A 71,538-nucleotide genomic window follows, 5' to 3' on the forward strand; every position below is an offset into this window, starting at 1 on the left:
TTGATGATGAGAACACATAGTCCAAGGGACGTTAAAAAAATTGCAAATCCGTCTCATTACTTTTTTAAACGGAGCGTTTTTGGACTCATAACGAAAACACCAGCAGTAGCGAGGAGCACCAAATTGTCGAATCTGATTAGGAAAATGCAATAGGGAATGCAGCTTAGGGGTGATCGTCGCACCTGTTGTTTGATACAATTCAAGAAATATTGAGTTGTGAATTTCAATATTTCTTTCCCAGATAGGAATTGGTGTCCCGGGGTAGTTCCAAAGCCGTACCAATGGCACGACTGCGACGAGTTCATCCAAAAGATGTCTAAACCCGAGCCCTTGAAAAAATAATACTTTCCTTTTTACTCCTGTATATCATTGGTGCCCCGTTGATGTCCCTAGCCCGTCCCATTTCTTTTCTTTTGGCTCTCGGTCAAGACTTAGAAAATTTTTTGATCACATGTCTTTGTTTTAACGCGGCGAAATTTTCTTATTCCCTTTTATGACGGTGTTAACGTTCTGCTCACTAGATGGCCAGTTCAATAAATTTTCTATGGAATTTTTTTAAAATAATATATTTTGATTTTCTTTATTTAATGAAAATAATCCTTCAAGCTTTAGATTTCTTATTGTTTATTCATAAATAATGGAACAAACTCTTTTTACTGGAGTGTTCAGTCAGTTTGGCAACGTTCACACTCACTCGGACTTGAAGAACGTCGTCTGTGTTCTGCCTCGTGTGAGAAAACTGGAAAAGACTATCTCTGTGTGTTGCTTCAGTTAATGGATTGTTTTCCTCAACAAGGTATTATTATTACTAAATATCCAAAGCTCTGTTTGTTGATTTAGCTTACAACATTATATTAGAAACAAATTGTGTCTGTATACATGAGTCGCGTGAGTAAAGCAATAACTTAGACTCCAATCTTCAGCGCTAGATGGCGGACGGATGTTTTTAAATTGTGGATGGATGTTTTGACGTTTTACAACTTCAATTTACGCCATAATACGGTATATTACGAAGTAATACGGCCATACGTTTTATTTTGTTCCAATTAATTTTTATTTCTATTTATGAACGGTTTTCGGTAGGGACTTGTAAGATTCAGTGTTGACAATAATGGCTGCCAGTGTTTCTTCAAGACAAAAACGCAGACGCATTCAGCAAATATTGGTTAACGGAAGTGCGTGTTACCAGGAAGATGCCGAGCAATGTTCCTCTGCTAACCAAAGTGTGACTGGTGCCAGTGAATCAAACAGTGATCAAAGTGATATATTACATAACAACTCATTACAAGATTATTGCATTGCAGAAGTTGTCGACAGTGACATGAATCATAGTGATACAGAACCTGACAGTGACAGCGATGATGAAATTTATGTAGACTGTGAAGAAGAAACTGAAACGTGTTGTGAAGTGGAGGAAGATGACACATTTTTCGACTGTGAGGAACACAATATTAACACATGTGAGTTTCGTGAAAGTCTTGCCTCTTGGGCTGTTCAGTGCCAGATTCCGCAATCGCATGTAGACAAATTACTTGTGCTCCTGAAATCATTCTCAGACTTTGACACATCCAACCTTCCTAAAAGTTGTCGAACACTTCTGAAAACTATTCGTCGCACTGCAACAAAAGTAGTTGGCCCAGGACACTACTATCACTGTGGTGTTGAAAAAGGAATCTTGTCAACTTTTCAAAGAATGCAAGTGAAACGCATTCCTTCCAAACGTATCAAATTGCTGATAAATGTTGACGGTGTGCCCATAGCTAAAAGTTTCGGTAGCCAATTTTGGCCGATTCTGGGTAGACTTAGTGGCTTTCCACATTCCAAACCTTTCTTGATAGGTATCTATCATGGGCCTTCCAAGCCATCTGATGCAAATGTTTTCCTTTCTGATTTCACAACAGAAATGTTAGATTTGCTTGAAAAAGGCATATTGTATAACGGTGAGGTCTTGACACTCGTTATATTTGGATTTGTTTGCGATGCGCCGGCAAGGGCTTTCATTGCTTACACAAAAACACACAGCGGTTATTTCAGTTGCTCAAAGTGTACAGAGGAAGGGGATTTTGAAGGTAGAATCGTATTTTTGAACGAGAAAGCCCCATTGCGTACCGATGCAACTTTCCGAAGTCAACGACAAGACGAGCATCACACAGGTCGGTCAATTTTAGAGCAGTTGCCAATTGATATGGTGGCCACCTTTCCCCTAGATTACATGCACCTTTGCTGTTTGGGGGTCATGCGTAAATTGTTGTGGCAATGGATAAAAGGTCCTCTTTCGTGTAGATTAAGCCAAACTCAGAAAAACACAATCTCGAGCTTTTTAATTTTTTTGGCAAGTTACATTCCTTCAGAATTCAGTCGTAAATCGCGGTCGTTAGCGGAATTAGCAAGGTGGAAAGCCACCGAACTAAGAGAATTTTTATTGTATACTGGTCCGATTGTATTGAAAAATGTGCTACCAAAACGCCTTTACGAACATTTCCTTCTTTTTCATGTTGCGGTCAAACTTTTGGTAGCACAACATTTCTGCAAAGAGTTTAACGACTACGCCAAACAGTTGCTTGTGCTGTTCGTGACGGAGGCAAAAGAAATTTACGGCAAAGAATTTCTCAGCTACAACGTTCATAATTTAATTCACTTGGCAGACGATGTACGTCACTTTGGCAATCTTGATTCTTTCAGCGCTTTTGCTTTCGAAAATTATCTGCAGGACATTAAACATCTTTTGCGAAAACATAATCAACCCTTAGCCCAAGTTATCCGAAGACTTGATGAGATCCAGTTAAATCTAGTACCACGGATAAATTGTGCTGTCTCACCTTTCGTATTGAAAAAGAAACACACTCAAGGGCCGATGATAAATGGCTGTCGTGGCGTTCAGTTCAAGTTTCTCCAATGTCACTCATGGACTTTTCGTACAGATAACGACGCAGATTGTTGCGCAATTCTTCAGGACCAAACGATTGTAAAAATTGCCAATTTATTGAAGAGTGAAGAAGGAATTTTCTTGGTCGGGCATAGTTTTCTTCACAAAACTAGCCACTACTCTTCCCCCTTACCATCTTCCAGACTCGGAATAGTTTGTGCAAGACGACTTTCTCAATTACAACGTTGGCCTATAAAGTCCTTGAAATGCAAAGCAATGCTGCTGCCAACAGCAGTTCATAGTCTTTATGACTTCGCTGTTTTTCCATTACATATGCAAAGCAACGCATAGCTTCAATCTTGCAAGTCGATGTAACTGAAGATTCCATTATTAACATCTCTCGGCTCTTGAAAGGTTATTTACGGATGTTTACAGTTAATTGGCTTGCAAAAAGAGTATCTAATTTTTTTTTTCAGGATTTCCAAATTTTTTTCCATTAAAAGAAATGCAGCGATTATTTTTTTATTTCCTCTACGATGTTTCCCATTCTCGATTCTTCTTCAAGGGTATTTAAAAGTCAGTACATAACGTAATCCTAATATTTATATTTTTTCGGTTAATTCCAGGTGGTCTTTTAAGAAATCTGACAACTCCATTTTGTAGCGTCTGTCTTCTGCTCTGTCGTCTCACCAAGCGTCGTGTCTCGTGTGTCTTGTCTCGTGTGTCTCGTCTCGTGTGTCTCGTCTCGTGTGTCTCGTCTCGTGTGTCCTGGAATTTATTTGCTTTCAATAAAGGGATATTAACATATGCCAGAACGGGGTAAATATTACAACAAAACGTATATAACTTTTAAAAATTTACGATCTTCTTGTTCATGTGAGTTAGTAAAACACTAAAACGTATGCGGTTTCCTTTCAAGATGTAGCTACAAATTAGCCTTTTCAATCATCTAATTGCATTCTTTCGCAGGTGAAATGTTTCTTATAGTGGAGTATATCATAGGTGAACATGAGACCGAAGTAGAAGTTGTCCCCAGTTCATGGTACTCATCAGGTCAGTGTTGGTGGCCTCCAGGTGCATTTGCTCGTTCAACATTGGAAAAAAAAGTAGCGAAGTCAGTGGATTGTGATAAAGCTACATGGGACTGTTATGATGCTCGCCTCATTGCTACTTTCAGTAAGTATTTCATGTACTTTTCTACCGAGGTTAATTTTTAAAGTAATACTGATTTCTTTCTGCAGAAACGTATGCAGAAGCCAAGGCTAAGTTGCCTCTTGCTATTGCCGGAGAATCAGTTGCTCCCAGCTCGACTGACGTTGATGGACATAAAAAAGGAAAAGGAAAGCGAGAAAAACAGAAAACAAGAAGGTATCTAAGTGAAGATACGAGTGAATCTAGCGACGACGGAAATAGAAAGAACAAGGAGAACTCGTCAAGAAAGAAGAAGAAACGTAGTAAGCACTTTAATTTATTTTTCTCGAAGTTACTTTTTACAGAATTGATGTTTCTAGGTCCAGCAAGACCTTCCCAGAATGCTTCGGTATCAGCAAATTTATCAGACACACATATGACATTGCCACCTGTTCCGAACGGTCTCAACATCAACACGTTTTTTTCTTCTCAATCTTCAAATGAAGTTAGCCACACCAGGCCAAGAATTGAATCTACTGAGAACGGTAAGTACGAGTACAAAAATAAGTGGAAAATTTTGAGTATAACATTTATCTTTTCTATCCATTTAGAAAGATCCAATTCCTTTGACGACAGGAATGGTGTTACGGATGAGATTATGTCCTCTCCTGTTATACCACGACAGCAGCTAGCCGTAGCTAGAAAATCAACTCCATCACCATCAGCTACCATAGCTAGGAAATCAACTCCATCACCATCAGCTCCCACCAACCCGGAAGTGGATGCAAGTAAGATTTTCATGTAGTGTTGATTCCAGGGAATCTATTTTTTTACATGCATTTTCTTTATCTCAGGAAAAATAGGTGTTATCTTGCAACGGGTGGAGGCGTTAGCTAGAGGCATTGAAGTTGTGAAGGCTAATCAGCGGGAGGTGCTAGACCTACTGACGTTGCTGTTGAAAAACAGTGCTCCACCCCAACCGGATTTACCTTCCATTACGGAATTGTTTCAGCTGCCTATGAAGACTATACAGGATGCGAGGAACTTGACAAAGCTACTGAAAGTTCAACATAATGCATCTAAAATGGTAAATTTCAAACATTCCTCTTATAATAATGATCTAAATTTTATATTCATCTTGGTTATTGCAGAAGACGTTCGTCATTGGGATAGGAGGGACTACGAATTCCATGGTTGGAAGGGTCATGAAGTCAATCATGACCTACCGGTGTGGCAGTTGTTTCTGTTATCTAGGCCTGAATGAAGATAAAGTGGCTTTCAAGTCAACCACTATTTGCGAGATTGTAATTGGTGAGTGCTTAGTATTTAGAATACATTTTTATTTTAACATTTCTTCCGTCAATTTTTTAACGTTTTTCATACTTTTACCATTTCAGATGGAGTTCGTGAAGCACACAATTCTTTGACAAGAGATGCAGTTGAAGCGAAGATAAAGAACTGGCTACGTCACTGCCCAAGATATGCGTCGAAACAAACTGACGATGGAAGCCAGAGTGGAGAAGACGAGGAACAAGAAGAAACCTCCTAAACTAAAGACTAATTTTTCATTGTCTCTGCGAAGTAATTTGACTATTTTATGTTTCTGTTGTATATGAAGAATTAAAATAAATTTGAGTTTGTTTCCAAAATATTACTGAGTCTCTTGATTTTATAATAAATTGAGCGTGGTTCATTCCTATTCAGCCATGTATGCATCCGCGATGAAATTTAAAAAGAACGAGGATATTATTCGTATAAAAGACGTTTAAAATGCATCTCAATGGTTCCATTTACATCTAAATCCCGTCCAAATCCCGTCCAAGGTCCATCCAATGGGACCGGATAGGAACCGCTATCGGATCTCGTCGAAGCGGACATTGGCCATACGTAAAAGACGTCCAAGGCATGTAAACTTGGGAATCTGCTATGTTCCAAGTACATCTCAGACGTCTCAAAGTGACGTGTTTGGGACGTCTTTGGGACTGCACTGTGCTATCTGGGTTCAAGTTCGGAAAGCTCGCGTTCGGTGAAAGAGTAGCATTGCAGGGATGCCAAAATTTCGAGAAGCAGAATGAAGTTCGCTTAATGAGGACTGCTTTCCACATTCACATATTTGGACAAAACAAGTGGAAGGATCGATGCAAGGGATGCCATTTCGGAAGATGAAAATGATAATTTTTCTAGCCCCTCAATTTCTGTTAATCTGAGTGGAGGGGGGACAGTAAATTCTCGTCAACTTTTCAATTGGGAAATATCATAATTAACGGTCTCAATATTCAATTTAATGATTGGGTCACATATCAAGTGTTTCAGGAGCCGACAACATTCATCGTTGAGAATACCTTCGTATGCGACATGCATTAAATCTATCATGAAACATTTTGTGGGATCGAAATTACGTAAACTTGAGAGGGGACAACGACAATTAACTCCATAATCCCGTGAAAAAGCATCACGCTCAGCCTGTGTCCTGGCGTTTTCTATTTCAATAACTTCCATGTCATGCGAGGTTTTGTCTCGCATCGTACACATAGTCTCTCGATGAACGCAATGTAAATTGATTCGACGATCAATCTTGCAAGTACGGCATGGCAAATTCGCAAAACCAACACCCTCTTTAAAACCACCAACGAAATTAGAAGCCGGCATATCCCCAGAAAAGTTCAACAATATACCATACCACATTTTTTTTACGTTTCTCACCTCCAATTCAACACCTTCTTCTAACAGCTTCATGTCTTTTAAAAAAGGTTGAAGGAATATTTCTACACCACGTTCCTTCAACAGAGAGGAATTTACGACGCCCAACAACATAATGCTTTTTAAAGAAGAACGGAAAATAGGGGGTAAGTTGACATAGGGGGTAAGCATAAGTACATAAGTTGCTTTTGAAAGAACTGAAAAGAACATGTATCGCATACTTTTCAAAATAATAGATAAATAATTAATTCTACCTTTTCCCCGTTTGTTACCAGGAATGCAGGAAAGATGAACAGGACCCTTGCATTCCACACACGAAACATACTGAATGATTCTACCAGTAAATCCATCATTGCAAATAACGCAAATTTTGTCATCACCCATTTCAGAACTATAATTTTCCTTAATAAGAATCACAATCAACTTCACTTGACGTTAGAATAAGGTAGACTAAGTAGTAGGCTTACCCCCTATTTCGATTTCATTCCATATTCCATCTCTTATAAGTTTTGGTGTAACAGACTGGAATTGAACCGGAAGAGATTCTCTTTCCTGCAATATCCTTGACTCGACTCGTTCATGATTCCCGCAAAATAAAAAACTCGGATAAGTTAATTTTGTTTTCAACTCAACTTTGAACTTTATTAATTTTATCAAAATTTTATTTATTTTTTTTGTTTTCGTATTTGCGCTCTCTACTCTATTTTGTGTGTGGTTTACGATGTAGCCGGCGCTCGTTTGTTATTTTGTCGTTGATGGATATATATTCCAGCTCTCTCTATCCCACCCTCAAAGCCCAAACTGTTTGTCCCTTCAACTCTCGAAATGAAAGAAAAATTGCACAATTGGCATATAGTGACATTTATAATAAATTTTATATTTTATCCGTCACCAATTTTTCATTCGAAGCCAAATGTCACTCGATTAAATAATTTTAATGTGGCTGTTGCTAACGGTAACAGATGGCGTATAGTTGCGGACGACGTGAATTTCTGTTGCTCCTGTCTTCTCGGAACAAAACTCGTCCCGAATCGATCCCTGTTCAAATAAAAATATAAGAATAGAATAAATAGGCCATGAAATAAAAACAAATTGTATTTTCATATTGTGAAAGACACAAAAATATGAAACGTAACCTTTAAATACAAATTTGAATTGAAAAAAGTTCCAATGCATTTGCAAGGATTTGAACCACATCCACATGCGATAGCTTGACTCGATAAAGGATTCTCCCATTTAATTAAACAATAGGAAATACAAATAAATAGACAACTAATTAAATAAATCTACTTTTTTGCCTTTATTCTCTTTTCCTACTTATACAAAAACTCATTTTTCATCATATGCAACAAATATAAATAGTACCATTACCACACCTTACATATATAATAAGGTGCTGTGTGGCTCAGTGGGTTAAGGCACCATTTCTGAGTGTGTATAATCAATTGCTGAGTGGGTTTACGCAAAAAATAAAAGAGCTTGCCTCGATTAGTGAACATAATACGGGATATATATACGGTCCATATATATAGCTTTGACGCTGTAAGTCTAGCCCTTTAATGGAATTCCTTCGACATAGGTAGGTTCCGTGCCTTCGTTAAATTAAAGCCATTCCGGGATTGGGTATCGGATAATTACGATATCACAAAAACTTAGACGTAATTGTATAACGGCTGGTTGCGGGCTTGCGGCTTAGGAGGAATAGGGTTGGTGCATGAATAAGGGATTCGATTGAAAAAACTATCATAAGAATCAGTTTTTTACGCTGATTCTCATGGTAATTTTTTTTTATATTTTAAAAATAATTTCTTCAGAGCGTTATCTGTGTTCAAAGTTCAGTTAGGCTCCTCCCACTTCAAAAAGGACCCCCAGCCATTTTTGGTGGGCGGTCCTTAAAATGGGATAAATTTTGCTCTTTTTCCCCCCTTTTCACCCTTTTTCGTGCTGCCTATACCCCTATACCTATACCCTTTTGCCCTTAGGGCCGAAAGGCGAAAGACGAAAAGGGTGAAAAGGGGTAAAATTTATCCCATTTTAAGGACCGCCCACCATAATGGCGTGGGGTCCGTTTTAAAATGGGGGGAGCTAATCTCAACTTTTAAGTGAGATTACGGGGGGAAATTATTATTTTAAAAATATATTAAAAAAACCATGAGAATCAGCGTGAAAAACTGATGCTAATGATATTTTTTTCAAACGAATCCCTTATTCATGCACCAACCCTATTCCGAGTAAACTCAGTTTAAATATTATTGGGAGTGCAATTTCAGATGTGTTGCATGTTCATTCGAGCCCAGTCCGTGGTTCCAGTATTCTTATACTACTGGTTGACTTTTATCAATTGATTACGAAAAAATCAACGAGACAGCAAATCTAGTTTGATTTATTAGGCATTTAGGCATTCCCGCGCTCAGAAGAGTATGACGTTTACACCGCTAGGTGACGACTGCTACTTCCTTTCTGTATTTACGTGCATGTTTGAAAAATCGTCTACTGTTGTCCCTTTGGCCCTTTGCCTTTTGGTTAACAGTTAACTGATTAGTGTGGTCTGTGGGACTGTGGGATGTTGGTTAGTCTAGGTCAGGCTATTCAATTCAATTCCTTAAATTTATAAATTTCATTATAGGTTAATTCAATTCAAATTTTGATGTCCAAATCTCTGCAAGTAGAAATTGTGAGTTCATGTTTGGAAGTCAGAACTAAAGAAACAGTGAATTAAGATGGAGCTAACTGATAGGCCTAGTTTGCTCTTTCGAAGACACAATTTATGTCTGAGTAGACATTAGACTTAAAATTGTGCCTTCTTTTAATTAATTAATTGGATCAATTTTCTCCTGCAGTTCTACCTCAAACAATGAAATGCTGTTGCTGCTGAATTCAATGCGAAAGTGCAAAAGACTTGAAATGTTGTGCAACTGTCGTCAACAACTTTTTTTGCGGGGCAACACAACCTGGGTAAGCAAAAACTTTGTGATACTATTATTCTTTTCAATCTTGTGTCTGACATGGAGAAGGCTATTATAACAATTAATTTTCATAATAATTCGACATACAATTGATGTGCAAACTAAACCCAATTTCTCTTTCTCCCACAGTAAGATGTATTAGATGTACCGTAGCCAAAACATGTTTCGTGTAGAACTGCTGCGGAAGCTGGTATTCAAGATCTAATCAAATCATCAAAATATTTTCTTAGCATGGTGGCATGTATTGTATTTCATTTCATAAATGTGGTGGTGAATGGTAAAATTTGTTTGCTGTTATATTTCTGAATATTGACAATGATGATTTCTCTGTTTTGTTTGACTTTGCAGGTGAACAGCAACCCTTTGGATTGAATTCCATTAATCCACTAACCTTAATCCATTATCCACAGGAAACTTGCCCTTAATCCTCCAAGGTAGGACACAATCACTTTTTATCATTTTTCACTATTTCTCCACGAAGTGGAAGCAAAGCAGTTTCATAGCTCCTGGTTTAATCAAGCTCCTTGTCATTGCCGTCTTAGTTGGTCCCATTGGACGTTGGGTCTCATCCATTTTATTCGGTGTAATTTAAGTGTATTGTTACGCGGATTTCCCCTCAAAAACACGTTCATTTCCACGTTTGGAGACTCTTTTGTGGGTGATACGTAACGACACTGCTGAATGGAATCTAATTTCCACTACACGACAATTGCGATGCCATACTTGTTCCATTTTTTAAGGGAGACCGAGAGGGAAACATTGCGACATTTGTGGGGTGTACAACCATGCGGGCGGAAGGTACCCCCCACAGGCGATATTGAGTTGTTTCTAATTTTTTTTAGTGAAGGTCGCAGTTTGAACCTCCCAAATGGCCTCAGCTTGGGGTTTCTATTGAGTTGCTCCAATCTCAGAAGCCAGTGACAACGCCCTAATAGAAGAAGACCTATTGACCTGTGAAGAAGGAGAACAGGTTGACTAATTTGGAATTATTTTCTCTAGAAGAGCTGTGGTGCCGGGTAAATAGCAAATCAGGCCGCTTCCTATCAAGCCTATCCTCCTTTTATAATAGCATTTGAGACCAAATCAGATCTTTCTTCTTTTGTCAGTTTCTCAGTTGGTGGAGTGAATTGAATGAACCCCAATTCCTAATCAATGTGATCAAGTGAAACTAATTTTTCTCTTAATAGTTGGATCCGCCGAAGATCGTCGCTATCGTGACGTCGACACGGAAATGAACGGCCGTTTCATCACCTCCAAAACGACATCCGAATGGCGGAATGCAGAAAATCCAAGGCCAGCCCGGAATGGAACGCAACTTGAACTATATAGGCGAGATTGGATCTGCGTCCAATCCAGTGTCCAATCCAGCGTCCGGTTGTCTCGATGACGATCGCTGATATCCAATTCATTCACGGTATGAAATCATTTCATTTCATTTGCCGCTATATAGAATATTGCGCAGCTCAGTTTGGAATTCGTTGGCGATGGTCGAATCGATTGATGCCTGAAGCCCAGCTGATCTACAGCTATGATAGGCCTACCCTGTATTTTTCCTTCAAGTTTGTCATTGGCCACCGTGTTTATTTTTAGGCTTGTTGACTTAATGAATCATTTGCATTTGATTTAGACTTGTGCTTTTCTTATTGTCGTACTGCCGAAGTTTTTTTTTAAGTTTGTTTTCATATTTTTATTTGAAATTTGAAGCACATTTTCAGCTATAGGTCTCGGTGAGTCAAAAGAATTTGGATGGATTATGATGGGGAGTTTTCTTCATTCGAGGGTGCAGGTAGCCTATAAGGGAAAGATAAGGGAATGGAGAGTAGGGATTAAAATTGGTTAAAATTTGAAGTTTCCAAGCTAGAAAAGAGAATGAAGGTGGAGAATAGAAAAGAAATCTGGTCGAAATACTGACACGTTCACCCCAACAAAACTTAATAATTCGACACCTATTATTCGACGCATCTTCAACAAGCAAAGCAACTACATTTCCACAATGGTCTGAAAATAGTTCGACAACAGATGTAGCGTACAAATACTTTGACCTATAACCTAACTTAAACTTACCTTAACTAACTTATCCTAATCTTAAAAAACTAATTGTCCAAGTACTTTTGCTACACTGTGTCGACGTATTTTGAGACCAGTCGAAATACAGTTGCCTTATAATATTGAAGATAACATCAAATGGAAGGTGTCGAATTAAAGTTTGGTCGATTGAAACTTGCAATATCCGACCCAATTATGAAAGAAGAAAAAAGATAACGAAAAAGATAGAAAAGAAATTATGAAGTTAAAGAATTAATGGTTAGAAAAAGAAAAAGAAAGAAATAATACTCGGGTCATCAATTTTCTCATCTTCCGGTCATCCACCTGTCCTGTCTACTTCCGGTTTCCACCTTCCTGATGGTCGTCGTCGTCATCTCTCGGATCCTCAACTCTCTTTTCTCTAAGTTCCTTTCCATCCACTCTCAAAACAAAATCTCAAAAGAGGAATAATCGCAAATCAATTCCGTGCCGGGAATTTTGACGTTGCTCCCCAAGGTTTACTGTTGATGGCGTTCCATATCACAAGTTGTAAATTGTCGACAGCTCCATATCGCCATTCTCAGCAATAGTCTTATTGCCAAAATTGACCGAAATTAGCCTTCCACATTGTCGTGTAATAGCCGAACACAAGACGAAGACCTTTTTTTGTTCGTTGTTATTAATCAAAAGTAAATCGTTCCATCTTTTCGTCAAGATCTAGTGACTGCTTGTTGACGTCTTTTTTTCTCTCATCAATATTGGCCCTGATGGCAAAACAGTTTAGACATTTCGAATACGGCAACCTCTTGCTGACGAATTCCCTTTTTTTACCATTTTCGTTTTATATTCAACGAAAAATCAGGCCAAGAATTTTTTAAATTTTTCTTCGGCTTGGCCGAGAAAAATGATTGACAAAACGAAAGTAAAAGATTTGAAATTTAAAATGAAATTTTATTTGAATCGAAAAAGACAGAAAAAACAAAATCAAAGGAAAAAACAAAAGAAACTGGACCAGCTTCTACCATCAAAATAGTCGCCCACTTGCTCGGCTTCCTCCACCCGCAACGCACGTCAGAAATCGACGGACTCGTTTGAGGGTACTGAAACCCCCCGTCAAGGTGTTAGTCAACTGTACACTGGCGTGCGAGTGAAGACGATCTAATTCCTTGCACCGTAGGCCTATATAGGAGCCATGATAACTCAACTTATATACAAGTGCCAGGAATTTCGAAAGTCTTCACTTACATCACACCAGCGACCAGCGAACCAACTCCGTCGACGGGTTCATCCGCCAATCCCTTTGGATTGTCACGAGGAGGCAACGTCATCGCAAGACGACAACTATTCCGATAGGCAAAACTGACGTCCAGCTTCAATAACTTAACTTTAAAATTTAAGAAAAAAAAAATAGAAAACTAGCGAGAACCGGACTTGAGTATTTCGAAAACTGTACGACAATTGGCTAGCGTACCCCAGATGCTGACGTATCTGTTTTCTAGCGAGGGGGGATTGATGCATACAAAGTTGTCGAAGGACAATTTTCTCAACAAATATTTGTTGGAATACTTGTTATATCTCAAATCCAGGTTGGTGCACTCCAATGTCACTGTCAATTTTTCGCAGACGTCAGAGCAAGCGGCCAGTCGACGTTCAGCATCTCCTCCGGTGATAAAAAGTTCGCCCTCGACAAAACTTAGCCCCACCCCATACTCTTCTTCTATCCTTTCGGCATTGCAACCATTTCGTCCAATAACTTTCCCGCAATCACTTTTCGATATCCCAAACACGACGATTTGATCGACGTCAACTTCTTTTTCTACGGTTGATTTAATGTAAAATTCAGGTAGTACAGCCGACGGTTGCTTAGTAGGTACCTTGACGGCTTTCTTCTCAACTGAGGTGCGTGCAGGAGAATTTTTCAATACGTCAGTGGTGAGAGGCCGATGTGCCTGCTGTGGTACGGTGACCGGCGATTTCGCTTGAGACTTTGTGCAACCCGAAGCTAAAAAGGCCGTTACGACATCAGTTATTTTATCCGATGGACGGATGGGTTCTTCAATTTGGCGATGGTGGAATACTGAGGGTAAACTTTCAGACAAGTTCACGGGTTGTGGCTCGGTGATCGATGAGTCTACTTGAGGTTTTAATCCAGATGCTAAAAATGCAGTTACAATTTCGGTAATTTCAGTTACTGCAGGGATAGGCTCTTCAACTTGGTGGAATACTTCACCACACCCGACGTCCGTTGTCATTTTAGGTTGGATTTGTTTCTGTTGCAATTCGGTCAACTTCCGAACCGCTTCGTCTTTTTCCTGGTCTAGGGTTCTCATTTGATCCACCAGCTGATTGACCCTTTCGGTCTGTTTGTTAAGGGACAGCTGGAGTTCTTCTATTGTCACCTTACTGGATAGAACAAAACGATCGGCGTCTTCCATTTTACGCCTCAACTGTGAATCGTTTTCGGCCAAACTGAGATTTTTCGCTTCGAGTTCTGCAATGATTCTAGTTTTTGACTCAAGCTCTCGTGTAGCCATGGCCAACTGCAGCGTGTCCAATTTTTGTTCATCAAGGGAAGTCCGGAGTTGCTCCAATTCCACTCGACTTTCTCGATTTTGCTCTTGAAGTTTTGTTATGGTTCTATTTTTGGATACCAGAACACGTTGACTCGAAGCCAGTTCTTCGTGCACCTTGTGCAATTTTTTTTCTTCAAGGCTGTTATGTAGTTTCTCCAAATTCGCTCGATTATATGCAATAACTCTATCCTTGGCTTCAATTTTTCGCCATAGCCCCGAATTCTCTTTTGTCAACTGGAGATTTTCCCCTATAATGTCAGTCATTTCACGTTTCTTTTCTTCCAGTTCGCATTTGGTAGTTTCCAACTCGTCGTGTATATTCTGAAACATTTGCAGCTTTGATGAGGAGTCTGTCAGTTGTGATTGAATCAGACTCAACTCATTCGCCAAACTTTCTTTTTCCAACACAATCAGTGTGATCATTCTATCCCTGTTTTCAATTTTTCGCCTTAGACGCGAATCGTCATTTGCCAAGCGAAGATTTTTCTCTGTCATGTCAGTCATTAAACGTTTGTTGTTTTCCAGTTCGCTTTTGGTAGTTGCCAACTCGTCGTCTACGTTTTGGTACTGTCGCAGCTTTGATGAGGAGTCTGTCAGTTGTGATTGAACTAGACTCAACTCATTCTCCAAGCGTTCTTTATCCAATAAAATCAGGTTTTTCTCAATCGTACTAGATGCGATAATTTTATCCCGGTCTTCGATTTTTCGCCTTAGTTGCGAATCGTTGTCGGCTAAACGGAGATTTTCCGTTTCAAGTTCAGAAATGGTTGTATTCTTTGTCTCTAGCTCACGTGCAGCCACGGCAAACTCGCGAGTGTCCAATTGTTGTTCAGCAAGGGAAGTCCGGAGACGTTCCGATTCCGCTCTACTGGATTCAAGAAAATGATTTGTACTTTCCAGTTTTCGCCTTAGTCGCGAATCCTCATTTGTCAAGCGAATATTTTTCACTGTAATGTCAGTAATAAAACGTTTCTGTTTTTCGAGTTTGCTTTTGGTAGTAGCTGACTCGATGCGGAATTCTCGTAACTTTGAATGGGAGTCTGTCAGTTGGGATTGAACTAGACTCAACTCATTCGCCAAACGTTGGTTTTCCAATACAATCAGGTTCGTTTCGTCGACTTTTGCCTTCTGACGAAGAAAACTTTGGTTGTTCAAGTCTTCTCCTCTGGCAGTCGAAAATCCATCGTTAATTTCAGGTCGGGGAAGTGCATGCTGTTTGGTGTATGCAACGTCAGGTTTAATTTTATTCAGGTTAGCAGCCGAACGCCGAGTTTGTGATTCGGTCATTCGACTGAAGAATTCCATGATCCAAAGAAAAAGGCAAGCAAATATAGTTACTTCCAAAGTTCCGATCATTTTCAAACTGTGTGATAGTTCGTGATAGTTTGTTTGCAATTCAAAACTGCGATACCTGCTTATGCCGTTGGGGTAGCTTATATAGACTTGCCAGGGGAATCCCGTTTTGCACTGTCAATTTTCTCTGTTTTAATCAGATTTCTAATTATGTTTATGGTATTTAACTTTTTGTATTGATTTGAAATCATACTTTAAGGTCTAACGAACATTGTTCATTTAGTTTTGAATTAATTGCAATTCATTTTAATTATTTAATTGCATTTTGAAATACAGGTTTTCCGAATTCCGGTTGGGATTTCAATATTCCCGGTCTGGACATGTCTGGAAAACGACAGGGCGCCCATAGCGGCGAATCGACCAACTAAAGAAGTATTACGTAATAGTATTACAGAATTTTTTAATTCTTATCACTTTTGTATTTTTATGCGTTCGGTTGTAGGCCTACCGTTAATATTTTAATATGTTTTGAAATACGTGGGAAGAATACGTTTGTATATTTTTTTTAAATTGTTTTAGATGTGGTGCTCTCTATTTAGTTCGTGTGGTACTATCTTGATAGCGGCGTTCAAACCAAAACAATAATTTTTCAAACAAGTTAAAGTTTAGTATGGTTTTCGTAACCAATTTTTTATTTATTTTTTATTTAGATAAACAGCATCCCGACTGGAGAAACTACCGATGTTGGCCGAGTTACGTCCCACTTGATTCTTCCCCTTTCTTTAATGTCCAAGTGTACACCCATGTGAGTGTGGGTGTATTCACGAGGACCTCCTTTTTCCTATCCCGCCTGGTGGATTCCACTTTTCAACGGATGGAGCACCTGTGGATGGATGCCTGACCGTATACTTCCCAGGCTTAAAGGTAGGAGAAATACATGTCTATTCTTCCTTTTGGACTGTTTTGTAGCGTTGATTGTGAATCGTTACGGAGTACGATTATTCCGGAGATAGGCGGTTGACTATAGAACTGTTTTCTCTTGTCGTTTTTAATGACTCAGTAAGTAACCAATGGAAGGGGGAAACTTAAAATGGAAAATTTTGTAGAACGACTGCAGATCAGGTCCGGTTTTGTACTCACAACTTTGTCTGTGGGTTAAACAATCAAATTAAAAACACTTGAAGCAAAGTGCTGGAACTAAAACATTTTCTAACCATAAGCTCTACCTGCCGTCGCACCTCCTCGTTAGCCAATTTTTCATGAGCTAGAGTCACAAACTCTTAAAATAATTAATTGCGATTCGTTTCATTGTGGACGTTTTTAGACGTGCACGATCAAGTACAATTGCAGCCTAGACTCGTCTCCCCATGCTTCTCAAGTGGTCATTTCTAAAATTTTATTGCTTAAGGATTGATTTTGTCAGGATTTTGTCGTCCAAAAAGTGATCTTGGACATTTTGGGAGAACAATAATGGTTAAATGTTGATTTTTAGATGCAGCTAAATATGTCAGGCTATTAAACTGTCTTCAATTGGCCTTTGTCTTTTAGAATATAGGGTGCCAATCCTGGTTAATTCAGTTCAAACTGCAAATTTATTATTATTCACATCAAATCTTTCCATCTCATCAAAAATTTTCTGTTTGATTTCGTAATTTTTCGATGTAGTCGACGACATCCGACGATGATATTCTGTTTTCGGGTTCATCCGCCAGCATTTTCAGGATCAGTTCTTGACTGTACTGCGGTTCAATTTCTGTCATCACAAAAGACACATTTTCATTATTCAAACTATCTCGTTAGCGGAAAAATTAAATATTGCCTTACTTTCGACATTGACAGGATTTTGATTGATAATGTTTGATTGAATTTCCGAATGTTCAGATCCAAATGGATGTTTGCCATACGATAGGAAATATCCAAAAACTAGACCTTCCCCAAAGACGTCGCTCTTCAGGGTTGCCTTTTGCAGCTCTGGGACATTTCTTTGGCCGTTGTCCTTGAGAATTTTCAACTTTAATATTTCCGGTGCCAAGTAGTTCAAGGTCCCCTTGATTTCGGTCACGTCGTAACTTCCCGACTCGTCCACCGGTTCGCATAGGCCAAATCCCGACCATTTCATCAAAATTTTATTATCGACTTTCGAATCCACCCAGATGAGAACATTTTCCGGCTTGAGATCGCGATGGACCAGTTTCATTTTGTGAATGTAGTCGAGTCCAGTGGCCAACTGGTAGAGAACTTGGGCAGGGGGAGGCATTGGGCCGCAGTATTTCCTGGGATCTCCTTCTTTCAAAAATAGTCTTTCCAGCGAGGCTTGGCACAACTCCAGAGCGAACAATCTGTTACAAAATAATTCATTCTAATTTAATAATAAGGAACTTTTTTGGGTACGACATTTACCTCAATACTATGCCGCTCTCTGCGTGAAACAATTTGACTACATTGGGGTGGTCAAGTTTCCTTAAAGCTTCTTCTTCTTGTCTGGTACCTTCGGCGTGTAGGAAAACTCTTTTGACGGCCACCGGTCGACGATTGACACCCCAAACGCCTTCAAAGACGGTCGCGTAGCCTCCCTTTCCCAGCACTTTATTCCCGCAATCGATTTCCATGTTGCTGCACCAAGAGTGTAGCCCAACACTTGTATTCCGTCTGCTGCTGCTGTCCAGGGAGACAAAGTTCTATAATGAGAGGGCGCCGGGTGACGCAACCGAGAACATTAAAACTCGTGACACAAAGTCTCGTCTTGTCTGTAACTTGAAACGTTTGTTAATTGAATAGCCATTTTTGAGGCTCACAAAGGACTGGTTCGATTCATCACGGTCTATCGGGACTAAAATGTCGTGACGGTTATGACGGAGGGAAATCACTAACTTTAGTGCTGTGCGTTATTCCTTGGCAAAGTTGACCGAAAGTAGAACACCGAAAATAAAAGGAAAAATCGCTGCAATATCAGCCGTTCGGAAGTCATCCTATATTTTGCTAGAGATAAAAATTCGAGTATGCCCACCGTCACGTGAATGCTGCAGCGCTTTTTTGGCAGGACGCCCGATACTCCAATTGTGTATGGGTGTAAAAATAGGAAGGAATGGCATTTGAAGTAGTCTTTTTTATTAGTACCCAACGGCGGCGTAGAAAACAAACAATCGTTCTCGAATGCTGCTGCTGATAGCCTCAATGGACTGTGAAAGCCATGTCCCCAATGCAGATTAATATCAAGATAAGAGCTATAGCTCTTTCTTGTTTACGTCGCGACTTCAGACTAAATTGAAGGCTGTAAAATGACTTGATGATTTTTTCCCTTTATTTTCTTGGTTATTGCCAGCTGTTATTTTTTTGTCCTTGACGGCTTATCCTGACGGTTATCAACACTATGGTTTTAATCTGCGGGCTATAGCTGACCTTTCTATTTCACCTGTTGTTACGAGTTTGAAACATGACTAGCTGAAAAGGACTTGAATCTTTTGTTAACGTAATGCCAAATATTGATGACTATAAGAAATTTAAATGCCAAAATAATATTTATTTTCTTTATTATTTCGAATTAAGCTAAATTTTTTAACCCAATTAAAACATTACATTTCATTCACAGAAAAATTCATTTGAAATAGAGAAGATGAAGGTTAGATAAAAAAATTGTTCATGCTGTATAACATCAAATCATCCCAATGGCACTCATAAGCATTCTAAAAATGAAAAGAGTTATATAAATATTGTGTACAATTATTGAAACAAAAAAATCATTAGACAAATTTGGCAATTATATAATTATATCTCTGTTAATATTCCGCTTGTACTATTTGTTTTTTGTTCATTTTATTGCAAACGTTAATTTTATTGGTATTATTGATCTTGGCATTAGCATTGGTCACGAATATTTCAAATTTTAGATAGTGATATGAATGTGTTATAAAATTCTTCACATCCTTATGATATGTGAATCTTCTCTTTAGGTGATGTCATGGACATGGAGCGCTCTCCGTCAATTTCCACACGTCTCGTGAACGCGACTTCCTGATCCGCCGCATGTCAGGTAGGAGACCATGTCGTTCTTTCTTTGCTCTTCGATTGCGCCTGTTTGATGAAGTTGAAGTAGGCTATTGCGTACATCAAGGAAGCGCACTTCCAGAATTTCCGGAAGTCATCAATCGTTGAACATTTTAATTTTCAGTGAAGACACACGACAGAGGACTTTGTTTATTCAAAATGTGTGAGTTTGAAGAACCATAGCACTCGAACTTAGATTTTTGGGTCATTTGACATCCTATTGGTCATCTGAGTATTTTCTCAAACAAATAATCTTCATCCAATATTGTTAGAGAAATGAAGTCTTGTTGTTGGCAGATGGATGTCTGTATCTACTCGCTGCTTTCGAAAAGAACAACAGCACAGATACTTTTTTCCCATTTATTGTTTCGTTCTTGGGAAAGTTTTGGCCTTGCTGGGGAATGGCCAAATTTGCGTCTTGTTTTACGTCTTGCGTATCTTCAAAAGACGGTATATATCTTGAATTCACTTCCGTATCTGGAATTACAGCGCAATATTATTGCGCCAAGTTCCATGACATTCTCTCTTTGGCAACTCTGAGTATCACCATCTGACGCAAAACACACTCAAATATGTTGACTCTACAAGGAGATGTCCAATCCGCGATGGCTGGCAACAGATGCTGGCTTTTTCTTCAACGCCCATTTCGGTTTTAAAATTCTTTTCGGGTTGTCGTGAAAAGAAACATAAAGATTACTGCTTTTCGTCGTCATTTTTAACTTTGTTGTTGTCGTAAGATCCTCTTAGGGTTTTTTTTTTCTTTTCTTATTAGACTTTCCAATTTACAACACCCGCAAGTTTTTTTATGGATTTTGCATTTTTTTCATCTTCGCTCTTTTCTTATAGCCATTAGCGGGTTAGTTAATAGAATTTGTAAAATTAACAACGTCATTTCAAACTTAAATGAATTATTGAATTATTAAAATGTCTACCGTGCCCCATAACACAATTGCCTAACGCCTGTCAAATATTATTTTCACCTGTACAAAATTCATTATCTTTCTAACAAACTGTTAAGTCTCTGACGTATTCACTAAATTCGAATACCGAGGCACTTTTCACGTTTTTTTTTAATGATTTTAAAGTAAGGCAATCTAATGGCAATTTTTTGTGTATCCTGTCGATTTTAAGAAACTCTCTTGACCCGATTCCAGTTCAGCAATTTCTTTCAAGTTACTGCCGAAATGTTCGTCTTGTTGTGAATGTTTCAAATCGAAAAAAGTCTCGTCCCATTTCACGTTTGGTTTAGAACGCGTTCCGATTCGATTGCTGCGTTCGAACGGTTTCAGGTACATTTTGATGTCGCCAATCAGTTGCGCGTCGGCTTGGATCATTTGGGCAATTTCCAGCAATAATCTCATGTACTCTTCGTAGCGATGGCAGTCGAATGCGGTCGTCTCCGCCGGTCCCAGTAACTCACCACTCAACTTGGCGGCTTTTTTGAACAACTGAATGGCCCTTTTCGAGGATTCCGATTGGATGGGAGGGTAATCTTGCACATTTTCGACCAATAATACGCACAGACGATGAGCTTGTTCCGGTCGGTAGATGTGCGATAGTTTCTCATACTTGTCCTTGATGTTCTCGTTTGACACGACTTGTTTCTCGATATCTGTCATCAGGTGATAATAGACGCAATAGGTGGCACAGTATTTAAAGCGATGCTGCAGTCGCGCAAAATTGACCTCGTCTATGCTATTGAGAGCGACGCAGTTGGGGCAGTGGTTGCCATGCCACACTGTAATGGACGAGTCTTGATCCGAATTGTCGGCATCGTCTTGACTACAATCACCTGCTATTCCATGTTGCGTCGGCGATAACGTCACTGGCGAATGTCGGCGTGTTTTTTTCTTGGGTGACGACAAACCAACGTCAGAGTGCTGCTGCAATTGCTCTCCATTCCGATTAGTCATCTTCACATCAGCAACTGTTTTTTCTGCCACGTGAACAATATTTGCAGCGCCTTTCTCGTGATGATCACTGAGGTGTCCCTTTTGATGGGTCAGTGCTTTTGTTGGTTTTTGATCTTTGCTGGTTCTTCTTATTGGTAAATTCTTTCTCGAACACTGACGAGGTGTTGGCGTTCTGCTTACAGCAATTGACGACATGATTGGTGTCATAGAGTTTGACGTGAATTTCATGTAACTCACTTAGGCCTATAATATCACTGATGCACTTGAAATTCGAACCGATCGACCGATGCTGTTATACGCGCAGTTGGCAAGTTGAATCGTACGAAGAGTGTGGTGACTTTGCACAGGTGGTGGTTGCTGTATATATAGCCAAAAAATGGCGTGCTGAGTTTTTCGGGAGTTGTCAGCAACAGGTTGCTTTCCACTTGGCAAGATTTCACGGTGTCAACTTCCAGACGCCTCCAGACTATTTCCTGAGGCTTTTCAGTTGGCGGCGCGCGCGCTGCTGCTGAAGGTGCTTGGCTATATTTACGACTCATTTGTTTCTTTGACCTTTTTGGCCCGCATTTCGATGGGATTTTCGTGTGAAATCCGTCTGAAATTTCGAGTCGAATTATCTTACGTGTTGTGTCTGTCATGGGTCTTGTAATTATTTGAATAGAACATCAAGTCCAGAGGTTGCGACAATTTGGTAAAGATACTTGTCCACCCATGCTTGTTATTTTTCACCCAAAACTAAAGACATTGTAACATTGGTCGCATCTCTGTCCCCCGTCGAGACTTTGAGTATTTCTACGGTCCCGCCCCATACAAAACCCGTATAAATGCCTGGCGGTTGTGGCCAGTCTTTCCTTCTTCACTTGACAACGAAGAAACTCTGAGAGCAAGTTGCTCTCTCGTAACTCTTGAACGCAGTTGAGCAAAATAAAATCAGACGAGACGATTCAAAAAGGGGAAACAAAGGTATTGGTCTAAAATGCTTTTTGCCTAAAAATTTGATGGACATCATTTTGAGCCTTGCGGTTTGCATGAAATCAAAAGGTTTCGGAAAAATATGGATCCTCAAGGATTTGCTGACGTGGGATTGGCTATGATTCACGGCGACTACTACCCCGTATGGAAATGAGTCAATGAAAATCACTGCAGATCAATGAAAAGCATAAACTAATCAATAGACAGTCTGAAATGTCATAGAATGTCAGTAAGAATGTCACGCAATTATCACTGGCGATGATTTTCTATGATAAATCAATTTACAAAGTCAGTAACAAATCGTTGGAAAATCAAAGATATTTCAAAAATTAGAACAGAGTCCAAAAAACTCATTGGTTTATCATTAGATCCAGAAAATGAAGTATTTTGCAGTGATTAAACTTAACTTAGTCATTGAACTAATCAATGAACATAACGTAAAAATCCATGGAATATTTTCTTTTGAAAAATTACTGATTTTCTACTGATATTTACATTTTCAGTAATTTTCAGTAAACCTTTGAATTTCTTATCATTTTATTGCCATACTTCATCGACACCTACAAATCAATAATCAGCATCTATTTATCACTAAGAAATCATTCCAATGATTAATAAATGATTGTTCAATGAGTCCCAAACGGTAATTTTGATTTTATAATGATTTTTATACAGCTTGATTTTTATAATTACTTCTCAGTTCATATCACTGAGCTTTCCTCAGATTTCAGTGATATTTCAGGGATTACCACTGAGAATTATCACTGAGAATGATTTTTTATCCAATGATTTCTATTGATTGATTGAATACTGCTCCGTTTAAATCACTAAGTTTTCCCAACATAAATTTTAATGATATTTCAGTGGCTAGCAGCCTAGCACAGTTGACAAATATCACGACAGGGATTTCCAGAATCATTTGATTTTCACTGATTATCAATGTAAATCATTAGTTATCCCGATTAATATTTTCCTGATAGTTCATTGACTTTATTGCCGATTATTACTAAATAGTGAACATAGTGAATGAATACCATTACAAATGATTTCTCAAATATCAATAAATTATCACTGAAAGGCCTTTGGAATGCTTTTCACGTTCTTCTTATGAAGAATCATTGACTTATATTATTTTGTTGCGTCGAAATCAATGATATTAAGGGTGAATTTCCATATGTAAGAAACATACGGCGTTGTCAACATGGTTAATATAGAATCGAATGTGCAACCATAGGCCAATGGTTATCGCACGCTCCTATGGATCGAAAGGTACCGTGTTCAATCCCAGATCGGGGCTTATAAAAATGAATCAATCTTCTTCATATGATGATGGTAAGACGGGTGGTAGTCTTGGTTTAACGCGAAAGCGACTCCTAGGCGAACAGCGCAATCATCGTAAATATGAAGGTAGATACCATAATTTTGAGACCTACTTTAATCGATAATATCCTAAATGACAAATGATATTTCTGGTGATAAATGAATGATTTTTTTCGGGCTCGGTTATAATTTCTATCCGCTAATTGATTTTGCAATGACAAATATTTCGTTTCTGGACTCTATCCTACTTCTAGCATTTTTCTTATATGTTATTTCATGATTTTGTGAAAGATTTTTTAATGATTATAAAAATACCAAACACACCACCAACACGTTTTTCTTTTTCTTCGAAAAAAAAATTGTTTATCACAACGCCCTATACGTATGAATTAGATACTTGAACTGACTAAATTTATCGAATGTCCAACGTCATAGGTAGTTGGTTATAGAGTCTGGCTACCACTCGATGTTGCGATGGTTCAAGTCCCGATACGGAAAAATTCAACCAATGATACAATTGGTTCTAACAGATAATAGGTAAGTAAGTAAAATAAAAAAGGAGAAAAAGGGTAAGGAAAACCGACAACAGGAGTTCAAAACTGGTAGAGAAAGAAAACTAGTAAAATTTAGCTTTTGAATTTTCTAAAAAAAGTCATTGGATAAAAGCATTGAAAAATCAATCAATAAAAAAGCATTGAAAAACTAATCAATAAAAAAGCATTGAAAACTTCACTTTAAATCAGTAAAAAGTAAGTGAATATATGATTTGAAAATCAAAGAAAAACCATTCATTTCTCAGTGATAAATTTATGCTAAGTCAGTAATAATCATGTCCGAATTTTGATGGCGAAAATCATTGGAAAATTAATCAAGCTTATATCCTTCAATTATCAGTGATTAATCAAAGGGGCGTTTTCATACGGTACCGAACGAGCGCCAAAGCCAACGAACATCGACGACCCGTTCTACTGCAGGCCTGGCTCGCCGAATTTGCCGATGTGGTTTTCCACGAAGTGATTTTGAATCCGATTTATGGATCTGCTGCTGGTGATGGTCACAATGCCGCGCTTTACCATGGCATTCAGAATAAAGGCGCCATTGACATTTTGAAAGAGAATGTTGACTGTTTGGCGTCGACGAGTTCTTATTTCGTCTCGGTCCGGTCAGCTGATAATCGGAAACGAGTCCAAGAAGCTTGCGCCAGGATTTTGAAGCAAGTGTGGGGTAAACGAAACGTGTTTACTCATCAGCGGATCACCAATTCGGATTTCTTGAGGGACATGCTCGGTCGAATGATCGACTTTTGCCATTTGTTATTTAAGCATGAGATGGACACTAACAGATCGAATGCTTTCCAGTCGCAGTGTGAAAAGGAATTGGTCAACATGGATGTTGAAAATCATCTCTACTAACCTTTGTCGATTCAAAAGAGAATAACAAAAGACACTTTCAGTCGTGAATAATAATCTGACAATTGGAAGCTTCTTTTGTTCTTCTTCTCCATTTTATTGCATCTCATCTGCTTTGATCTAACCAACGATTGATTTTCTGATGTGACTTGTCAGTTGGCTTGAGTTGTTTGCTAGCTGTCTCTGTTGAACGAAAGATCAGCCGAACTGAATAAAACAAACGTTGAATTCAAAATTCCAGGCTTGGAACGCAATGGAACATTGTTGAGTCAAATCATATTACTGAATTTAAGATGTTGAAACTTTTTCTTTAAGCTACGAACAGGGTTGTTAATATCGCCGCGATGAACGATGAAATCGTCATCGGAAATGAAATTTTTTGTTCGAGCGATTATCGCGCGATAGGTTTCAAAATGAGTATCGATCGATAATTGCGTTTTCATCGCCGATGACGCGATAGCGATAGTTTTTTTTAAACTGCATACTGCTTAAAAGTAGCATTAAGTTACAGCTGAAAATGGATGAGCACTACAGTGGCGTATTCGCCCATCCAAGTTTTTTTTAACACCACGTCCGAGCTGGAAAACAAGGGATATTGTTAATATAGTTTTTCTGCTTTTGAAAAAAAATATGCAAAAAATATTTTAGAATTGTTTTTCGAAATTTTGCAACGTTGTAAAAAGTATCGGCGACTATCGGCGATTATCGCACCGATACTTTTTTGAAACTTCATCGTTCGATAGTCGGCAATAAAAAAAAACACCAATATCGATATCGCAATCGGAAATACTTATTTTTTGCGATATTAACAACCCTGGCTACGAATAACCTTTTATTGCTACATCCTTGATGTGACACCATTTCAAATTCTCCTTCTAGTCATATGTGATGGAAGAAAAGTTGTCACTGTCCATTTGACTCAATTTTATGGGCCAATAAAGCAGTTGCACCTTAGAGGAGGAAAGGTGCGGCAGCAAGTTTTTTTTTTATGGAGAAGCAGAGGAAGACGAAGAATTCGCTAAAAAGCCGATGATCCCGAGCTCTTATGCCAAAGCTTTTTCTTTTTTCTTTCCTTTGGCTATGATAGCACGCACTCAATTCTATTTTACACGGGGAAATGTTTGGCTGCTGACGTTATTTTATGTGCTGCTGCGCCGTTGTGTTTAGTTCTGATGATCCGCCCATTGCCGCCCAACCGGCCAACTGGTAGAGAACTTTCGCAGGGGCAGGCATCGGGCCGCAGTATTTCCTGGGATCTCCTTCTTTCAAAAATAGTCTTTCCAGTGAAGCTTGGCACAACTCCAGAGCGAAAAATCTGTCTTAAAAAATAATTCAGTCTAATATAATAAAAGGAACTTTTTTGGGTACGACATTCACCCCAATACTATGCCGCTCTCTGCGTGAAACAGTTTGACTACATTGGGGTGGTCAAGTTTCCTTAAAGCTTCTTCTTCTTGTCTCGTACCTTCTGCGTGTAGGAAAACTCTTTGACGGCCACCGGTCGACGATTGACACCCCAAACTCCTTCAAAGACGGTCGCGTAGCCTCCCTTTCCCAGCACTTTATTCCCGCAGTCGATTTCCATGTTATATATTTAATCCAAAGTTAATTTCTTTAACCAATTTTATACTAATTGGAGGCAGAATATCTCGACCACTTCTGCCTGAACGAGTACTGACGTTAAAACTCAACAACGTGCATTGTTGTTTTAAATCCGGAGGAATGTTTAATCTAGGCTATTTAGTAGGCCTATCAGTCTATCACCTTTCTTAATTCAAGATCTACTTTTTCTAAAGAAATATTTTCAGTCTGTTCCTCTCAGTATATACATATAGGCCTAGTAGCTATAACACATGGAAAGTAAGAAAGCAATTCAACTAATGATTCGTTTATTACCATATAAGTGAAATCAAGAACAAACACCATCTCCCAAGTAAAGCCGATTATTGATTTTAAAATCTACGTTGAAAGCTTTAAAATTTAATCAAACAAAAAATAAACGCGATCAAAAGTCATTATATCATCAATCCCTAATTTCCCTTTCCAGTTGTTCCTTGATGGAGGACAAAGTTCTTGAAGAGTAGCTTCGGGGAATACGCGTCGAAGGTTTCTTGTTGTAATTTTTGGCAATTTCGTTGTTGTAAGTAGCTAAAATGTATTGACGCAATGGCAGTTCTTCGTTGATGCGAGGATCATTCCATCCAGGAAAAGCCTTGGCATAGTCGCTGTATCGATAACGGACATCGTTGTTAAGATAAAATGCACCGTCTTCTTCGTAAGATTGACTGCATGTCATGTGATCCAGTTCCTCAGAGCGTACGTATGATACTCCGGCAACTCCCCCTGGTTGATGGACTGCATCATGAGGTCTGTCTTGTTTGTCGTGATTGGCCGATTCGATGCACAGACTCTCACACAAGGGACAACAAGCGTCGCATCGAGGTAGTGCTGCTTTATCGTTTGCATTTTTAATGTGTTGCACTACTTTTGGAATTAATTCTTCAAAATATTCTCTATGATTTGTAATAGCTTCTTGCTTTTCTAGAACTTCAATTAATTTTTTCCAGCAGGCCTCTTGAAATTCTTTCTTCTCTTCGTTGTCGCAGTCTTCGTATTCGCCACTAAAATCGATTCGAAATGCCGAGCCTAAAATTTCGCTCTGCAAATAACTATACACAAATTCTTTTCGTAATTGGTCGACAAAATTCTGCGCTCTTTCTTTGTCGACTTCGACTGCTGCTGCTTTTTCAATTGCATTTCTCAAATTATTTTTGAAACTTTCCCATTCATTGTCAATGTTGGGGACCTTTTGAGCGATTAAAAGGTGGAGCACGTCTGCGTAAAGTCTCTGAGGATTGGCTATGTAATCGAATACTTGATTCAATTTCTCTCTTTCCAGCAAGTCGATCAAATGGAGATCCATGTGCTTTTGCATGAATCTGGCATCGTATAGCCAACGCTCGTTTCGAATTCTTCGAAAAGTCCTCTGCACCATATCATTTTCAAATGCTGCAGAAAACAAAGGAGCCTTTAAATTATTATTAACGTATAGTTGGTGATAATTGATAATTACCTGGAATAATCTTTTCTTCCAAGATGTCTGCCATGTTAGAAGCAAACAGCTTGGTCTTTGCCACGCCGTTTGACACCATCATGAAATTCTTGCACAGATTTTCTTTGTTGGACTCGAGTTTCGCAGGCACCGAGTTTTCTTTTTCCCATTGATCTTGAATTTTTTCCATGAAATTGACTGTAAGTACCATACCATATTGAAACATATTCTGAACATCGGAATGATAAGTAAGTTGGTGTGCGCGTAGTTTGGAATGTATTTCACGAATAATATGAGAAACGATACTATTGTAATGCGCTGCCCAGCGCTGACCAAGAGTGCATACTGTTTAATATGTATCGTCTGTAACCCCGCCCCCTTCTCGCTCTCCCCCTTTTGACAGCCACGATCATGTTGTCCCCTTTTGACAGCCACGATCATGTTGTCCCCGCGTAAATGACTTCTTCCAATACAGGATCGTTTTGTCCCGCGATTGGAACTACGTTAATTATCGATACCCGCAACCCTTCCCAAATTGCCGCGCGGGAGTCTGTATATAAACTCCCGTCGCACCCTTCATAAGTAGACTAGTCATCTCACTCGTCCTCAACAGTTGTAAGTTAAACTCTCTCTCTCTCTCTCTCTCTCTCTCAGTTTGTATTCTGTGCTATGTAGCAAATAAACTAGTTCGGCCTAAATGTTTGAACCGCTCTTCGAAGTAAGCGCGCCTTTTCAAGTCCCCAAAAAAGCGCCTTACATTTGGTGAACGTGCCAACCCGAACAGATTAAATGTGTGATGCACAAAATACCAAATTTTTTTCGTAAGCCTAAGACAAAAGAAGGCGACTCTGTAGTTTCCCCGACTAAACAAATTTTGACCCCCGAAGAATTAGATAAACTAAAAAATAAGATTAAAACAGAAATATCAACAGCAGAAATCAGAATCCAATACCTGTTAAACAGAACCACCCGACCAAAAGAAAGAGACCCGGAAGAAATAGAAACGCTAGAGAACGACATAAAAAGTTTAAAAGCCAAATACGCAGAATTGATAGACCCAACAGTTACCATATATAAAAGAAAGAAGCAAGTAGTTGAACAATCTGACCGAGCAAGCTCACAGGGCCCTGACAAGCCCAATCCACCTAAAGTTGCCCCAGCGAAATCACCGGTAGTAACCTTGTTCGATTCAATCGACGAAATTGAAGAAGGAGCAACAGCCCTTCCAACTCAGGTGAAGCAACGAACGACAGAGTGCGCAAAGTGTCACGCCCCTATAACACTCTCGATAACAACTGACAAAGAACAGTGTAGGCAGTGTAACACACACAGAGACACACGCAACGAGGAAGAGCAGGAACAGAACACCAGCCAACCCCTGAAGGAAAACCAGCCAAAAGAAAATATAAGGCGAGTCAACCCAAAAGAAGAAGTACCACCGCAACCTCCCAGACGTGAACACCTACCACCCACGCAGCACCTAGCCCAAGCTCATCAGCAAGTAGCAAGAATTGGAGCACAAGCCCCCACACTTGGAAACATTTTCGACGACGACGACGACGACGAAATGGCACTAACAAACGCAGCCGTAACTGCTTGGCAAGAAGCAGTAGATAGGCAAGCTGAAATTCTAGAAAACGGACTAGTATTCATAAATGCACAGAACGTAAAGAAAGAAATACCAGCTTTCACTGGAGAAATCGATGGAAAAATGGCAATCGAAGAATGGTTTAAAATAGCCGAACGCATAGCAACACACGCAGCTTGGACAGACGAGCAAAAGCTACGTTTTTTCCAAGAACGAATGAGCAAATCAGCCGCTAACTTTAACGACTCACTAACAGTAGCCGAAAAAGCTACTTATGCAGTATGGAAACAGGCACTACTAGACGGCCTAACAGATAATACAACAAAAGCAAGGAAAAAGGAACAACTGAAGACCCTCAAACAAAAAGAAACAGAACGAGTCAGAGATTTTAAAATCAGAATCGACGACACCTACAGAATTGCATACGGCGTAAACGCAGCAACGAGTCGTCACGCAGACGTAGTAGCACTGCGTAATGAAACATTAAAAGACGTATTGCTTAACGGACTAAAACCGCAAATAGCAGATCTAGTCTGGAATAGGCCCAATTTGAACGACAAAACATATCCAGAAACTGTAGAATCGGCCGAAGAATGTGAAAAAGTTGTAGAAATGAAAAAAAATAACGGAAAATAATGACTTGTCCACTGCCATCATGTTAGCAGCAAAGGAAAGTAAGGAAATGTCGGAAGAAGTCAACAACTTGAAACTACTACTTCAGAAGTTGGAAAGTATGTCAGTCAATCAACAGAAAGCCGAAAACTAAAAAAAAAAACACATCAACAGCTTGTAGTATATATAATCGTAGTAATAGAATAGCTGCATCAAAGGAGAAAGTTAGAAACAAAAATCGCAAAGTAATGAAAGTGCAAGAAAATTATATGTATTTTAAAACATGAAGAAACCAAGTGACAAAAAAAAAAAAGAAGAAGATGCAAGATAAAAAAAACCAATAGCCAATAAATCTGTCTCCTCAGACTAGCCAGAAACATAAAATTTTGCTGAAAAATGCTCACCACAAAGAAGAAGACACGGAAAAGTAATCCGTAGTTAAAGGGCCCGAAGAAAAGGAAGAAAAGGAAGAAAAAGAGAAAATTAAAAAAAAAATCTTCCCAGTTATTTAACGGAGTGCCTGATCAGCCCACCAATCTTACGCTATCCGAATCTTTTCGCGAGAGATTCATATTCATAATGATGCGACAAGAATTACGGTGTAGTATCAGTTTAAATAAGCCAAACGCACACAAATTTGCGTGAAATGAAAATTTTTTCGCCATTGCTTATTACTTCGTGACATTTCAGATAAATGTCGAGAAAAGCTTCCGCAATCGTGCAAGCGGTATAGCTAATTCCCCGTAGAGAAACGGAAGAAAAATCAAGCATTGAGCAACTACAAGCCGTTAGAAAATTTATGAAGAAATAAAAGGAAATTTGCAAAATTTGCTAGATGGGCTTTATGCCTGCAAGTTTGTGATATTGTCATGGACTGAAAAAAAAATCTGGAAAACAAAACGAATAACGAACGGAACCTACATAATTCCAGATCCCTACGACAAACTGAAAACGCAACCTGAGCAGCCGCCAGCGAATAACGCGTTATCAAACATAAACTTCGCAGATGAACAGGAAAAGTTTAAGTACTGTTAATGCGCGCGCAAAATATGAGAAATTACAAAGAAGAATAATAATGAAACAGAAACGTCGATTAAGGACAATGCAATCGATGACAGCCCCTGAGACAGCGACCAAGTACACCTTTCAGTTAACGACGTCTTCAATGACAACGATTAAATCAATGAGCTTGACAAAAGTTTAATCGCCACACAAGCTGACAGACTACTGGTACAGGAATCCGTAAAGAAAAAAAAAGGAGTAAGAGAAAGATAACGGCACGGATTCAACTTAGATTTTATTGGAACTAATTGGTAAATAAATCAAATCGTTCGTGGATACGAGATCAGCTTCAAAGAGAAGCAGGAGAGCAATCCAAAACCACTTTTACCCGATCCCCTCCCCCAGATGATGTCTAACCAACTTTGTTACAGACTCATGGGACCGTTAACGGAATCGAAAAAAGTGATAAAATTATGTACATCAGTACTTGAATGCCCACTTCGGATGGCCGCCCAGTGATTGCTAAATAAATGTGACGTCATGAATGTAACTTCCGTGCAGGATCCCAGTGTGTTCTCCCTTCTATTCTACCTCTTGCTCCCCCTCTCATTCTCCCTCTTATTCTCCCTCTCATTCTCACTCTTATCCCCCCTCTCATTCTCCCTCTTATCCTCCCTCTCATTTCTCCCCCTCAGTATATCTCTTGTACTCCCTCCTAAAACTAGGCGCCGTAATACCAGACTTCAGATCAGTCGGCGTTACTCTTTTTGTAAGGAAGAGTACGTATCCGTATAAAATGGTACTTTCTTATCGGTGGAGAACCACGGAAACCCGCTACATGAAGACAAGACGATCTCCACGCAAAGCATCGCGAGAACAATTTGTTTATGCATTTATACTCGCTAATAGTAATGATTTTTGCTTTCTCGTTGATCTTGTCGTAAGTTCCCAAATATTATGAAAAATGTGTAAGAAATTTGGTATAGACACGAGGGCGTGTCTTTTCAAAGAAAGGAGGTATGTAATGCGCTGCCCAGCGCTGACCAAGAGTGCATACTGTTTAATATGTATCGTCTGTAACCCCGCCCCCTTCTCGCTCTCCCCCTTTTGACAGCCACGATCATGTTGTCCCCTTTTGACAGCCACGATCATGTTGTCCCCGCGTAAATGACTTCTTCCAATACAGGATCGTTTTGTCCCGCGATTGGAACTACGTTAATTATCGATACCCGCAACCCTTCCCAAATTGCCGCGCGGGAGTCTGTATATAAACTCCCGTCGCACCCTTCATAAGTAGACTAGTCATCTCACTCGTCCTCAACAGTTGTAAGTTAAACTCTCTCTCTCTCTCTCTCTCTCTCTCAGTTTGTATTCTGTGCTATGTAGCAAATAAACTAGTTCGGCCTAAATGTTTGAACCGCTCTTCGAAGTAAGCGCGCCTTTTCAAGTCCCCAAAAAAGCGCCTTACACTATTATCATAACAGAGCGTCACAGCTGCGATTCTGTTGATGGTGTCTCTAACAGAATCAGCACACATTGTGACGCGATTTTGTTTTTTCTTTTCTCTCTCGTTGCCGTTGTCATTTAAAAAGCTATCAAACTGTTGTTCTTCAAATTTTAAGAACGATTGATAGTCCATTATTGAATTGATCTGTTCATCAGTCCATTTTATTTCAGTTTGTCTTTTGTTAATCACACTGCTGTTTTGACACACTTTTTTAATTTCACCTTGCACGTCTATGGTAGGAAATTCCATTTTCGCTTCGTCTAAAATTTTCTGGAACATTTCTTCGAATACTTGATTCTTTTCATTTTCTCTCCATCCGGAAACGTTTGAGTTGGTTGATTTGAAGAAATTGTTGATTTCCTGACGCACTTTCTTTTTGTATTCTTCCACACGACTTTCGAAGTTGAACAGTCTATCGTAGGCATTTTTCAGTTTTAATCTACAGTTAAAATCTTGATCCTTCTTGTTGCGATCCCACATATTTTGAAATTGGAGTTTCCACTTTTCTTGGCCTTTTTTGTTCACCACGTCATTCACCTCTTTATTTAGTTCCTCTACAGCAAGATGTACTTCATTGCGAAGTTTGTCTTCGTAGTTAAAGTAGTTGTTAAAGGAAACTGAAGTTTTTCTTTCTTCGATCGATTTGATCATTTCTGATTTGACGATTTTTAAGGACTTTTCGTAAGCTTCAGCCAATTTTCGTTTAATCACAGCCAATTTTCGTTTAATATTTTTGTACTCCAAATCCAATTGGTCAAACATTGCATGTTCCATCACAGTGACGAAAGTAAAGGTGAGGTTGGCGGAGCAGATACATTTCCAGACATTTCTTATGCAACTGGAAAATGCGCTGAAGGATATACTTTTCCACATTTTGCCGCCTTCGATCTTTGTCACGCGTTGATGGATGTGTTCCCAAAACTGGACGAGTTCTACTCCGTATATTTCATCCGGCACATCACCTGGTGGTTTGGTTTGTTTATTGACATTTCCCAAAATACAGACGTCACTACGCGACGAGTCGGTCTTGGTGAGATTGAAATTGGCGAAAGGACTTTCCGACTTTAAATTACTCGAATTGCCAGTCATATTTTGGACTTGACTGAAAGCTTCGTGAAGTGAAGTTCCTAGTGTTTGAATGATGGTGTATAATTTGTTTTTCTGTTTCGTGTCGATCCGATTGTAAACGAAAAAGATCCTTGTGCGAAGTCGTCCGCCGTTTTCTTTGGCCAGTTGGGAATTTTGGTTCGCCATTAAAACAATTGGCAAAATTTCTTTAACGGCCGCGTCGTTCTCGCCCGGGATGACGATGATGGTCGCGTCCGACAGTAAAATGCTCAGAGTTGCCATTTGATTGTCCCGTTTTTCGCTTCCGGCCAGGCCGTGATATTCCGGTGATCGAGTCCCTTCCGTGTCCAGCAGCAAAATGTAGTCGTACTCGGCATGGCCCTCGACGGCCAGCAGTTGCATGTTGACACCCCGAGTGCATTGGCCGACGCTGGTCCTCATTCCGATGCCGAACATTGTGTTGAGCAAAGTCGATTTGCCGCTGCTCTGGATGCCCATGACGGACAAGACAAAGACGCCTTTTCCTCTCACTAATTTGCCCAGTTGGAGTAAAACTTCTTCCACCCATTGCAAGTGGATCAAATTGGAATCGCCGTCGAGTAGCTCGAGGCAGAATCCGTCCAGTAAATGCTGAGCTGCCAGTTGGGGAATTTTTTGAATTATCGACGAACGCTCTTTCGGTTCCGTGTCCATGTAGAGATGACTCAGTTCCCTCCACAAATGTTCCATGTTGAGTGCACTTTCTATCAGGTCGGATTTAGCCCGGAGAAGTTCTTCTTTCGCCCACTCTAAATCTTTTTCATCACCGGTTTTGTGTAATTTGTCGTAGTACGACGTTGACAACCTCTGAGCGTTCTCCAAAAGATGGCCAAGTTCCTGTTTTCCGCGATTGGCCAATTCTTTCTCCAACACCCGGATGGACAAAACGTGAGAGCAAGGGTCTTGGCTGTCAAGAAAACTCAGAAACAGTTGGAGTAATAGGGTCGTTGCATGAAATTTCGATTTCTTTTAAACATACTTCATGAGAATCAGTTTTTCACGCTGATTCTCATGGTATTTTTTAAATATTTTTAAAACGAACCTAACTTTGTGTATTTCTAGTTCAAAATTCAAATAAGCGCCTCCCATTTCAAAACTGGGTCTCAGCCATTTTTGATGGGCGGTGCTTAATTTGTGATGAATTTGTAGACGACGCTCACCAAAATCACCCTTTTTGTATTTCCCCTTAAGGCCCTAAGGGCGAAAGAGGGTTGTATTCAGCCGTAGGCAGTACGAAAAGGGTGATTTTGGTGATTTTGGTGAGCGTCGTACCCCGTACCAGGGGCGGGTTTGCTCTTTTTTTTTTTTTTTTAGATCGGTAATAACCTAGTCTTCATTTATTTAGATCGGATTGAAAAATCACCATTTAAAGCAGGAAGGATTCTCTTTCTTTTAAGATTTTTTGGATCTAAATACGTTGGAAAATATGGGAATGGGAGCTAAGAGAAAAAAAAGTGAGCCAGTCGCCCCACTCTCCCCTACAACACGATTGGTTTTCACGTACTCTTTTTTATTTCTAAAAACAAGAAGTATGAGCTTGAGCGCATTTATTTAAATCATTTAGTACACAGATGTTTTCAATTGATTTTGGAAACCAACGAGACGAATCTAGTTTGAATTACGGCATTCCCCCGCTCAGAAGAGTTTCACATTTCTACCGGTAGGTGACGGCTGCTGCTGTCCCTGTTTACGATCAAAACATCGTCTGCTACTATTCCTTTCTGGTTTGCAACCGACTCGGCGTTAAAAATTGTTATTTGGAAATAACCTTTTTTTATAAATTCGTGAATAGGCCTACCTAATAGCAAAAGGTGCACTGTGATAGAAAATCAATTGTGGCTTGAATCTCTGGACCTGGTTCAACGTGGACTTTCAGTAAGTGAGGTAAACCCTCTTTACCACAGACTAAGAGGGAAAAGACTACGATGGGGGATAGGGCTGAGAGGAATGCTTGAAGCTATGCTCGTCCTATGCCGTATGGTGGCGCGTTGATCTCATCCTACCAAAGCCATTATTTTTCCTCGTTTGCTTACTGATTTGGGTCTTCAAACACCGTAAATTTGCAAGTAAACCATAAACATTTCAATAGTGAATTTTTGTGCAAATATAGCTTAGATATCCTCCATGTTGTGAGAATTTTTTGAAATTTCTTTGTTATCTATATATACAATCTATAAATTCCTTTATTAAACCCCCTTTTTGCCGATTTTAAGGCCCAGAAAACGCTGTTTCCGGTGTCAGGGTCCTGTGGGGTGTTATAAGGGCGGGTTTTTGGTCTTTTTGCGGGTTTCGTGTTTTTTTTTTCACGTTTTTTATTACTTACTTTTGTTTATTCTATTTTAATATATTTTAAAATGTATTTTTAATATTTTAAAATTCATATTTAATATTTCAAAATAGAATAAACAAAAATATGTTACAAAAAATACATTTGATTTGATTTTTTTGGCGCAATTTTCAAAAAAAATGCGAATTTTAATCACGAATTTATGTCAAATACACCATTTCAAGTCTATTGAATCAATAAGTTCATAAAGCAATTCATGAAAAAATAGTTTTAGAAAAATGCACAGCTTTGCTTAAGCACTGCACAGCAAAAAACAACACAGCACTACTTACAATGAGTTTGAAGTTGCTATATTGATTGTTTCAAGAATACAAAACATTTCATTCTTACAGGATATGTTTAAAGATGCCCAATACACGTTTTAAAGTTCATTGAAACAATTAATTCATAATACAAATAATGAAAAATTAGTTTTAGAAAAAACGATTCATGGAAACTCTTCCAAAATTGTGAAACGCTACTTCAATTAGTTTGAAGTTGCTATATTGATTGTTTCATGAATACAAAACATTTCTTTCTTACAGGATATGTTTAAAGATGTCCAATACACCATTTAAAGTACATGGAAAAAATAAATTAATAATACAAATGATGAAGAAATAGTTTTAGAAAAATGGGTTCATGGATACTCTTCCAAAAACTGTGAAACACTACTTCAATGAGTTTAAGTTGCTGTTTCGATTGTTTCAAAAATACAAAACATTTCTTTTTTACAGGATATGTTTAAAGATGGCCAATACACGATATAAAGTACATTGAAACAATGAATTCATAATAAAAATGATGAAGAAATAGTTTTAGAAGAATGGGTTCATGGAAACTCTTCCAGGAACTGTGAAACACTACTTCCATGAGTTTGAAGTTGCTATATTGATTGTTTCACCAATATAAAACATTTATTTCTTACAGGATATGTTTAAAGGTGTCCAATACACCATTTAAATACACATAGTGCACATAGTGTAAATATACATAGTGCGTCGTCTGCTATAAGACACATATCGTATATTTTAGCTCTCATCTACAGTAAATTTTCAAATAAAAAAGTGACACCTGTATAGTGAGCTTAGGCTCAAATAAGAGATAGATTCCTAGTGCATCGATTGTGTGACTCTTTGGATACTTTCTGCCAACGTAATAATAATCTTACCAACTGAAGGCCTACTCTGACAGACCCACTCATATTCTGCCTCAGGCAGAATTCATTGTTGTGGGTAAGCCAGAGAATACCTTGCTAGTCTACCTGGAACGTCCCCGTTAACTGGCATGCCAGACGACGAGGGAATGGATCTGAAAGGGACAGCAGGGGAGGTTAACGGTGGGGGGAAAAATGCATGCACAGGAACTGTCAGAAGAAACTCATACAATTAGGCCCAGGTAACTACAAGTACTGCTCAAAACAATGCAAAAACATTTGCTCTCTTTTGCGATCAAGGGACAGATCAAACAGTAGCACTTCACAGAAGAGACAACGAACAGAAAGTGAAAGAGATTTTAGCAAAATGGCTCCAGAAGACTTTATTAGCATCATCCAAGAACTAGAAGCAGAAAATGTTGATCTAGCAGAAAAGTACAACAAGCTACAAACTGAAATGGACAAAATCCACATCCAAATCGGCAAAGGTACTCTTGATTGGATTTTTAAGAAAGACGAAACAGGGCAACGAGACAGCATAACTCCGTTTGGGGCCTCGAAACCAGCATCCCTCGCTGGAGCGGCCAAATCAGTAACGTTAATAGCTAAGCTGGACCCGGAATTAGATACCACCAATCTGGATGGTAAGTCAATGGATCAGTTTTTTAAAAGCAACGAACAATGGCCGACACTCCAACACTTCTCAAAGAGGAACAACCAAGCCCGCCTAGTTTTCAACAATGCAGCAGATGCCAAGAAAGCAGAACAGATTATAAAAGAAGACCCTAAACTAACCGGGACGGTAAAATCAATCGCAGAACAGTAATTTAAATGGTTGTTGCCTTTGCCACCGGAACAAATGATTTAGAGGAACTTCAAACTGAAATCGAATACCGGAACGAGCTGTTGCGAGGCAACATAAGCAGCATCAAAATTCTGTCCAGAGAAAAGGGACATGTAAAGATTTATGTGACATCCAAGAAGACGCAAGTAGCAATCCTAAAAGCAGGTATAATCCATACAAATATCAATGGCTTCAAGAAACACAACATTAAAGAAATGAATCTCAACCGGGAAATAAGATCGTGTTTTAAGTGCCATAAGCTAGACCACATCTCTCCCAACTGCCCATCAAAGACAGAAGTCTGTGGAAAGTGCGCAGAGAAAACACACAAAACAAAAGAATGTGAGCATCTGGACAGTAAGTTCAAGTGTGTTAACTGTAAAAATGGTAAGCATAAATCGGATGACCCAAAATGCCCGGAGCGGATTAAGGCAGTAGATAGGCTCAAAAAACTCTTATCATAAATGACAGAGAAACCTAACAACTTAAATAATCTAAAATGCATACAAATTAACCTACAACATTCCAAAACGGCATCACTACACTTTTTTAAAATTCTTGTAGACCTAAGTATAGACATTGCCCTTATCCAAGAACCCTATGCGTGTATTAATATTTTTAATAATGAATTGCATGTCCCTTCGGTTCCCGATATCTATATCGTCCATCAAAACCTTGATAGGAAAGATCATGCCTATGGAGCCATAATCCTAACTAAGCGAACGATTATGGTGGAAACAGTCCCAAACCCGGTAAGCAATGAATGCATAGGTATTAAAATAAATGTTGATGAGCCAATCTTTATCTTTTCAATCTACTGCAGGCCATCAAATAGCAAATTGGACGCATTAATGAACATTTTTAATAATCCTAATTTTAATCATTTCAAAACAACAATAATAGGTATGGATGCCAATGCAAGAAATAAGCTCTGGGGAAGTAGTCGCACAGACAACAAGGGAGTAGAACTTGAACACCTCATTATTAAAAATAAATTGGATATTGCTAACGTCCCAAATTCCAAACTAGAATATATTCCCTTAAAAATTTCTAAAGTGGATGTCACACTTTATGGAGACAAGGTAAAAATTTCGGGGTGGAAATTCTTGAACACTGTAACCCTCTCCGACCACCCATACATACACTTTGAACTTATGGTTGGCCGACCAAACCGACAATCAAAAGAACCAAAGGTACCAAAATTGACCAACATAGATAAAAGTAAATTAAGATCAACATTGGATAGTGAGCTGTGTAATCTAAATGTAAATTGGGATGGTTTGCAAAGCGAAGCAGACCTAGATGGCATCGTTGATAATATAACTTCAATTATAGGTAATAGTGCAATTAAATCGGAACTGCCAAGAAACAAACAGAGCAAAAGCGAACTAGATTTTTGGACACCGGAACTGGATAAACTGAAGGCGGAGATGCGCACTGCAACGGCCAAGTATGAAAAATTTCTCAAAGCCAATAACATCAAGGAGAGGAAACGTACCAGTAAAGAGTGTTCACCGCAAGAAACAAATTTCCGCTCAGCCAAACGGATGTATCAAAAAGTGCTAAGAAAAAGCAAAGGAAAAGCGTTCGAGAACTTTTGCACTATAAACATGAATAAGGACTTATTTAAGAGCCGAAGAATCTTGTCCAATAGCCAGAACACCAGCCAAGTGCCCACGGAACTTGTTGTGGATGGAAGGTCTATGACGGAAGAAGAAGAGATAATCAAAGAGCTAGGTAACAGCTTTTTTCCTGCCCCAAAACCAATTGGCCCAGAGCAGGAAGAAATTATCAACACGTATGCAAACTACAAGAAAGCAAGCGCAAATGAAGTACAACCAGGGTCATTCCATCCCAACTCGAATTTTTTCGTCGCGGAAAAAAATAGAAATTGATGATTTTTTTACAGTGTGTTTGTTATGCATCGATGATACACTCTGTGAAATCTCAGATTTTTAATTCAAACAGGAAGCTGTGAAATCGAAATCAAAGTTTCCGGTTTTGAATTAAATTTGCATGCGGTTTTTCTCGTTTTTCGACCGTTTCTACTTACGGCATCGAAAAACAAAATACATGGAAAAATCGGAAATAATTCAGGCTTTCCGAATATGTATTTAAAAATCAAATTATGTTTTATTAAATTACCTTAATACTGATTTTTAATTTTTAATTTTAAATGCATTTAGATAAAATCTCGTTGGGTTTAGAGACTTGCAATTGTTATGGTTTATAGATATCAATAATGGGTATCGTCATAAAAATTTTCAGCGTTCGCCAGACCGGCGTGAATTAGTTATGATTGATTTAAAATGAAAAGTTAGCGCTATCGCTTAACACAGGACCTCCCCTTAATCGAGCCTTGGGCAACTCCCTAGACGCATATCCCTTGGGGACTCTCCCCCTTCTAGAACTTTTGTCCTATGTTAAAGGATAGGGCTATCTTATAAAATTAAATAAATCATAACTAATTCACGCCTATCTGGCGGACGCTGAAAATTTTTATGACGATAAACATTATTGATATCTATAAACCATAAAAATTGCAAGTCTCTACACCCAACGAGATTTTATCTGAATGCATTTAAAATTTAAAATTAAAAATAATTATTAGGGTATCTTAATAAAACATAATTTAATTTTTGAATACAGATTCGGAAAGCCTGAATTATTTCCGATTTTTCCATGCATTTTGTTTTTCAATGCCGTAAGTAGAAACGGTCGAAAAACGAGTAAAACCGGTATTTCCGCATGCAAATTTAATTCAAAAACGGAAACTTTGATTCCGATTTCACAGCTTCCTGTTTGAATTAAAAATCTGAGATTTCACAGAGTGCATCATCGATGCATAACAAACACACTGTAAAAAAATCATCAGTTTCTATTTTTTTCCGCGACGAAAAAATTCGAGTTGGGATGGAATGACCCACCAACCATTACAAGTGAAGAAGTAGAAGCAGCAGTCTTCGCACTAAACGCAAGCTCGTCTCCGGGCACAGATGGGATCTCAATCTCAATTATACAAGAGGTATATTCATTACTAGCTGATACCCTCCGGATCTTATACAATAAGTGCTTAGACCTCAAATACTATCCTAAGCAATGGAAGGACGCGAAGGTAACTATACTTAAAAAACCCAATAAAGAGTCATATAAAAATGTTAAAAGCTTCCGACCTATTAGTGTTCTGAATTCCCTTGGTAAAATATTTGAGAAAATTATTTACAATAGGCTAACATGGATGTCGGTGACAGAGAAATGGTTTGGAGAGAGTCAGCATGGATTTCGTCAAGGAAGGTCAACAGTGAGTGCCATGCATTCTCTGGTCAGCACAATCGAAACAAACCGTGAAATCAGAGGTTACACAGCAGCGGTTTTTCTGGACATAAGCGGGGCGTTTGATGGGGCTTGGCCGGCAGCGATACTGGCAGCACTGACCAAAAGGAAGTGCCCACTCTATCTCATTGACATAATCGCAAGCCTGCTCAAGGATCGGACCGCGATAATCAAAACAAATCAGGGACTTTACAAATGCTCAATACAAATAGGGTGCCCACAGGGCGGAGTCCTATCTCCATTCTTGTGGATCATCCTGGCGGAAGAGCTCATAAGTATGTCGTATCCTTTCCCCTATAAAATAATTGGCTATGCGGACGATATTGCTATCGTCTGCTGGCACAAAGTTATTGATATTGCCATAAGCAATTTACAGCTAATAGCTAACGACACAGTGGCAAAATGTGATCGCTATCTATTAGATATAAACGCACTCAAAACAATTCTCATGATTTTCTCAAACAAAAGAACAATAGAGCCATGTAACTTTAAAATCAAAGAAAACATTATCTCACCCTCTGCGACTTCCAAGTTTGTCGGGTTCGAATTAGATACCAAACTCAGTTGGAAGTCACATATTGAGGAAAAATGTCGGGCAACCCAAAGACAAATCCACATTCTGAGGAGATGTTTAAGGCGCACCTGGGGTTTAGACACAAAAAAACTGGTCACTCTCTACAAAACTATTATTGTACCCAAACTCCTTTATGGATGCTCAGTGTGGTGTCGTGTTATTCTAATCAAATCATACAAGACCAAATTTCAAACTGTTCAAAGATCAATGCTCAAATGCATCACACGATCGCTAAAATATGTGCCCTTAAATTCCCTTCTAATTATTTCAAATTTCTTACCTATCGAGCTAAAAATCCTTGAATTTTCTGTCAATTATTATCTTTCTCATAAACATGTCGAATTTTCTCCCTCCTCTGCCGCAACTATTGGTGCGGTACTGCATAAACAAAAACTCGATCAAACAATGGACAGCACGCGAAAATTCCACTCGCGTAGTCACCCACCATGGGAGCTGAGCAAACTGAACTACAGATCAGAAGATGAAACTACACTTCCACCAGAAGAAAACGGCCTGGCCATCTACACTAAAAGCCACAAATCTACAGCAGGAGTCGGACTTGGGATTGTCTGTTGTGCATCAAAGGTAGTCGTCCAAACCGCACAAGAGAAGTTAGCCGCAAACACAACTGAAAACCAGGCGGAAATCCTAGGCCTGCTAGCTGCACTACAATATGCTGTTGCAAATAAGAGCAACTATACTAGCTGCAATATTTTTTGCAAATCTGTCCCTGCCCTCAAGGACTGCACTAAAAATGAAAAACTGAACGAAGCAGCAATCACCTGTAGAAAGCTATGCTACCACAATCGGGACCACATTCATCTCAATCTAGTCGCTAAAGAAGCAGAAGGTATTGACCTCGCAAAAGAAGCAGCAAAAGCTGTCCTCGATCTTGGCTCTCAAGTAACTAAAGATCAACCCTGGTCAATAGAACTTCTCAAAGATAAGATCAAGACGGAAATTCAAATGCTGTGGAGTGACGAGTGGGCCGGCAGCAAAACAGGAACACACACAAGAAGATTTTTCCCGCGACCATCGGACGCCAGCTGCCTAAATGGAAGCTACATACATCAGGAAATAACCCAAGTCCTAACGGGGCATTGCAGACTAAATCCCCATCTCCATCTCATCAAAACAATCTCATCACCGCAGTGTGAGTGTGGCCATGGCGACGAAACAGTAGAAAATTTTCTGTTCCACTGTGCACGATACGCAAGTCAAAGATCACACCTCATCCAGGCGTGCTCAAGCAGCAACAAAGCGTTTCCACCATCGCTAGAGGACATCCCAAAGTTCCGGCACATATGGAAAGAGTTTAAAGACTTCATCCTGAAGACCGAAAGGTTAAAATAAAAATATGTAGTACCGCCCAAAGTCTCAGCTCGCCACAAACAAAAAGCCCACCACGAATATTAGTCTTACCCATCACTAGCGAATCAAACAAATGCCCTCCAAGCCATTGCCTTTTCCAGCTCGTCTGCTCTCGTTCTGCCCTCGCTCTCTTCCTTCTCTCTTCTCCGTCTTCATGCCGGTCTTACCTTCTCCCTGTCACTCGTCAATGCGCAAAACCTATACGATATCTCTTAAATGATTTCTTACTCCTTCTTTGTGACTTCAAAACCTCTGTACCAACGTGCTGTGTGCCGTGCAACACCATTTAAAGTACATTAAAACAATAAATTCATAATACAAATGATGAATAAGGAGTTTTACAAAAATAGGTTCATGGAAACTCTTCCAAAAATTGTGAAACGCTACTTCAATGAGTTTGAAGTTGCTATATTGATTGTTTCATGAATACAAAACATTTCTTTCTTACAAGATATGTTTAAAGATGTCCAATACACCATTTAAAGTACATTAAAACAATAAATTCATAATACAAATGATTAATAAGGAGTTTTAGAAAAAAGGGTTGATGGATACTCTTCCAAAAACTGTGAAACACTACTCCAATGAGTTTAAGTTGCTGTTTGGATTGTTTCAAAAATACAAAACATTTCTTTTTTACAGGTTATGTTTAAAAATGGCCAATACACGATATAAAGTACATTGAAACAATGAATTCATAATAAAAATGATGAAGAAATAGTTTTAGAAGAATAGGTTCATGGAAACTCTTCCAGGTACTGTGAAACACTACTTCAATGAGTTTGAAGTTGCTATATTGATTGTTTTTCATGAATGCAAAACATTTATTTTTTTACAGGATATATTTTAAGATGTCCAATACACCATTAAAAGTACATTAAAAACATAAATTCTGAATACAAATTATGAAGAAATTTTTTTAGAAATAAAGGTTCATCGAAACTCTTCCAGGAACTTTGAAACACCGCATCAATGAGTTTTAAGTTGCTATTTTGATTGTTTCACGAATACAAAACATTTCATTCTTACAGGATATTTTTAAGGATGTCCAATACACGTTTTAAAGTATATTTAAACAATGAATTCATAATACAAATAACGAAAAATAGTTTTTGAAAAAAAAAGTTCGTGGAAACTCTCCCAAGAACTGTGAAACACACCTTCAATGAGTTTGTAGTTGCTATATTGATTGTTTCATTAATACAAAACATGACTGTCTTACAGGATATGTTTAAAGGTGTCCAATACACAATTTAAAATACATTGAAACAATGAATTCATAATACAAATGATGAAGAAATAGTTTTAGAAAAAAAAGTTCATGGAAAGTCTTCCAAGAACTGTGAAACACTACTTCAAATAGTTTGAAGTTGCTATATTGATTGTTTCATGAACACAAACATTTATTTCTTACATGATATGTTTAAAGATGTCCAATACCCGTTTTAAAGTTCATTGAAACAATTAATTCATAATACAAATAATGAAAAAATAGTTTTAGAAAAAACGGTTCATGGAAACTCTTCCAGGAACTGTGAAACACTACTTCAATGAGTTTGAAGTTGCTATATTGATTGTTTCACGAATACAAAACATTTCTTTTTTACAGGATATGTTAATCGATGTCTAATACACCATTTCAAGTAAATTGAATCAATGAATTCATAATAAAAATGATGAAGAAATAGTTTTAGAAGAATGGGTTCATGGAAACTTTTCCAAGAACTGTGAAACATCACTTCAATGAGTTTGAAGTTGCTTTATTGATTGTTTCATGAATGCAAAACATTTTTTTTTGTAGAGAATAGACAAGGGTTTTACTAGGCTTCTGTGTTTGAATAAACACAGGCTTCTGTATTGACTGTACAGGCAAAATACATCTCATCAATGCATGTCGAAATGTGTACATTGAATATGCAATACATGAGACAGAATTACAGAGATAATTACCTGAGTCTGATTAACTCGGATGAACAAAAGAATAACTCACGAGTCTCGATGCAACGAGGTTTGGAACACAGAAAAGAAAAACTTAGACCAGATTTCTTGATACAAAAACAGGGAGACAAGTTAAAGTATAACCGCGTGTTTTAGCAGACGGAGAGAAAGAGAAAGTGACAAAGGAGAGCACTGTACAGTCAAGGTGGAAGGCCGAGAGAACTCCCGCTTGTGCTGCCACCACTCCTGTATGTGCTGCCACCTATTGTGTGTTTGCTTACGTCCAACACTCCTCCTCAAACATACGTACAGGTGCAATAGTTAAATCTAGAGATTTATTGTTGTTGTTGTTGTGTTGTTTTTTTTTTTAAGAGGAGAGAAAGACAGAGAGGGTTGTATGGAAAAATAAAATAAATGTTTGAACTTCTACATGATGAAAAAATAAAAAAAAATATCATCGTTTCTCCGATGGTGTGTTTGCTCTCTCTCTAAAAAAGAAAAATATTATAAATCGGGAACTGGCACTACACCAATCGCTTTGCGTAAAATAGAGAAGCGAGGATTCGGTAATGGCTTGGTGAAAGGATCTGCGAGCTGTTCAGTTGTTGGAGTGTACTTCACGTCGATTTCTTTTGCTTCTTGCTGGGCTCTGATAAAATGGAAACGGACGTCGATGTGTTTGGTTCGCTGATGGAATTTGGGGCTCCTAGTGAGTTCAATTGAAGAAATGTTATCACAGAGCAAAGGTAGTGGTTGTTTCCAATCAGGGATTATTTCAAGTAGAAGACGCCGCAACCACACACTTTCCTTGGCTGCTTCACAAGCAGCCACATACTCTGCTTCAGTGGTGGAGAGGGCAACACAGTTCTTACGACGGCTGCTCCAGGCTATGGGGCCCTCGTTCAGAAGAAAGACGAAACCTGAAGTTGATTGTCGGGTGTTGATGTCTCCAGCATAATCTGAATCCGAGTAACCAACAGGAGCGACCAATGAGGGACCATAGCGTAGACCGTAGTTTTTTGTGCCTTGTAGATACGAGAAAATTTTCTTAACGGCTGCCCAGTGTGCCGCTTGGGGGTTTTCACAGAATTGTGAAGCTTGATTCAAAGCAAAAGCGATGTCTGGGCGCGATGACAGCATCAAATACATGAGTGATCCAATGGCCTCTTTGAAGGGAACTTGGATCGTTTTCTTGAGATTTTCTTCTTTATTCAGGAAAGCTCCAGGAGTGGCTGGTAGATTAACAGGATGGCATCCGTCCATGTGGAAACGTTGCAAGATTTTTTCAGTGTATTCCGGCTGTGACAGGTAGAGCGTTTTTTCTTTTCGGTTTCTGAAGATCGATTGGCCTACAAAGTGGTTGGCCTCAGATGATCTCATTTCGAAGTGGTCTGCAAGATAATTAATTATATCAGATATTGCTTTGGTGCTGTTACTACAAACCAGGCCATCGTCCACCCATATGATGACCATGGTGAACTCCTCCTTGTGGTGGCGATGGTAGAGACAGGGATCAGATTCACTTGGGATGAGACCAAACTTGCGGAGAAAAGCATCAAAATGTCGGTTCCATACACGTGACGCCTGTTTCAAACCATAAAGGCATTTGTGTAGGTGGCATACCAAGTTTTCTTGTCCAGCAGTAATGAAGCCTTCCGGTTGCTCCAGATATAATTCCTCCTCCAGTTCACCGTAGAGAAAAGCTGTTTTGATGTCCAGCTGCCGCATTTCGAGATCGTAGACTGCGACGAATGACAGGATTAACCTAAGTGTGTTCATTTTTGCCACTGGGGCGAAGGTTTCTTCGTAGTCTATTCCATAACGCTGAGAATACCCCTTGGCGACTAATCTTGCCTTGTAGCGGGGTTCAGTGCCACGTACGCCAGGCTTGATTGTGAGGACCCATCGGCATTGGATTAAAGATCCGCCGGGTGGCAGTGGCTTCAAAGTCCAAGTTTGATTGCGTAAAAGGGAATCATGTTCTTCCTGGATGGCTTGCTTCCAATGCAGGTGATCAGGTGAGGTCATGGCATCCAAATAGGTCTTGGGCTCACATGATTCGACTGCTGAAAGAAGTGATTCATCCCATCGTCTTTTCGGCTCACGGATTCGAAGAGGATATTTGGAATGGCGAACGTGATTGTTCGGAGCGTTGGTGTTGACATCGTCCTGTAAATGGATATTAGGCGACGGAGGATTGGCTTCTGGAGCAGGAGATATGGAAGGTGGATAGTCTACAATAGGTGTTGGTGGAACAGGATCAATAATAGGAGACTCTGGAAGCAAGATTGAATCTGAAAGATTATTTTCGTTGTACGACGGAGAAGGCGTGGTGTCGACAACGTTTTCTGGCATAACTTCTTTGGGTGCGCTGGCTAGTGGGCCTAAAAGAAGACGTCTCGCTGCAAAATCATTATCAGCTGATGTTGGGTCTTGTCTTGATGTGTCAAAGGCTTGTTCGTTAAAGATTACATCACGACTGACCCTGATTTTTCTTGTGATTGGGTCCCAGAATCGGTAGGCCTTTTGTGTGGCGCAATACCCGACGAAATGGCAGGTGACACTCTTCGAGTCGAGTTTTCTTCTTTCTGCCTTAGGTACGTGAATGTACGCAGTGGAACCAAAAATCCTTAAATTGGAGACATCTGGCTTTGTGCCAAACCAGTTTTGGTATGGAGTGTTGGGGGCCGTCTTGGTGGACACACGGTTAAGCGTGTAAACGGCGCAGGCAATGGCCTCACCCCAAAGTTCCAGGGGAATGTTCTTGGCATGGATGAGGCATCGGGCAGCTTCCATTATGGTTCTATTAGCTCGTTCAGATACACCATTTTGTTCTGGGGTGTGTGGCGCCGACGTTTCTAGTTTGATTCCATGGTTGGATAGCCATTCTTTGAATTGATGTCCTATAAACTCTCCACCGTTGTCGGCTCTCAGCGTGTGAACCATTTGGCCAGTCTCGGTCCGCAGATGATTCACGTACTCACGGAAGGAGTCAGCTACTTCTGATTTCTGTTTAAGAAAATAGACACTTCGGTAACCACTAAAATCATCAGAAAAGAGAACAAAATATCTTGATCCTCTAGGCGTGGCCACGTGCATAGGCCCGCATACATCGGAATGTATGAGTTGACCAACTTGTACCGCTCTCGTTCTTCCTGATTTGAATTTTGAGCGCTCCATTTTCCCTGACATACAGCCTGTGCAGGGATGGATACGTGATACATCATCAATGGGTAGAATAAGACCATTTACCATTTGTAGAGACGCCATCTTGCGTATCTTCGTGGTGCTTATGTGCGCTAGTCGTTGGTGCCAAACGTCGATAGATGGCGGGGCAGGTGTCGTGAAGCATGCCCAGTCACAAGGTGGGTCAACTGTGATGGCCAAGTGGTAAAGTGTTCTGCCGATGCGCTCGCCGACCATCACAACGGTATCATTTTGATTGAAGCTCACGTTGGATTCAATGAAGTGTACTGAAACGCCGACTTCTGTTACTGCAGCTATGGAGAGCAGATTGACTCCAAGATCGGGCACAAATAAGACCGTTTCGATTTTGATTGTCCGTTTGGTTCCATCTACAAGTGCCGTGAATTCAATACTGCCTTGACCGTGTACTTGGAGTTGAGCACCGCCTATACCCTTCACGAACCACGTGTTGGGTTCCACGGCTGTGAATTCTTTGAAGAATTCTCGTTGATCGGACATATGCTGCGTCGCGCTGGAATCGGCAAACCAATCTTGAGAGCGTCGCGCTATGAAGCAGGTGGAGTTAGATATAAAGCTGTGGTCTTGATTGGTTTCTGATTTGTCTTGATTTGGTCGAAAATCAGTCGCTGCAGCTCCGGTGTCGTTTGATTTGGCTAAATCATCTCGTTTACGTTTTCGGCACTCTTCATGCGTGTGCCAATCTTTTTTGCAATATGTGCAATTCACGTATGGCCGGTATCTTGCTGAACCATGGCGGTGGTGGCCGCCTCTTCCTCTATCGCCTCTGCCTCGATTCGCTCGACCACCTCTTGATTCACGTGGATTTGGTGCATAGGTGTTTGGATAATTCTGGGCGAAGAATGAGGTATCGGCCGCGTCTTGTTGACCTCTTGACCAGCGCAAAGTGTTGGATTCTTCTTTCAGCAACCGCGATGTGAGGAGTGGCATCGTGCGTTCGTTTACTGGTACACTGTCCCATATGGTTGCAAAATTGCGATAGCTCGGTGGGAGCGTGCATATTATTTTTGTCATGATCTGAATATCAGTCATGGGCGCGCCCACGTCACTCAATTGTGATGCCAGGGTCTCGATTTCAGTGATGTGGGACATCACATCATGGCTCGGGTTGTACTGATACTCGTAGAATCTGTGTTGTAGCACGTGCTGATTCTCCGCAGCGTTCTGAAGGTGCTGTGCAGAAAGACGAGTCCACATCTCGAAAGCAGTTCTGCAGTTGATAAGCGTTCTTTGCTGTTGAGGCTCGATCGTTGCAACGAGATAATTGCGTGCGAGGACATCTCTTCTCATCCAGTCGCTTATCGCCATGTAGTTAGCTACTTCTCCTTCATCATTCAGTTCGAGAACGAAAAAGAGGTTCATGAATATCGACAGTATTGTAATTTGTTTAAAAACTACACGTTCAATGCTGCATTGGGGAGATAAGGAAGATGAATATGGGTGATGGTACGACTTGCCATGAACATGCAACATGTGATGCTCCTCAAGTCTCCACCTTGGGTTGATACGAGTAGGGATAATCTCAAATGACAGACATTGTGTGCTTTGTGAAAAATGTATACCTGTTCTGGAAGTGTTTCATTTCCATTTACAATGTGCACGAGGTCATGTTGCTCAAGCTTGAGCCAACATCCAAATTTCCAGAGGGGAAAGTTCTTGCCGTTGAATTTGATCACATGGCTGACTTCTCTAGTTGGTGAATTTGCCATCTTGTCTTTGGAAGGTGTGCACTGGGCCCATAACCTGTAGAGAATAGACAAGGGTTTTACTAGGCTTCTGTGTTTGAATAAACACAGGCTTCTGTATTGACTGTACAGGCAAAATACATCTCATCAATGCATGTCGAAATGTGTACATTGAATATGCAATACATGAGACAGAATTACAGAGATAATTACCTGAGTCTGATTAACTCGGATGAACAAAAGAATAACTCACGAGTCTCGATACAACGAGGTTTGGAACACAGAAAAGAAAAACTTAGACCAGATTTCTTGATACAAAAACAGGGAGACAAGTTAAAGTATAACCGCGTGTTTTAGCAGACGGAGAGAAAGAGAAAGTGACAAAGGAGAGCACTGTACAGTCAAGGTGGAAGGCCGAGAGAACTCCCGCTTATGCTGCCACCACTCCTGTATGTGCTGCCACCTATTGTGTGTTTGCTTACGTCCAACATTTTTTACAGGATATATTTAAAGATGTCCAATACACCATTAAAAGTACATTGAAACCAAAAATTCCGAATATAAATGATGAAGAAATAGTTTTAAAAATAAGGGTTCATGGAAACTCTTCCAGGAACTTTGAAACACCACATCAATGAGTTTTAAGTTGCTATATTGATTGTTTCACGAATACAAAACATTTCATTCTTACAGGATATTTTTAAGGATGTCCAATACATGTTTTAAAGTATATTGAAACAATGAATTCATAATACAAATGATGGAGAAATAGTTTTCAATGATGAAAAAAATCGATGCCGATGGTGTGATTCACTGTCCCGTACTGTGCCATGTTGACGGCGTCTCAGTGATTTACATTGTAGTGTCGCATTCAGCAAGAGTATTAATTGCCATTGTGAATTTAATCATGGCAATATTTCCCTTCCGTCAGGTCCGATGTCTGTGGTACACAGAATCCGGTATTGACAGCTGTTATTCTGTTCCTCGTCAGGCTACTTTATATCCCGAAATTTTGAAATTACAGTCGGAGAATCGCTTTTCGATCCGTGGTATTAGATGGCAAATTGAAGAGTCGGCATGAATTAAGAAATTTATGCTTTGTTATGAGGCGCATCATCTTTTAAGAACTCAAATAATTCGTTCGTATTTGATGATGTTTGAACCTTATAAGCATAATTGCCGGGAAAGCATGTATCACCAGATTCAATATGAAACTTTATACCAGAATTGGATGCCGACTCTTGTGAGACGTCGTTCAACCCATTAACACCGTTGCGGCTATATTGTGATTTTTTTTAAATTTATGTTTACGTGATTTCATTTACTTTTTTTTCTTTCTTTGTGTTTTTATTATACTTTATTTTTCTGTCTGTTTTTTGTTATTACTTCTTGGATGAGAGGTTTAAAGCTGCGGGTTGGGATGTTCCGGCAACACGCTGTCCGATTGGTAAGCTCAGGCAGCTCTGTCGATGTGCTAGCAGGCCTCGAGTTATGTTGTTCCTCTCCCATAGGTTAACTTCATACAAATCACGCTTGTACCAAGTGTGATTGCAAAACACAACTCGTGAATAGGCCGCGTTTAGAAGGGTTATGTGAAGTTAGTATTATCTTGGATTATTGATGATGTATACAATTGTGGGTGCTCCTCCTTGGAGGTCTGGGCGCCGATAATTACATGGAATTGGGGTTCTATAGGTAAAGAGTCGGCAATTAAGATATCTTTAGCGTATCCGGTAGATACCAGGTACATGTAAGTATTTGTCTTGCGGTCAACTGAGTCGTAGAGGGCGAAGTGTTGAATTTTACGACGAGTTGTGTTTTGCAATCACGCTTGGTACAAGCTTGATCCGATATTTACCCCTACAACGAAAATAAAACAAAGGAGAAATCGTGAAAACACCGTGGGATGGGATAGAAGGGGGAAAAGGGATAAAACAATAAATTCCATATTCAATTCGAAATTCATCTCATTAAATAAGTTTTGAAAAATTCAAAAATGACGCAAGTTGTAGAGCTAACGACGCTATTTTTCAAACTTTTCGCGTCGTTCTAAGCCATTTGGTTCCCTATTTATAGACCGTTAAAGTAGCCGGATTTTGATAAGCTCCTCCCGCGTGTTCCTAAACGTTTACATCCATTTATGGATGCCAGGCCCTTAAAAATTAAAAAAAAAAATCAGGAAGTAGTCAACCTCCATGGCTACTTCTAAAAAAATATATCGATATCCCTTGTAAAAAATTTGATTTTTGGGAACGCCACGAAAATCGCCATTTACATAAGGTTCTCTCGCGCGATGCGGTGCTTCCACCACATCATCCAACTGAACTGACAGATGATGATTGGCAATTGTCACTGGATATTTATATAAGATTAGATCACCAATGAGCTTATTTTTATTTCGTTTTTCGTTTGGCAATGTTTCTTCGGAATGATAATGGGTAAGAGAGGAGATGGAAGTTGGAGAAGTTCAAGTTGGAGGACTATCAGCCCTTCTTGTTCGTTTAACTGGTGGTAAGGGTGGATAAAGGCCAGGTTAAGGAACGGAAGTAACACTACTTACGATAAACAGGCTAAACACTGTTGCTAAATAGATCAGACGAGGAACTCAAAGGTAAACCAATTGCCTACAGAGGGAGATAAAGAAAAACAATTATGAAACTTAATAGTGTAGAAAATCCCGTCGTTACGAGAGCCGGCCGGAAGGTGCGCCCTAGAAAGAGACTGGACCTCTGAGCGGGAGAAGTGGAGCCGAGTCGAGTGGCTCTACTAGCGACGATCCGCCGACCTAATTCTTTTCCATTCAGAGCAAAATCAGATTAAAAACAACATCTGTCTCAGAAACCACAACTCGATAACCGCTCTGTGCGAAACTAGTGTCAAGTGTTTTAACCCCCTTTTTTTGGTTCACTTTCGTTCACTCTCATTGAATTATCGCCCCTTTCATTATTCCATTAGATTTATCAAGTGTCAAGTTCCCATTCAAAGTTTTGTGTACTTCATCAATATTCATCAATCACTCATACATCATACAAGTAAACTTCCAAGCGTGTCATTTATTTATTTACTTGGTGATTTACAATAAATACAAGCTTGAATGGAAAGAATGGAAGAATTATAAGAAATAGAATTAAGAGTAGCAAGGCCGGGAGAAGAAGAATCGGATGAAGAATAAACGGAAAAAGAAGATGACGAAGAAGATGGAGAAGACGACGAAGATGTGAGAAATGACGACGAAATCAGTAATCAAGATAACTGTAACAGAGCGCTCGGCTCACTCCCGTATCTGTTCCCTTTTTCTGCTGCAAAACAATCGCCAACTCTGACTACTAGATGTCAGCGCCAGCTGCGCTTATTCCACCAGAAGCGATTTATCAAGAAGCGCAAAAGCAAGACTCAACCGGGCGACAAGAGCGCGTTTAACTTTAATTACATTTTTCTCTTATTCCCTTACCTTTTATCTTTTACTCCATTACATTTTACTTCATGTCCCTGAGGTATATTTATATACGAAGGTCCTTAACAATATAGGGTGTGGGGTATAGGGGGTAGGGTAGTAGTAGCTAGTAGTGAAATTCAGAGGGTTTAATGTCCATTTAGTTATCCTTTATACGTTTTTTCCCTGAATGACCAATCGTCACCAAATTTTGTACATAATTCTGTCAAAATTTGATACATGTCCTAACGGGGTTTTCATTTGTTTTCATTACTGTTTTAAAAATTTAATTTGCGTACTTGTTACCTAGCTGGTTGCCGAATCCTAGGCAGTGAATTAGTTTTTTTTTGTAACCTTCCAACTGTCAGTGCATGCTCAGCAGTGTAAACAAAAAGAAAAAAAATTTGGATCTTCCCTAGCAAGACAAGTTTTCTGCTATGGGAGTGGAGAGTATTAATTATTTGATTCGGTTTTATGTTCGATTTCGATTTCGTCTTTATTCTTCTTTTTACTTTGTATTTTCCCACTCTTATTTTTTTAACCCTTTTTGTTTTATTTATATTACCTCTTTTTGTTTACTATTTTTTATCTTTATTTTAATAAATTTGGTTGTCCAAGTAAAATTTCTATGCCTCCTTTTTTAACAGTTAGTCATCAACCAAGAAGTCGAGGAACATTTTAAAAATGTTAGATTATATTCATTTTGAAGCTCTGGGTCATCTCTCCCTTCTTCCTCTGTCCTCTCCTCGGTCATCAAGATCTTCTTGCGGTCGTGAAGAGTTACCACCGATCTTCCACTTCCAGTTACCTCCGAAAGCTTATTAAGAGGAATTTTTCAAAAATTACAAACTTAGTTTTCTTTTCCGACTTGATCGAGATTCGAACACCGAACCATGCGAATGGCAGCCTGGGTTGATGACCATTAGACCATCCTTGTTACATTAATGGAAGGGAAAAAATGGGTATGATGGTAGCTCGCTATCTATTAGCCAAGACTCATGTAATGCAACATGTGACCGCATGATAGAATTGTATTGTTACTATAGTAATAAGTGTTACTTTAACTTAATCTAAACATGAAGCGGAGGCTTCGCCCCGCCACCCCACGTCGCACCACTCATAATATTATGAGTGGTGCGACTTCGAATATTACGAATATTATGATAATATTGACAGATTATTAGTCAATTAGTTAATAAGAATCAATTAATTTAAGAGAATAAAGGGAAACACAATTTTCCAAACATAATAGTATGTATTTATCTACTATTTAACCTTGATTTTCTGTCTCTTTAACGTTTAAAAAATTCCCGAAGGACATTACTGAAGGAATCTTGTTTTTCTCTTATTCCTTTATCTTTATCTTTTATTATATTTTGTGGCTCGTTTTACCCTTCTCGGAACTCTAGAAATAGTCGTTATATAACCTTTGTCTGTCTCGTCTGAAATTGGTTTTTGCCTCTTTTTGACAAGGTCGGGCAGGATTGTATAACTTTTTAACTTGTCTGAACCTGTTTTCCCTATGCCTTGCTTGTTAAAAAACGCAGCTGGCATGAGTATATAAACCCGATGTAAAAGCTATTCTGTTCCGCACTTCTCTCTCTCATTTTACCCGTATATTACCGAGGCATTCGCTCCTCTTTTTTGTACTGTTTTGTATTAAATTCAATTCCATTTAAGTGTTGTCAAATCTTCTTTAAACTAGTATCGACCCTTTACTAGTTCATCAACTAGCCTGACGCTCGAGCGCCGCCTACCATTTGTACTCAAGTAAATTGTAGTTATCGTTTATTCTTGTCTGATTTATATTAGGCCTATTGTTCTGTCTTACTAGTAAAAATACACGGGTTAAACCAAAATCGTTCATGTCCCAACCATGACGCAACAACCAGATTTGCATTTATGTTTTACAGTTAATTGACTAAAAGATGGTTATTTTTAAATTCAATTATTGAACTTTATGTGTAAAAATTTGAAAATATGACTTAAGCAAACTAAACGTAAATAACTTGCAAGGATATTGGACTGTGACAGAAAAATCCCGTTTTAAAACCAAAAAGTCTGTGAAGAAAAGTGTGAATTGTGAATAAGTCCGACTTAAATATAGGCCCTGAATTTGTCATTTAAGACAGTTTTCAACTGGCTTACGACTATCCCTTCGCGGTGAGCTGATAAGCTTGCTTTTCTATCTTATTAGTGTTCCTCCATGGTAATGTCTCCATTTCCTTTCAGTTCCCTCTTGCTTTTCGTATATTTTCTTGTGCAAATGAAACGAAAAATCAAATTGAACGCTAATTTTTTCACATAAATCGAAATAAAATAAAATAAAATTGAAAATTGAAATAATAAAACGTTTTGCTTATATCAAGATTTGAACCACTAGCACACATGTGATAAGAATATTTGAATTCCGAATGATAATTTACTTAAGTCAATTTCATTAAAAGAATCATATTTTTTAATTAGAACTTTTAATTAGCAAAAAACAATCCTCAGTCATGTAAGTTTAACATATCGGTATGCTCTGGTGTGCGGCCCCACTTATTCGAGCTCACGCACAACGGTGTGCGGCCCCACTATGTCGAGCTCACGCACAACTTACTTGATCCACCCGAAGCGCTAACCATTACACCCAAGGACTGTAGAATAGAACGTATAAAAATAATTTTTGTTTGACAAAAATCTAGTATAATATTAGTGTTCCTCCACGGGAATGTCTCCATTTCCTTTCAGTTCCCTCTTGCTTTCTCGTATATTTTCTTGTGCAAATGAAACGAAAAATCAGAAAAATCAAATTGAACGCTAATTTTTTCACATAAATCGAAATAAAATAAAATAAAATTGAAAATTGAAATAATAAAACGTTTTGCTTATATCAAGATTTGAACCACTAACACACATGTGATAAGAATATTTGAATTCCGAATGATAATTTACTTAAGTCAATTTCCTTACAATAATCATATTTTTTAATTAGAACTTTTAATTAGCAAAAAACAATCCTCAGTCATGTAAGTTTAACATATCGGTATGCTCTGGTGTGCGGCCCCACTTATTCGAGCTCACGCACAACGGTGTGCGGCCCCACTATGTCGAGCTCACGCACAACTTACTTGATCCACCCGAAGCGCTAACCATTACACCCAAGGACTGTAGAATAGAACGTATAAAAATAATTTTTGTTGGACAAAAATCTAGTATAATAAGATAGAAAAGCAAGCTTATCAGCTCGCCGCGAAGGGATAGTTGTAAGCCAGTTGAAAACTGTCTTAATTGACAAATTCAGGGCCTATTGTTTAGTCGGACTTATTCACAATTCACACTTTTCTTCACAGACTTTTTTGTCTTAAAACAGGATTTTTCTGTCACAGTTCAATATTCTTGCAAGTTATTAACGTTTAGTTTGCTCAACTCATATGTTCCTATTTTTACACATAAAGTTTAATAATTGAATTTAAAAAATAACCATCGTTTAGTCAAATAACTGTAAAACATAAATACAAATCTGGTTGTTGCGTCATGGTTGGGACACCAATGATAACGTCATCACGGCGATGCTATGGACATCTGGTGGTTTTTAATCATGCTTAACCATCCATAACGAATATATTTAAATAAAAAATATTCGACAAGAAAGAATTAATTTTAAACTTAACACGTTATTTTAAACTTAACACGTTAAGTAAATGACAAGCACGTTAAGAATGGAAAGTGGAATTTAAACCTAAGGTGAAAAAGTTGTAGTCGCCACCGCAAGATGTCACCAGTCATTAAGTGAAAAAGTTGTAGTCGCCACCGCAAGATGTCACCAGTCGTTAAACAATTATTTTAACAGTTTTTCGTTAATTACTGGAAAACGAATTAAGTAAATGCAATTATTTTTGTTCTGGTCGCACCGCATATTTTTTTTGTAATTATTAAGACCAATAAGTCCGAAATCTGTCGTTAAACATCCGAGCTATGGAGCGGGACATACAGACAGACAAAGTGACATGGTATTTTTTTTTCTGCGTATGCGATTATTAGCTTCGCCCTTCGGGCTCGCAATTAGTGTTCCTCCACGGGAATGTCTCCATTTCCTTTCAGTTCCCTCTTGCTTTCTCGTATATTTTCTTGTGGAAATGAAACGAAAAATCAGAAAAATCAAATTGAACGCTAATTTTTTCACATAAATCGAAATAAAATAAAATAAAATTGAAAATTGAAATAATAAAACGTTTTGCTTATATCAAGATTTGAACCACTAACACACATGTGATAAGAATAATTGAATTCCGAATGATAATTGACCTAAGTCAATTTCCTTTCAAGAATCATATTTTTTATTTAGAACTTTTAATTAGCAAAAAACAATCCTCAGTCATGTAAGTTTAACATATCGGTATGCTCTGGTGTGCGGCCCCACTTATTCGAGCTCACGCACAACGGTGTGCGGCCCCACTATGTCGAGCTCACGCACAACTTACTTGATCCACCCGAAGCGCTAACCATTACACCCAAGGACTGTAGTATAGAACGTATTAAAATAATTTTTGTTTGACAAAAATCTAGTATAATATTAGTGTTCCTCCACGGGAATGTCTCAATTTCCTTTCAGTTCCCTCTTGCTTTCTCGTATATTTTCTTGTGCAAATGAAACGAAAAATCAGAAAAATCAAATTGAACGCTAATTTTTTCACATAAATCGAAATAAAATAAAATAAAATTGAAAATTGAAATAATAAAACGTTTTGCTTATATCAAGATTTGAACCACTAACACACATGTGATAAGAATATTTGAATTCCGAATGATAATTTACTTAAGTCAATTTCCTTACAAGAATCATATTTTTTAATTAGAACTTTTAATTAGCAAAAAACAATCCTCAGTCATGTAAGTTTAACATATCGGTATGCTCTGGTGTGCGGCCCCACTTATTCGAGCTCACGCACAACGGTGTGCGGCCCCACTATGTCGAGCTCACGCACAACTTACTTGATCCACCCGAAGCGCTAACCATTACACCCAAGGACTGTAGAATAAAACGTATACAAATAATTTTTGTTTGACACAAATCTAGTATAATATTAGTGTTCCTCCACGGGAATGTCTCCATTTCCTTTCAGTTCCCTCTTGCTTTCTCGTATATTTTCTTGTGCAAATGAAACGAAAAATCAGAAAAATCAAATTGAACGCTAATTTTTTCACATAAATCGAAATAAAATAAAATTGAAAATTGAAATAATAAAACGTTTTGCTTATATCAAGATTTGAACCACTAACACACGTGTGATAAGAATATTTGAATTCCGAATGATAATTGACCTAAGTCAATTTCCTTTCAATAATCATATTTTTTAATTAGAACTTTTAATTAGCAAAAAACAATCCTCAGTCATGTAAGTTTAACATATCGGTATGCTCTGGTGTGCGGCCCCACTTATTCGAGCTCACGCACAACGGTGTGCGGCCCCACTATGTCGAGCTCACGCACAACTTACTTGATCCACCCGAAGCGCTAACCATTACACCCAAGGACTGTAGTATAGAACGTATTAAAATAATTTTTGTTTGACAAAAATCTAGTATAATATTAGTGTTCCTCCACGGGAATGTCTCCATTTCCTTTCAGTTCCCTCTTGCTTTCTCGTATATTTTCTTGTGCAAATGAAACGAAAAATCAGAAAAATCAAATTGAACGCTAATTTTTTCACATAAATCGAAATAAAATAAAATAAAATTGAAAATTGAAATAATAAAACGTTTTGCTTATATCAAGATTTGAACCACTAACACACATGTGATAAGAATATTTGAATTCCGAATGATAATTTACTTAAGTCAATTTCCTTACAAGAATCATATTTTTTAATTAGAACTTTTAATTAGCAAAAAACAATCCTCAGTCATGTAAGTTTAACATATCGGTATGCTCTGGTGTGCGGCCCCACTTATTCGAGCTCACGCACAACGGTGTGCGGCCCCACTATGTCGAGCTCACGCACAACTTACTTGATCCACCCGAAGCGCTAACCATTACACCCAAGGACTGTAGAATAGAACGTATACAAATAATTTTTGTTTGACACAAATCTAGTATAATATTAGTGTTCCTCCACGGGAATGTCTCCATTTCCTTTCAGTTCCCTCTTGCTTTCTCGTATATTTTCTTGTGCAAATGAAACGAAAAATCAGAAAAATCAAATTGAACGCTAATTTTTTCACATAAATCGAAATAAAATAAAATTGAAAATTGAAATAATAAAACGTTTTGCTTATATCAAGATTTGAACCACTAACACACGTGTGATAAGAATATTTGAATTCCGAATGATAATTGACCTAAGTCAATTTCCTTTCAATAATCATATTTTTTAATTAGAACTTTTAATTAGCAAAAAACAATCCTCAGTCATGTAAGTTTAACATATCGGTATGCTCTGGTGTGCGGCCCCACTTATTCGAGCTCACGCACAACGGTGTGCGGCCCCACTATGTCGAGCTCACGCACAACTTACTTGATCCACCCGAAGCGCTAACCATTACACCCAAGGACTGTAGTATAGAACGTATTAAAATAATTTTTGTTTGACAAAAATCTAGTATAATATTAGTGTTCCTCCACGGGAATGTCTCCATTTCCTTTCAGTTCCCTCTTGCTTTCTCGTATATTTTCTTGTGCAAATGAAACGAAAAATCAGAAAAATCAAATTGAACGCTAATTTTTTCACATAAATCGAAATAAAATAAAATAAAATTGAAAATTGAAATAATAAAACGTTTTGCTTATATCAAGATTTGAACCACTAACACACATGTGATAAGAATATTTGAATTCCGAATGATAATTTACTTAAGTCAATTTCCTTACAAGAATCATATTTTTTAATTAGAACTTTTAATTAGCAAAAAACAATCCTCAGTCATGTAAGTTTAACATATCGGTATGCTCTGGTGTGCGGCCCCACTTATTCGAGCTCACGCACAACGGTGTGCGGCCCCACTATGTCGAGCTCACGCACAACTTACTTGATCCACCCGAAGCGCTAACCATTACACCCAAGGACTGTAGAATAGAACGTATACAAATAATTTTTGTTTGACACAAATCTAGTATAATATTAGTGTTCCTCCACGGGAATGTCTCCATTTCCTTTCAGTTCCCTCTTGCTTTCTCGTATATTTTCTTGTGCAAATGAAACGAAAAATCAGAAAAATCAAATTGAACGCTAATTTTTTCACATAAATCGAAATAAAATAAAATTGAAAATTGAAATAATAAAACGTTTTGCTTATATCAAGATTTGAACCACTAACACACGTGTGATAAGAATATTTGAATTCCGAATGATAATTGACCTAAGTCAATTTCCTTTCAATAATCATATTTTTTAATTAGAACTTTTAATTAGCAAAAAACAATCCTCAGTCATGTAAGTTTAACATATCGGTATGCTCTGGTGTGCGGCCCCACTTATTCGAGCTCACGCACAACGGTGTGCGGCCCCACTATGTCGAGCTCACGCACAACTTACTTGATCCACCCGAAGCGCTAACCATTACACCCAAGGACTGTAGTATAGAACGTATTAAAATAATTTTTGTTTGACAAAAATCTAGTATAATATTAGTGTTCCTCCACGGGAATGTCTCCATTTCCTTTCAGTTCCCTCTTGCTTTCTCGTATATTTTCTTGTGCCAATGAAACGAAAAATCAGAAAAATCAAATTGAACGCTAATTTTTTCACATAAATCGAAATAAAATAAAATAAAATTGAAAATTGAAATAATAAAACGTTTTGCTTATATCAAGATTTGAACCACTAACCCACATGTGATAAGAATATTTGAATTCCGAATGATAATTGACCTAAGTCAATTTCCTTTCAAGAATCATATTTTTTAATTAGAACTTTTAATTAGCAAAAAACAATCCTCAGTCATGTAAGTTTAACACATCGGTATGCTCTGGTGTGCGGCCCCACTTATTCGAGCTCACGCACAACGGTGTGCGGCCCCACTATGTCGAGCTCACGCACAACTTACTTGATCCACCCGAAGCGCTAACCATTACACCCAAGGACTGTAGAATAGAACGTATACAAATAATTTTTGTTTGACAAAAATCTAGTATAATATTAGTGTTCCTCCACGGGAATGTCTCCATTTCCTTTCAGTTCCCTCTTGCTTCCTCGTATATTTTCTTGTGGAAATGAAACGAAAAATCAGAAAAATCAAATTGAACGCTAATTTTTTCACATAAATCGAAATAAAATAAAATTGAAAATTGAAATAATAAAACGTTTTGCTTATATCAAGATTTGAACCACTAACACACATGTGATAAGAATATTTGAATTCCGAATGATAATTGACCTAAGTCAATTTCCTTTCAATAATCATATTTTTTAATTAGAACTTTTAATTAGCAAAAAACAATCCTCAGTCATGTAAGTTTAACATATCGGTATGCTCTGGTGTGCGGCCCCACTTATTCGAGCTCACGCACAACGGTGTGCGGCCCCACTATGTCGAGCTCACGCACAACTTACTTGATCCACCCGAAGCGCTAACCATTACACCCAAGGACTGTAGTATAGAACGTATTAAAATAATTTTTGTTTGACAAAAATCTAGTATAATATTAGTGTTCCTCCACGGGAATGTCTCCATTTCCTTTCAGTTCCCTCTTGCTTTCTCGTATATTTTCTTGTGCAAATGAAACGAAAAATCAGAAAAATCAAATTGAACGCTAATTTTTTCACATAAATCGAAATAAAATAAAATAAAATTGAAAATTGAAATAATAAAACGTTTTGCTTATATCAAGATTTGAACCACTAACACACATGTGATAAGAATATTTGAATTCCGAATGATAATTTACTTAAGTCAATTTCCTTACAAGAATCATATTTTTTAATTAGAACTTTTAATTAGCAAAAAACAATCCTCAGTCATGTAAGTTTAACATATCGGTATGCTCTGGTGTGCGGCCCCACTTATTCGAGCTCACGCACAACGGTGTGCGGCCCCACTATGTCGAGCTCACGCACAACTTACTTGATCCACCCGAAGCGCTAACCATTACACCCAAGGACTGTAGAATAGAACGTATACAAATAATTTTTGTTTGACACAAATCTAGTATAATATTAGTGTTCCTCCACGGGAATGTCTCCATTTCCTTTCAGTTCCCTCTTGCTTTCTCGTATATTTTCTTGTGCAAATGAAACGAAAAATCAGAAAAATCAAATTGAACGCTAATTTTTTCACATAAATCGAAATAAAATAAAATTGAAAATTGAAATAATAAAACGTTTTGCTTATATCAAGATTTGAACCACTAACACACGTGTGATAAGAATATTTGAATTCCGAATGATAATTGACCTAAGTCAATTTCCTTTCAATAATCATATTTTTTAATTAGAACTTTTAATTAGCAAAAAACAATCCTCAGTCATGTAAGTTTAACATATCGGTATGCTCTGGTGTGCGGCCCCACTTATTCGAGCTCACGCACAACGGTGTGCGGCCCCACTATGTCGAGCTCACGCACAACTTACTTGATCCACCCGAAGCGCTAACCATTACACCCAAGGACTGTAGTATAGAACGTATTAAAATAATTTTTGTTTGACAAAAATCTAGTATAATATTAGTGTTCCTCCACGGGAATGTCTCCATTTCCTTTCAGTTCCCTCTTGCTTTCTCGTATATTTTCTTGTGCCAATGAAACGAAAAATCAGAAAAATCAAATTGAACGCTAATTTTTTCACATAAATCGAAATAAAATAAAATAAAATTGAAAATTGAAATAATAAAACGTTTTGCTTATATCAAGATTTGAACCACTAACCCACATGTGATAAGAATATTTGAATTCCGAATGATAATTGACCTAAGTCAATTTCCTTTCAAGAATCATATTTTTTAATTAGAACTTTTAATTAGCAAAAAACAATCCTCAGTCATGTAAGTTTAACACATCGGTATGCTCTGGTGTGCGGCCCCACTTATTCGAGCTCACGCACAACGGTGTGCGGCCCCACTATGTCGAGCTCACGCACAACTTACTTGATCCACCCGAAGCGCTAACCATTACACCCAAGGACTGTAGAATAGAACGTATACAAATAATTTTTGTTTGACAAAAATCTAGTATAATATTAGTGTTCCTCCACGGGAATGTCTCCATTTCCTTTCAGTTCCCTCTTGCTTCCTCGTATATTTTCTTGTGGAAATGAAACGAAAAATCAGAAAAATCAAATTGAACGCTAATTTTTTCACATAAATCGAAATAAAATAAAATTGAAAATTGAAATAATAAAACGTTTTGCTTATATCAAGATTTGAACCACTAACACACATGTGATAAGAATATTTGAATTCCGAATGATAATTGACCTAAGTCAATTTCCTTTCAATAATCATATTTTTTAATTAGAACTTTTAATTAGCAAAAAACAATCCTCAGTCATGTAAGTTTAACATATCGGTATGCTCTGGTGTGCGGCCCCACTTATTCGAGCTCACGCACAACGGTGTGCGGCCCCACTATGTCGAGCTCACGCACAACTTACTTGATCCACCCGAAGCGCTAACCATTACACCCAAGGACTGTAGTATAGAACGTATTAAAATAATTTTTGTTTGACAAAAATCTAGTATAATATTAGTGTTCCTCCACGGGAATGTCTCCATTTCCTTTCAGTTCCCTCTTGCTTTCTCGTATATTTTCTTGTGCAAATGAAACGAAAAATCAGAAAAATCAAATTGAACGCTAATTTTTTCACATAAATCGAAATAAAATAAAATAAAATTGAAAATTGAAATAATAAAACGTTTTGCTTATATCAAGATTTGAACCACTAACACACATGTGATAAGAATATTTGAATTCCGAATGATAATTTACTTAAGTCAATTTCCTTACAAGAATCATATTTTTTAATAAGAACTTTTAATTAGCAAAAAACAATCCTCAGTCATGTAAGTTTAACATATCGGTATGCTCTGGTGTGCGGCCCAATTATTCGAGCTCACGCACAACGGTGTGCGGCCCCACTATGTCGAGCTCACGCACAACTTACTTGATCCACCCGAAGCGCTAACCATTACACCCAAGGACTGTAGTATAGAACGTATAAAAATAATTTTAGTTTGACAAAAATAAATAGCCTTTCAGCCTAAGTGCAAAAGAGAAGGGTATAGGCAGCACGAAAAAGGGTGAAAAGGGGGGAAAAAGAGCAAAATTTATCAGATTTTAAGAACCGCCCACCAAAAATGGCGTGGGGTCCGTTTTAAAATGGGGGGAGCTAATCTCAACTTTGAAGTGAGATTACGGGGGGAAATTGTTATTTTAAAAATATAAAAAAAATACCATGAGAATCAGCGTGAAAAACTGATTCCAATGATTTTTTTTTCAAACGGATCCCTTATTCATGCACCAACCCTATTGAGAAACAAAAAGACTCAATCAATGCTATTGCTATTAGCCTGAAATTTGGTAACAAACCCGCTGAGCCTACAACTTTTCAAAATTCCGCTTCAGTAAAATCAAATTTCAGTCAACAAATGGAGCAATTAACTGACTCAATGATAAATCTTGGCGAACTAATTAATTCTAGTATTCTAAAAGATATTTTGCGTAATCAACAACGCGGAGGGCAATCAAATGGCTACAATCAGCAAAATCAGTCATCCTTTTTTAACCCCGCCCCTCAAAATAACTTCAATAAATCGCGACCCGGCAACAGGTTTCAGCAACTCCCGTCTGGACCTCCTGCGGAAACCTTCAATTCTTCCGGTCATCCCTCTCTTATTCCACTTCCACATTTTACGCAACCAAATTTGTCTCAGCAGCAACTTTCCCCACCTTCCCACTATCCGACCTCACGGTTTCACCAACTTCCGCAACCGTTCCTCCAGACAACTCAGCACCAGCCCAGTCAATTATCTGAAGAACCTTATTCGTCGCCAAAATTCGGTAGTGAAAGGCGACTTTGCTATTCTTGTCGTCAACGGGGTCATGAAATCAAAGACTGTCCTGACAGAATATCCATGTAGGGACATAAAAAAAGAAAACTGATTGAACAAAAAAAAACATATTTAAAAAACACAAGCAAAAATATATATATATAATAATTATAAATTCTAAAAAACCAGAGAAACAAATGAAAACACAGAATTTCAAAAAAAATATTAAACGAAACAATTCATTGCTGAGTTTTGCTATGTGCTAAGTCAGTAAAGTATAAACTCGGTTGCTAAGTGCTTCAATATTTTAATTTTTAAAATTAACCTGCTAAGCTATGTGCTAAATAAGTTAAGAAAATCTTCTACTACTTTAATGTGCTAGATATTTTCGTGTTATACCACTAGCTATGTGCTAAAATTGCTTTTAAGCATATTTGTTGCTGCATGCGCTATATGCCAATTGTAGTTGTTTGTTTTTTATTTGCTGAGTGCTTAGGGGAGTTCAAACAAGCTAAAAAGTGATTTTGTAATATTTTTTTGTGTTTAAATATTTCAAACTGGCTACTTTTCTTCTTTTTAGGTAAAATTGTTTCCCCCACTTATTATACCAAATGTTTAAATAAGATCTAAGTGATCTGAGATTTAAAGCTACGTGCTCAAGCAATTTGATTCCCCCTCTTTTCATTGGGTCTGTTCTAAAAATATTCACTTTGGTGTAGACTTAACTTGTAACTTTTCTGGGTATTATTTTATCATTGATAAGAAAATGCAATTGTTGACGAACAAGTAAAATGAGATTCACCAAATTGCAAAATGATAAAGTTGCAAATTCTCATCCATTCGGAAATGAAACTTAAAATGAAATATAGCTAGGGTCTTCCGCTTTAAGAAATACTCTCCCTTCTAACTTCGTTAATTCTATTTTGAAAAATAAATAAATAAAAAAGAAAACAAAACAAAAAAATAGTAGAAAAAAAATTATTTAAGTAAAAAGAATAATCAAAATACTGAAAAAAATAGCAAACAACAACAAAAAAATTTATGCATACTTGCCAATCAAATCAATCAAATCAAATCAAAATTTTACAATCAAATGTATAACAACGTATGTCAACAACAAACGACACAAATCAAAACAAAAAAAAACACCCTACTATCCATGCAATCACATATATTCACATATCACTTTCACACAAATAACGTAAATGAACTTGAAACATTTTTTCCTTTGTAATCATTTGGGCGGATATATATATATGCATGCACCTTTTTCCACATCTCTTGACACACTTCTCCGCTCATCGAAAGCTGAAAAGCTACTGAATTTGATATGTCCCATCGTTCTATTGTTTACCTCCTTCGCCCTCCCATCCACCGATAAGTTCGCGGGAAAAAATGTCCAACTCCCAGACACTTGCCTTTCTACCTTCTCTATTTTTCTCCTCCGTATTTTGGTAAAACATTTTTTGGGGAAAGGAAACAGCCAGGTGTTCTCAATATAGTGTTAATTATACCTTTCACTTTTTCCTATGATATGTCCCTTTTTGTCGCCTTGTTCTTTTCGCGCCTCTTTTTTCCTCTCTTTCTCTCTTTTCCTTTTACTATTTTTAACTTACTTATTTATTATTACTTATTCCTATACTTAAAATTCCTTTACTTACAACTACGCTGCATATGTTAAACGCGTATTCCATTAATCCCAAATCATGTTGCTCCTCATCATTATTAACTATTCATCAAAGAAAACGATTTAATTCGCATCATCCGAAGAACAACGTCACATCAAACATGCGCAAGTAGTGCCAACAGCACCGGATGTGTCAACTATTCAATGCACACCCATTCCTGTCAATTTTACTACTGAAATCACTATTTGTGGCGCACAGCCTCGTTTCAAAAAAATTTACTGTCAGCCGAACCGGATGGAAATTGACCAATTTCACTCCTTGCTATTGGACAACGGGGACCGTGAATTTTAATGACCGTCTACATTCGTATCGCAATCACACCTGGGAGCTAGTTGAAACTTTAATCGTAGTCCTTCAACGTGATCTTGCCGACGCTTTTCGCTATACTGACGTCAACTTTTTCGAATATCACCATAAAGCAAATCCTGCATATCCTGACGCACAATCAAGTCCGATGGATATTATTGCCGATCTCACGGCCTCAATCAACGAAAATTCGGCGAAAGGTTGCACTCAAGATACTACTATTGGCGCATCAAATGTTATTGTCGCTACGGTGGAAAAAACCAATTCTACATTCCAAAATTTCAAAAACTTTATGCACACTTGTGTCATCGTTCTCTTTCTCTCGTTGGGTGCCGCCATCTGTCTTGTGACCAAATGTTTCGGAGTAGCGCGTTTCTTAGCATTCTTGCATAAGAAATTCAAATCACCCGAAGGTTCTACAGTACCTACCCGAAGTTTGGAAACGCGCGAGAGAAGCTTATGTAAAAAGCCGATTTTCGCCGCGTTCCCAAAAATCAGGTTCTTCACGGAGAGTATTGAAATTTTTTTTTAAAGTAGCCATTATGGTTGGCTACTTCCTGAATTTTTTTCAGATTTATATAATTAGGGGGAGGGCATCTACAAATGGATGTAAAAGTTTGGAAACACGCTGTAGAAGCGTATTAAAAAGTGGCTACTTTGCCGCTCTCTAAATAGGGAAAAAATAACCCTATAAAAACGCTAAAAAGTGCAAAATAAACAGCTTCGTTAGCTCTATGACATTTGTCATTTTCAATTTTTTTGACTTTCATTTAATATAATGAATTTCAAATTGAAAATGAGATTTGTCATTTTAGCCCATTTCTCCCCTTCTATCCCACAGCGCGGTGTTGTCGCGATTTCTCCTTTGTTTCATTTTCGGAGGTGGGAAATTTTCGCCTTTGCTCTAGTAGGCGATATTTACCCTTCCTCTGTTGTTTGTTTGCACTTTTTAGCGTTTTTATAGGGTTATTTTTTCCCTATTTAGAGAGCGGCAAAGTAGCCACTTTTTAATACGCTTCTACAGCGTGTTTCCAAACTTTTACATCCATTTGTAGATGCCCTCCCCCTAGTTATAAAAATCTGAACAAAATTCAGGAAGTAGCCAACCATAATGGCTACTTTTAAAAAAAATTTCAATACTCTCCGTGAAAAACCTGATTTTTGGGAACGCGGCGAAAATCGGCTTTTTACATAAGCTTCTCTCGCGCGTTTCCAAACTTCGGGTAGGTACTGTATATATTTGGATCACTCCGAATATGACGAGGCTCCTGTTTAGATTCCGTGACGTAATATCATAGGGCCGAGAGCGATGTAACAGAACGCTCGGCTCACTCCCGTATCTGTTTCCTTTTTCTGCTGCAAAACAATCGCCAACTCTGACTACTAGATGTCAGCGCCAGCTGCGCTTATTCCGCCAGAAGCGATTTATCAAGAAGCGCAAAAGCAAGACTCAACCGGGCGACAAGAGCGCGTTTAACTTTAATTACATTTTTCTCTTATTCCCTTGCCTTTTATCTTTACTCCATTACATTTTACTTCATGTTTTTCTCTTATTCCTTTATCTTTATCTTTTATTATATTTTGTGGCTCGTTTTACCCTTCTCGGAACTCTAGAAATAGTCGTTATATAACCTTTGTCTGTCTCGTCTGAACTTGGTTTTTGCCTCTTTTTGACAAGGTCGGGCAGGATTATATAACTTTTTAACTTGTCTGAACCTGTTTTCCCTATGTCTTGCGTGTTAAAAAACGCAGCCGGCATGAGTATATAAACCCGATGTAAAAGCTATTCTGTTCCGCACTTCTCTCTCTCATTTTACCCGTATATTACCGAGGCATTCGCTCCTCTTTTTTGTACTGTTTTGTATTAAATTCAATTCCATTTAAGTGTTGTCAAATCTTCTTTAAACTAGTATCGACCCTTTACTAGTTCATCAACTAGCCTGACGCTCGAGCGCCGCCTACCATTTGTACTCAAGTAAATTGTAGTTATCGTTTATTCTTGTCTGATTTATATTAGGCCTATTGTTCTGTCTTACTAGTAAAAATACACGGGTTAAACCAAAATCGTTCATGTTTGTCTTCATCATTTGTGCCTTAACATTTTGAGTAAATTCGCCTCTTTAGTTATTAAGTATCTTCGTATTGGTGACACAATGATTGTGTTGGGTCAACCTTTACATAACGAAGAAGTAACGGTTTTAAATAAAAAGAGACAGATAAATGGCAATACTCTTGTAGAAAGAGAAAGGCCAAGCCAAGACCAGGTCAAGCAAAATGCAATAAAAACCGCGGAAATTGGAACTCAACCGTGTGTCGCCCAACACGAATTAGAGCAAAAAAATAAAGCTGAACTCAACCAGGAAGAGAAAAGGTCAAAAAGAGTGACAAGCCGTCCTGATAAGTTCAAAGACTTCTTTATGGACGAGTAAACTTTCTACTTTTTATACAAACAACGCTTCGAAAAAGAGGCGTCCCCCAGAAAAACAACTATATAAGGCGACTTAAACAATAGAGTAGTCAGTCGACAATTTTCAACCATCCTACTATCCGTTAAATCAAGTTAAAATGGCTCTCTTCATGTGGACAAAGTGTCCTGTATGTACCGAAGGGAGAGCAAAGGAAACAAGATACCGCATTCAGGAAACCAATAGAAGAATCTTCTATTGGATTCAAAATGGAGAAGAGGAAGAAAGGGAAGAAGACTCTCCATACGTCTTCTTCTGTGAAAACTGCGAGGAAGACCTCGACAACTGGGGAGGACAACCTGACGAAAGACAACCAACGGAAGCCGTAACGGAACAGAAAATTGTGAAAAAGAAGAGCCGGAGCCGAAACGTTCGAGACAAAACGAAGCCAACGGAGGTGACGCTGAAGAACCGGAGCCGAAGCGGCAACGGATCGCTAATTTAGACAATTCCGTCGTCGAAAAAAGCAACCCCAACCCAAGCACTTCCGGAACCATACCTCCAAATATAGAGGAGTGAAACACTCCTCTATTATTATTTTTTCCTACCCCCTCAAACGAATTCACATTTTTTTGTGTTCGCTCATTGATGTTTCCAAAATAAAAGGAATGAAGCGGTCAAAATTGAAATTTATTTGCTGAATTCATCAGTCATGGGAAATTGTATCCATGACATCGTGTCCCTAGTCGTAAGCAAGGAATCACATTCAATTGATGTTCAAAAAATTCGGAAGCAAAGATTAATTGTTGCGGGACGCAACAAAAGAGGAGGGGGAGTGATGTAAGGATTCCGCCAGGCTCATAGCATGTAAAAAGGGACACTTGACTTTCTATAGTCACCCTTGCTATTGAAAAGAGTAAAGGCCAAGAGTAACCGACACAAACTAGACCCATAACTTCCACAACAATTTAAACCTTATGCCTTTCTAAAAATTCCCCTTTGTTTATGAGTCAGCCAAGGCCAAAAGCTGACGCTACTAAAAATGCGCCCCATTCTTCAACATTTCAAAATGTAATAAATAGAACTAGCAAGTAAAAAGAAGAGTCAGTCCGGCAGTTCAGTTCCGCCAGTTCCTTCTAAACTGTTCTTTCTCTGCACTACTTGATTCTACTCTATCCGAAACTCTCTCTCTGGACGAACTTACCGAGAA

General features: G+C 38.4%; 6 protein-coding genes and 1 long non-coding RNA gene across 7 annotated transcripts; 4 read left to right on the forward strand and 3 right to left on the reverse strand.

Moving 5' to 3' along the window:
* The first annotated feature begins 1,940 nt into the window (after positions 1-1,940).
* LOC124327516 lies at positions 1,941-5,575 on the forward strand. The gene is made up of 9 exons (XM_046786483.1): positions 1,941-3,432; positions 3,493-3,685; positions 3,836-4,042; positions 4,108-4,320; positions 4,378-4,542; positions 4,609-4,785; positions 4,852-5,084; positions 5,149-5,308; positions 5,395-5,575. The coding sequence occupies exons 2-9, from the start codon at positions 3,673-3,675 to the stop codon at positions 5,544-5,546; spliced, it is 1,320 nt and encodes a 439-aa protein (XP_046642439.1). The 5' UTR covers positions 1,941-3,432; positions 3,493-3,672; the 3' UTR covers positions 5,547-5,575.
* A 4,140-nt stretch (positions 5,576-9,715) lies between these two features.
* Positions 9,716-10,919, forward strand: LOC124338484. Its single transcript, XR_006917853.1, has 3 exons — positions 9,716-9,940; positions 10,012-10,097; positions 10,851-10,919. It is a non-coding gene; the product is annotated as an uncharacterized LOC124338484 (long non-coding RNA).
* A 2,010-nt stretch (positions 10,920-12,929) lies between these two features.
* Positions 12,930-15,566, reverse strand: LOC124321163 (centromere-associated protein E-like). Its single transcript, XM_046784075.1, has 2 exons — positions 13,142-15,566; positions 12,930-13,072 (listed from the first exon to the last, which is right to left on the reverse strand). The coding sequence occupies exons 1-2, from the start codon at positions 15,564-15,566 to the stop codon at positions 12,930-12,932; spliced, it is 2,568 nt and encodes an 855-aa protein (XP_046640031.1).
* LOC124321175 (interferon-induced very large GTPase 1-like) lies at positions 14,586-36,092 on the reverse strand. The gene is made up of 6 exons (XM_046784084.1): positions 36,084-36,092; positions 32,943-35,046; positions 28,286-28,576; positions 27,232-28,221; positions 18,562-18,567; positions 14,586-14,597 (listed from the first exon to the last, which is right to left on the reverse strand). The coding sequence occupies exons 1-4, from the start codon at positions 36,090-36,092 to the stop codon at positions 27,236-27,238; spliced, it is 3,390 nt and encodes a 1,129-aa protein (XP_046640040.1). The 3' UTR covers positions 14,586-14,597; positions 18,562-18,567; positions 27,232-27,235.
* LOC124320832 (serine/threonine-protein kinase/endoribonuclease IRE2-like) lies at positions 16,939-18,497 on the reverse strand. The gene is made up of 3 exons (XM_046783731.1): positions 17,955-18,497; positions 17,379-17,893; positions 16,939-17,307 (listed from the first exon to the last, which is right to left on the reverse strand). Exons 1-3 carry the CDS (start codon positions 18,161-18,163, stop codon positions 17,180-17,182), a joined length of 852 nt encoding a protein of 283 aa, XP_046639687.1. The 5' UTR covers positions 18,164-18,497; the 3' UTR covers positions 16,939-17,179.
* LOC124320833 lies at positions 22,316-25,527 on the forward strand. The gene is made up of 3 exons (XM_046783732.1): positions 22,316-22,474; positions 22,553-22,622; positions 24,730-25,527. Exons 2-3 carry the CDS (start codon positions 22,566-22,568, stop codon positions 25,213-25,215), a joined length of 543 nt encoding a protein of 180 aa, XP_046639688.1. The 5' UTR covers positions 22,316-22,474; positions 22,553-22,565; the 3' UTR covers positions 25,216-25,527.
* A 6,626-nt stretch (positions 36,093-42,718) lies between the features above and the next one.
* LOC124321186 lies at positions 42,719-43,666 on the forward strand. Its single transcript, XM_046784090.1, has one exon. It carries the CDS (start codon positions 42,719-42,721, stop codon positions 43,664-43,666), a length of 948 nt encoding a protein of 315 aa, XP_046640046.1.
* Positions 43,667-71,538: the final 27,872 nt, after the last annotated feature.

This window comes from Daphnia pulicaria, chromosome 1 (assembly GCF_021234035.1).
Source record: "Daphnia pulicaria isolate SC F1-1A chromosome 1, SC_F0-13Bv2, whole genome shotgun sequence".
NCBI lineage: Eukaryota > Metazoa > Arthropoda > Branchiopoda > Diplostraca > Daphniidae > Daphnia > Daphnia pulicaria.

What these genes read in the sequence shown, in the direction of transcription:
- LOC124320833 (XM_046783732.1), top strand. Translation starts at nt 22,566, where the DNA reads ATGGATCCTCAAGGATTTGCTGACGTGGGATTGGCTATGATTCACGGC. An exon ending in TGATTCACGGCGACTACTAC is followed by an intron (nt 22,623 to 24,729) that starts CCCGTATGGAAA and finishes TTCATACGGTAC; the next exon opens with CGAACGAGCGCCAAAGCCAA.
- LOC124321175 (XM_046784084.1), bottom strand. An exon ending in AGCTGTGACGCTCTGTTATG is followed by an intron (nt 28,577 to 32,942) that starts ATAATAGTGTAA and finishes GGGCAGCGCATT; the next exon opens with ACAATAGTATCGTTTCTCAT. An exon ending in GGAAGAAAAGATTATTCCAG is followed by an intron (nt 28,222 to 28,285) that starts GTAATTATCAAT and finishes TGTTTTCTGCAG; the next exon opens with CATTTGAAAATGATATGGTG.
- LOC124321163 (XM_046784075.1), bottom strand. Translation starts at nt 15,566, where the DNA reads ATGGAATTCTTCAGTCGAATGACCGAATCACAAACTCGGCGTTCGGCT. An exon ending in GGGTACGCTAGCCAATTGTC is followed by an intron (nt 13,073 to 13,141) that starts GTACAGTTTTCG and finishes TAAATTTTAAAG; the next exon opens with TTAAGTTATTGAAGCTGGAC.
- LOC124320832 (XM_046783731.1), bottom strand. Translation starts at nt 18,163, where the DNA reads ATGGAAATCGATTGCGGGAATAAAGTGCTGGGAAAGGGAGGCTACGCG. An exon ending in GAGAGCGGCATAGTATTGAG is followed by an intron (nt 17,894 to 17,954) that starts GTAAATGTCGTA and finishes ATTTTGTAACAG; the next exon opens with ATTGTTCGCTCTGGAGTTGT. An exon ending in AAATCCTGTCAATGTCGAAA is followed by an intron (nt 17,308 to 17,378) that starts GTAAGGCAATAT and finishes TTGTGATGACAG; the next exon opens with AAATTGAACCGCAGTACAGT.
- LOC124321186 (XM_046784090.1), top strand. Translation starts at nt 42,719, where the DNA reads ATGGACAGCACGCGAAAATTCCACTCGCGTAGTCACCCACCATGGGAG.
- LOC124327516 (XM_046786483.1), top strand. An exon ending in TCGCCTCATTGCTACTTTCA is followed by an intron (nt 4,043 to 4,107) that starts GTAAGTATTTCA and finishes TTCTTTCTGCAG; the next exon opens with AAACGTATGCAGAAGCCAAG. An exon ending in AATTGAATCTACTGAGAACG is followed by an intron (nt 4,543 to 4,608) that starts GTAAGTACGAGT and finishes CTATCCATTTAG; the next exon opens with AAAGATCCAATTCCTTTGAC.